This window comes from Oncorhynchus tshawytscha, linkage group LG16 (genome assembly GCF_018296145.1).
Source record: "Oncorhynchus tshawytscha isolate Ot180627B linkage group LG16, Otsh_v2.0, whole genome shotgun sequence".
NCBI classification, from domain to species: Eukaryota; Metazoa; Chordata; class Actinopteri; order Salmoniformes; family Salmonidae; genus Oncorhynchus; species Oncorhynchus tshawytscha.
The window spans coordinates 24,515,098-24,587,186 of record NC_056444.1 but is presented as its reverse complement, the minus strand read 5'-3'; the positions used below and the strand labels follow the sequence as shown (position 1 = coordinate 24,587,186).

Below are 72,089 nucleotides of genomic sequence, written 5' to 3'. Positions count from 1 at the left end.
TACAAACAATTCCTTCGACCTCATAGCTTGGTTTTTGTTCTGACATGCACTGTCAGCTGTGGGACCTTATATAGACAAGTATGTGCCTTTCCAAATCATGTCCAATCAATTTAATTTACCACAGGTGGACTATTGTAGAAACATCTCAAGGATGATCAATGGAAACAGAATGCACCTGAGCTCAATTTTGAATCTCATAGCAAATGGTCTGAATACTTATATAACAAATCTATTTCTATTTTCGCTTTGTCATTGCAGGGTATTGTATGTAGAATGTTGAGATGTTAAACGTAAGAAAATGAAGAAAAAGTCCAGGGGTCGTAATACTTTCCGAAGGCACTGTATGTGCAGGTGTGTTGTTTCTAACACTCTCTGTGCACGGTCTGTGCTGCATGCATGTTAGACTGTGAGACACGCGTTTGAGAGTTCCAGTAATCAGCGCTCCGCTCAGATAAGGCATGTCAGCGGATGAAAGAGATTGGGGACCCAGAGAAATAAGATCAAACCGCCTCTCCTCCTCTTCTCTCCACCTCTCTCGCTCCCTCTCTTTCTATCTCTCTCTCTCTAGCACTAGGAAGCGAGATGAATAGGGAAGTGGGCTGGGCTAGGCTAGGAGAATATGCTGTAATATACTCTGAAGAAAGACCTCTTCATTAAAGCTGAACCTACCAGACTGTTTAGCGATATTAGTGCTCACTGTTCAATGCTATAAAGTACCACCTTTCCTAAATGATTCTAATCGATCAAACTTGGTGCGAGCCAAACACATTAGATCCTTCCATTTATATCTTATCCATCTACTTCTAAGGTTTCCATTGGTTATCGTCTAAGGAGAGTTAACCTCATGTGATTTGAATAATATTGAATGTTTTCTATTCTTAAAATCATCCATATAGACAGAGCATCCTTGCTGCCTCTCAGGATTGCATTGAAATGAAAGAAGTGTAAATCGATTTAACTCTTATTGTGGCATGATGCTATTGTTTACCATTCCAAGGTTGGTGCTCAAGCATATGATTGATCATCAGACGCTACTTTAATGAGGTGTCTCAAATTCACATTGATTGATGATCTGATTGAGTAAAGTCATTAATCTGTCGGAAGTCGGTTCATATCACGACAGATCAAATTGAGAATCAAGGGCAGACAGGCTTATATTAGAAGTGTTTTACTTAGGGGGCTCCCGAGTGGCGCAGCATCTCTGTGCTAGTGGCATCACTACAGACACCCTGGTTCGAATCCAGGCTGTATCACAACCAGCTGTGATTGGGAGTCCCATAGGGTGGCCCACAATTGGCCCAGCATCGCCCGGGTTTGGCTGGTGTAAATAAGAATTTGTTCTTAACTGACTTGCCTAGTTAAATACAGGTTAAATAAATAGTGACTGACTGTTAGTCACCTCATTAACGAATTATTAAAGTCTTCATTAAACAAGAAGTGCAAGAGGAGATATGAAAATGTGAGAAGTAATACAGATTTTAAAAATTCCACTACAACACTATGGCATCGCTGTGTCACAGCCCCCGGTCCCTTATGTTGTAATAGCTGAGTACCATACTGTAACAACCCCTAGCATTAGGGAGTGCTTGAGTTAGCTCATTTGGGACTGTAGATATCTTTCTCCTTGCCCGATGGTAAGGCGACTGGGGTTCCAATACGACCAGTGCTCATAGCTACACCCACCGTTGGAAAGAACTCTCCGTCTTCCTCTCCTCTCACTCTAATACCACTACTATCACAGTAAACGCCATCCAACAAAAACAATGCTGAAAAACAATTGTTATTGTTGTTGATGAGTAAATGGTCAAAAATAAATAAATAATGGTACACATTACCCAACTCTTTGCTTTGTGCTTTTTATTGTACCAATTATCAACACCTTCCTGCTCAGTAGGAGCTAGATAATGTATTGGGAGCAATAAGCTTTAGGCTTTTGAAAGGCTTTGGAATGGTGTGTTGCATAAAGGAATGGATTGGCTTGGGGAAACGAAAAAGGAGAAAGGAATGAAAGCAACTAATTTAGAGAAACAAAGGGCTCAGATATGTATTCTATTCTCCCCCTATCACCGCAGGGCGAAACGCATCCAGTATAGAAGAATGAGAACGGGAGGGAATGGCACACACTCACGCGCACACACACACACACACACACACACACACACACACACACACACACACACACACACACACACACACACACACACACACACACACACACACACACACACACACACACACACACACACACACACACACACACACACACACACACACACAGAGAGAGTTTTGTTAACGCCAACTGTAAGATTGATCACCTCATTTTGAAGCTTAAAGCCTGGTTTTGGCCTTTACTGGAGTGTGTCATACACCATCCATTGTGAGAGCTAACTCGCTTCAGGATAGGCATGCATATCAAGCTTAAAGAGGCCAACTCTCACACATCAGACACGCATACACACATATTGGGCATGAGTGCACGTGCATGTGCGCACACACATTTTTACAGCAATTTCTTCCGGCTTCAAGCCATTGCAGATTGAAACGTCTCATTAAGGAATCATGGAGGGCAGAATCCTATATGATTCTATATGTAGGCCTCCTCCCCTGTCTGTGTGAGAATGGTTATGTTGATAGAGACTATTGTGTATCCCTTGTGTGTGTGTGTGTGTGTGTGTGTGTGTGTGTGTGTGTGTGTGTGTGTGTGTGTGTGTGTGTGTGTGTGTGTGTGTGTGTGTGTGTGTGTGTGTGTGTGTGTGTGTGTGTGTGCCTCCTGTCTCCCCCTGCTGTGTGTGTTCTAGGTGGTGTGTGTGGTGCATAACTTCAAAGGCAAGCTGTTGCTCAGTGAAGACCCCCCACAGGACAACATGCCTAGTGCTCCCATGATGAACATGTCCAGAGTGGAGAGCCCACTGGAGAAGTACATCGCCTCGCAGGTACTCAACCCCATGGCCTATACACTACACCCTACACCAGGGGTGGGCAACTCCAGTCCTTGGGGGGCTGATTGGTGTCACACTTCTCCCTATCCATAGCAAACACAGCTGATTAAACTAATTCTAAACTGAAAATGTGTTGATTATTGGAGTAAGGTTTGTTAGCTGGGGCTGGGGCAAAATGTGTGACACCAATCAGGTCACCGAGGACTGAAGTTGCCCATCCCTGCCCTACACTCTGTGGGCATACCCTATCCCCTACACCCCTCAAACTCAACCCTACGACCATAACCCGTTCAAAGGCACTTAAATATTTTGTCTTGTCCATGGCACACATGCACAATCCATGTCTCAATTGTCTCAAGGCTTACAAATCCTTCTTTAACCTGTCTCCTCCCCTTCATCTACACTGATTGAAGTGGATTTAATAAGGAATCATAGCTTTCACCTGATCAGTCTGTCATGGAAAAAGCGGTGTTCTTAATGTTTTGTACACTCAGTGTAACTTAAACATTCTATGCATATCCATACCACAAAACTCCTGTAGGAGACAGACAATGAGGATGATCCTCCTCAATCGTTCAAAGAGCGCATTCTGGGGTTCTTTCGCTGGATCAGAGGCCGCTTTGGGCACTTCGAGCACCTGCAGAACACAAGGCAATAAACGTATGCACCCGTTTGTGTGAGGGCTCCGAGCCTGCCTGCCAACTCTCTGGAACACACTGGCTGCATCCCAAACGGCACCCTATTCTCTTTCTAGTGCACTACTTGGTCTGTTCAAAAGTAGTGCTCTATGTAGAAAATAGGGGTCATTTGGGACGCAGACACTACACAGACAGACTGGCTGACCATCTGACCAACTGGGCCTGTTAGACAGGCAGCCAATGGGCCAAAGGAGATTCCAATCAGGCCAAGATGAATTTGACTATTCAGTGTCCATAGTATTTGGCAACTCCTGGTTGAAGTGCTTTCTTTTCCTTCTTTCTCTTTTCCTTTCTGATGAGTTTCTGTTGATATAAACTACATGGCCAAAAGTATGTGGACACCTGCTCATTTAATATCTCATTCCAAAATAATGCTGCTACATCATCTTCCACTCTTCTGGGAAGGCTTTCCACTAGATGTTGGAACATTGCTGCGGGGACTTGCTTCCATTCAGCCACAAGAGCATTAGTGAGGTCGGGCACTATTGATGGGTGATCAGGCCTGGCTCGCAGTCGGCTTTCCAATTAATCTCAAAGTTGTTCGATGGGGTTGAGGTCAGGGCTCTGTATAGGCCAGTCAAGTTCTCCTACACCGATCTCGACAAATAATTTCTGTATGGACCTTGCTTTGTGCCTTCCCCAATCTGTTGCCACAAAGTTGGAAGCACAGAATAGTCTAGAATGTCATTGCTGTAGCTTTGTTATTGTATGCTGTTACGATTTCCCTGCACTGAAACTAAGGATCCTAGGCGGAACCATGAAACACAGACCCAGATTTCTCCTCCACAAAACTTTACAGTTGGCACTATTCATTCGGGCAAGTTGCGTTCTCTTGGCTTCCGCCAAACCCAAATTCGTCCATCGGAGCCGTTGTTCTCATAGATGTTTCCACTTCACAATAACAGCACTTACAGTTGACCAAGGCAGCTCTAGCAGGGCAGAAATTTGACAAACTGACTTGTTGGAAAGGTGGCATCTTATGACGTTGCCACGTTGAAAGTATGGGCCATTCTACTGCCAATGTTTTTCTATGGAGATTGCATGGCTGTGTGCTCAATTTTAAACACCTGTTAGTAACGGGTGTGGCTGAAATAGTTGAATCCACTCATTTGAAGTTTTGTCTACATACCTTTGGCCATGTAGTGTATATTCAATCAGCTGCTATGACAGGTTATTGCACTTGAAGAATTAACACACAGAAGTCAACATTAACACTGTTTATGGGTGTTGATTGAATCCGCATCTTCAATTTGTTATGCCATAAAAAAAGGCTAGCAATGTTTCATCATTGCCAATTACACCCTCAGCCGGAAAATAACCTGTTCTAAACATAGCCCCAAGACATCTGACATCAAACTCAGCATGCACAAATGTATGCTAAAGAAAATAACATCTGCAAATTCTAGTGACTAGCTATTGAGTAGCGCTATGGATAATGTGATGTGACGTATTAGCAGCCTGTTCAACTACAGCAGTCAGACTGTGGTGGGGTAACTCTCCCACCATCTCTTTACCCAGCAACACTGACAAATAACTGCATCAGTCCCATTTTAAACAAACCACAACTTTTAAGGCTCAATGAAGCCTTCAAAAAACCTCTATAAGGTGCTTATGAAGACTTTATGAATAGCATATGACGCCTTTACCAGTTGTAGTTTGCTTAAAATGAGACCACTGCATCTGACACGGGCTCGTTTGGTTGGTTTCAGATCTGGGCAGGAGCGGACAGGGGTTATATGGCAGTTGAACCACATTATCAAGGTAGCACATAGCTACAGTACATCCCTGCACCCCCCTATTCACCCACAGCTGCCCCCCCTGTTTCTGCATGCCCACTCCCCGCCATCCCACCCTCTTGCGTTAGTATGGGTCGTTCTAAGGCTCTCACATTAATCTTGAAGTGCCACTTTTGGCTACTTTTGAAAGCATACTGTATGACCACTAAAATACACTCTGATTCCCCCTCTCCCTTGCTTTACTGACAGAGCTGCTCATAGGCATACAGTACAGCATCCCTAGTCTTCATTGATGAAGGCAGCAGACGCAGTATCTATCATAATGCATTAAAGTTTTATGAAAGAACCAGGAAATAAACTGACATGTTGTTTCCCATATCCGCATGGGGGAAAACATGGGCTTGATAATACTAGAATCTAGAGCAACTAGAAACTAGAATAGAGCAACTAGAATCTAGAGCAACTAGAATCTAGAGCAACTAGAATAGAGCAACTAGAATCTAGAGCAACTAGAATAGAGCAACTAGAATCTAGAGCAACTAGAATATAGCAACTAGAATAGAGAAACTAGAATCTAGAGCAACTAGAAAAGAGCAACTAGAATAGAGCAACTAGAATCTAGAGCAACTAGAATCTAGAGCAACTAGAATCGAGCAAATAGTATAGAGAAACTAGAATCTAGAACAACTAGGATAGAGCAACTAGAATCTTGAGCAACTAGAACAGAGCACAACTAGAATAGAGCAACTAGAATAGAGAAACTAGAATCTAGAGCAACTAGAAAAGAGCAACTAGAATAGAGCAACTATAATCTAGAGCAACTAGAATAGAGCAACTAGAATCTAGAGCAACTAGAATCTAGAGCAACTAGAATCGAGCAAATAGTATAGAGAAACTAGAATCTAGAACAACTAGGATAGAGCAACTAGAATCTTGAGCAACTAGAACAGAGCACAACTAGAATAGAGCAACTAGAATCTAGAGCAACTAGAATAGAGCAACTATAATCTAGAGCAACTAGAAAAGAGCAACTAGAATAGAGAAACTAGAATCTAGAGCAACTAGAATCTAGAGCAACTAGAATAGAGCAACTAGAATCTAGTGCAACTAGAATAATAGAGCAAATAGAATCTAGAGCAACTAGAAAAGAGGAACTAGAATAGAGCAAATAGAATAGAGATACTAGAATCTAGAGCAACTAGAATAGAGCAACTAGAATCTAGAGCAACTAGAATAGAGCAACTAGAATCTAGAGCAACTAGAATCTAGAGCAACTAGAATCTAGAGCAACTAGAATAGAGCAACTAGAATCTAGAGCAACTAGAATCTAGAGCAACTAGAATCTAGAGCAACTAGAATAGAGCAACTAGAATCTAGAGCAACTAGAATCTAGAGCAACTAGAATAGAGCAACTAGAATCTAGAGCAACTAGAATATAGCAACTAGAATTTAGAGCAACTAGAATAATAGAGCAAATAGAATCTAGAGCAACTAGAAAAGAGGAACTAGAATAGAGCAAATAGAATAGAGCAACTAGAATCTAGAGCAACTAGAATAGAGCAACTAGAATCTAAAGCAACTGGAATAGAGCAACTAGAATAGAGCAACTAGAATCTGGAGCAACTAGAATAGAACAAGAGCAACTAGAATCTAGAGCAACTAGAATAGAGCAACTAGAATAGAGCAACTAGAATAGAGCAAATGTCGTTCAGCTTCTTAACGACTTACTTAACCCTGCCTCATTTCAAAAGCTTTCATTTCTTGAGATAAAAAAATTAATACTTTTTGTGTAACTTGTCTCACGTAATTGTTTTCTTTCTTTCCTCCTTTTAGAATCACATCACCTTCGCTGAAGTCACATGACGTTGAATCGTCCGTTTTGCAAACCCATTGGACATCAACGCTCTTCACCGTCCAATCAAAAATGTAATAGTCGGGGTGCAACGCTAACTCATTATGTACGGCTACTGTATAAGGTCTGTCTGTGTTGTTGTCTTGTCAGTCCCTGTATCATATCCTATGCCACAATCATGTAAAAAAACTCCTCAATAGCTTGATGGGAAGCTCTTTGCTGTGTTTCTCCATGTGTTTACTGCATTTATTTAATCTATTTTTGGACTTAATCCCTAAATGAGGAAAATTGACCTGATTCAACTTGAATTAACTTGACTTGTCATTATAAGCAGAAATGCTGACACGCTGTGATCCAGATGCCACTTTATACTGTAGAAGAGAGGACTTCATCTTGGAAGTGACTGATCCATTTTTTCCACAATGTTGGTTGGATATGTTCTTATTCATTCTGCCATCGCTTCATGTAAATTATATTTCATCATTGGACTCTATTTTGTGTACAATAAGCATTGTTACATTATCAGTATCCTAAATAATGGGAAGCTAGGGAGCATTATGTTTCTCAAATGTAGCCTACTGTATGTTGTGTTGAATTTGTAGATTTGAGGATTCAAAAATGTCCCTGTTGCCACATGCAGGGACATATATTTCAACCCCAGATTATGAGAAATGCAAACCAATGATGTTGGTTAGACTTTGATTCATGTTGCTTCATTTTTATTCATGTTGCTTCACTTTTATTCATGTTGCTTCATGTGGCAGTTCCTAAAGCTGATACGCCATCACTTGGAGCTCGTAGAGGGGTTGGTTGTCATCTGTGTGTCAGCGTGTGCCTCCTCTCTCTCTCTCTCTCTCTCTCTCTCTCTCTCTCTCTCTCTCTCTCTCTCTCTCTCTCTCTCTTTATTCAGCTCTCTCTCTCTCTCTCTCTCTCTCTCTGGTGTGGAAGGGATACATTGAATGGAGCACAATGTCGCTAATCGTTTAGTAATTACTTTAAGTCTATTGTTGATACATATGAACGCATGTGACAGGGAACTGTGTCACTGTCTCACAGGCCAATATTGAGATTTGTTGTGTTATGGTGAAACGTCATTGTCTTACTATGATTCTCTCAGATATTAATGTATGTAACTGAGGTTCAACAATACCACATCTGTCACTGGTGAAATTTGAAAAGGGTCTTTCGTCCTAAGACACCTCAGAGTATGCAGAAAAAAAACCTGCACTTTGCGATGCAAGCTGCGATTCGATCGACCAACCCCAGTCAATGCGAAAATAGTTTTAAGAGGAGCAATAACATTCATTTTCTGACTGTTTTGCCCATGAGTAGAGAAGAGCAGAGCATAATATTGATGTCCCCATTATGTTGCCCCTGAAATCTATATTTTTGTAATGATCACTAAAGCACTGAACTATCATAAAGGACACAACAACACAGGAACATGATAACAGCAGCACTTTAAAATCAAGCTTGACTCAGAAACGCAGGCAAGATGGCCGCCCATACCGCTGCTGCTTGGAAAATATACGTAATTATGTCTAGAACATTCAGGATTTGTAAAATCTGCTAACATGTGCATTGCAAGACCTAACAGTTAGTGTTATTATATTCAAATGATGGAAAAAGTGAACTGTATAAAATGTATACATACTGTAGGTCAATATCCTTCTGTCAGACATTATGGCTGTCTATTTTCTTATGGTTGTGCACTGTATGTATGTGTGTGTTTGTTCACAAAAAGTACAGTACATGTGTTAATGGACTAGTATTACTTTAACATAGCTATACCATGTTGTACAAGTGCACATGACTATGTACTGATTTTTTTATACTCTGACTTTATTATTTCCTCTATTTATGTTGTATTACAGCCTCTACTGCATACTTTTTGTTACACTACATACTCATACATTTAGTTAAACTACATACTCATACACTTGGTTACACTACATACTCATACATTTGGTTACACTACATACTCATACGCTTGGTTGCACTAGATACTCATACATTTGGTTACACTAGATACTCATACATTTGATTAAACTACATACTCATACATTTGGTTAAACTAGACATTCATACCTTTTTGTTAAACTACACATTCATACCTTTTTGTTAAACTACACATTCATACCCTTTTGTTAAACTACACATTCATACCTTTTTGTTAAACTACACATTCATACCTTTTTGTTAAACTACACATTCATACCTTTTTGTTAAACTACACATTCATACCTTTTTGTTAAACTACACATTCATACCTTTTTGTTAAATTACACATTCATACCTTTTTGTTAAACTACACATTCATACCTTTTTGTTAAACTACACATTCATACCTTTTTGCTAATCTACACATTCATACCTTTTTGTTAAACTTTTGGTCCATAGACAAGACTTTCATGCAACCTAGCTACTGATCTTTTTTTAAATGACAGGTTTTTCTTCTTGTTCTTCCCTGGTTTGAAGTCAGACTGTTACATTGTCATTATTTAGCATAGTGAATCATTTTGTATGGATGTTGTTGATATTCTGGTCACCCAGTTGTTTTACCAAACTTCTATTTCATTCCTTTGTCTTTTTATCATGACCTTTTACACTGTAGACAAAATTCAATTTACAGTCTTGGAATAAAAAATAATTATATCAAGATTGCTCGCTCCTCCTGTCCATTCACTAACCTACTCTGAATACTAAATATCTTGCTATTTGCTTGAGTCAAGTTTGTCTGTTGTGAAGGATATGTTGAAAATCATCTCCAAATTGTCCTTCTTCCCTGACATGAGACAGATTGACTGACCTACACTGTAAAAGATGCACAATGTGCAGTAGGGTGACATCACAGTCTGTTGGGGACTCGTTCTGCCGCTGGTTCCTTGACTGACTCTCGGAGTCCTACGGAAGACAGACAAGAAAACAAACAAACAACCATCCATCACAAGAAGGAACAAGCGGCAGAGAGCCATTTATAACAGTCAGTCACCAGAGTAGAGATACATGCTGTAGAACAGAGCATTTCTGAAGCTGTTGTCTGCCTCCCAAACGACACCAAAACCCTTAGGGGATCTGGTCAAAAGTAGTGCACTATATAGGATATAGGGTGCCATTTGTGACACAGCTTTCCTTCATTCTATAGAATCTCCTGGCACACTGATCTGTCTTATCTGTCCCATGTGGGATGTATAAAGTGTCTCAGAGGAGTGCTGATTTATGATCAGTTTAGCCTGTTAGTTCATCTTTTAATAACACTACATAGACGTGGAGATCTGATCCTAGATCAGCACTCCTACTCTGAGACATATGATACATACAGACATCTACAGGTGCACAGAGGCCACTTCTGAGGGGGTTTCTCTCTGTGATTTACAACAGCATTCCCACCTCTGGTTAAAAAAAACACATGGGAAAGGAATTGGTTTGTTAACTTAGTTCTGTCGGAAATACTTAAAGTGCTATAGTAGCGCTTATTCGAAGGAACATACCAGAAAAAATATATATGATATGTGATGATGTGACAAATACAGTCCATTTCATAGAGAAGAGAAAACAGTCTCTCAGACTTACTATTACTGTCACCATACAATATCCACTCTAAATGAGGAATGATGAGTTTGAAGGACTTCTCTGCATGACTTTGAAGTGTCTCTGTCGTCCTGAATACAATGTCTTCAATTGACAAAATCGCACCCATTCAATCTCTATGCGAACATTCATCCATATGTGAACTTCAAATCTTCAAAGACTTTCCAAGCATATGTGCCGTTTGATCCACTTTGTGTTGCCATGGAAATTAATTATGTATTGGACCAAATGGATCCTGGGGTTTCTAAAGAACCTATAGAGTTATTACAAACCTATTAGAACGTACTACATAAAGAAAGACATTCATATTCTGGTCTTGAATCGTGTTCACTTGAAGCAATTCTAAATATAACAATGTCCTTGTGATCTTTGTTGCAAGCTGAAAACACCTGTTTCAATTGAGACTGAAACGTTTTGTAAAGGGTGCTGCTGATAATACTTAATGTTTGACGAGAAAGCCGGAAGAATAGTAGTATTATTACAGTAAAGCAGGATGTCATTATGTTTCCATTCACAGTCATTTACATAGACGAGAGAAATTAAAAAGGTACCAATGTGGTCTTAATTTAGAATTGAGATTTTCCAACGATACTTACGTTCCAATTTTATTTGGAGGTGAAGAATACAGGAGTGGTTGACAGATGGGCAGCTTCTGTTATGCACATGCAACTAGTAAATGATGGTGGCAGCACTTAACTGGCAGTACTGAGCTGACCTGCCAGTCTGTCAGGATGTGTACACTCTGAGTGGAGTGACAGAGAGTCACCATGGAGCTGTGGAAATACTCACCCAAGGCCATGTTGATCCTTCACCCCACCGCAAGGATTCTTCTCTGGGCATCTGTCTCACTTTTCCAACCCCACCTCCACCTCTCTGGTCCCTCCTGGATCCGCTGACCTTCCGTCCATGCTGTTGGCTGTCTCCTTTGCTGTCTTTAGCACAGCCAGAGAGCCCAGTATCTGGAAGATGTGTCTGGGTCTGGCTTTCCCTGGATACACCAGAACCACAATCACTATTATGCAGAAGGCTGGTGAGACTGTGGCTGTCAACTGATGCCCCAGAGAACTTTCTCACTTTCCAGGAGTGGTGTTCTGGTTGACTGACCCGCACCTGTGCTCCGCTGTCACCGACGGGCTTCCCAAGCAACCTCCAACCCACCGGTCTTGTTCCAGTTCCAGATGTGGTCGGGCTCACATGGTTCACATAGTTCATCCTAGAGGACATACGTCGGCACAGCTCCAGTATCTCACAGCCAGATGCTCTAATTGTGTTTTGGAGGTTTGGCAGGATTCTGGAAGGGAGCCGAGATGGTTCAGGGTTCTGTGCCACCATCGCCCTACACCGCCATGGCACTGCTAGTTCCTCTGCAGACTGCTCTACACACAAAACACATGAAGAGGCTGGGCCCCAATGGGACCTGGTCAGTGGCAGCAGTCGCTGCTTCAGTCTCTGTTGTTTGATGTTTGTTTGTTCAGATTGCGGTGAGGAATATTTTTTGCTTTGAGCAACTTTTCTATTCTTCTGAGGTGGAGGATCGTCGACGCCCGTTTCGGAATGCGTCTGAGCACAGTTGGAATTGGACGTGTTAAATCTCTCCCAGCAGGGGTTATTCTGGAGCTGTCTAGGAGATTTCACTGGGAGAGGAACGAGATTGGCAGTGAGCTTCTCCTCTATCTCCATCCCATCCCCCACTTCTTCTACTGCATAGGACCGTGGCCCAGTTATCAAATGGGGCGACACTACGATATTCCTCACATCCAAACATCTGCAGTTCAGGTTTAACTCTCTTCTAACCCTCTGGCGTCCGTGAAATTCATTCTCATCTGGGGGAGAAAAAAATTACGGGAGAATGTTCATGTTTACAGCTCTAATCTTGTCACACTACTCAGCTGTGGGAGTGTGTTTAGGCTACAGCACGAGCCCTCAAACCAACGCATTGAAATCAGCTCATTACAAATGCAAAAGTGATAGAAGACAAAGTGAATCATTTACATGGAGAAAATGCCATCGTTACGGATTTAATGATAAAACAGGATAGATATGTTTGTTCTCAGCCATAATACAAAGCCTTGACACCAATGTCAGTGATGTTTACCCTCAGCATTTTCGCTGTGTTTAGATCACACACATTCTTTAGGAAAAAAATAACGTAAAAATAGCATAGGAAGAAAAATTCCTTCAAGCAAACAGACCCAAAAGCCATGAGTGTTACCACCCTTACGGAAAAACCACATGAATTTCACGTGATCTCATGTGAAGTTAATGTGATAACATTAAGCTACATGTGGAAACAAGATCTTGTGAAATAAATGTGACATGGGGATGGATGCAAAATTTCACCAACATTTTAACATTTTCGCAGATGAAAGTTTTTCAAATGTGAAACTGCAATGTCACATGTAAATCTGCAATTCACATGTGAGATTTACATGCGAGGTGAAAACATGAAAATATAATAAAATGGTATGGGTGTTTCAAGGTAAATGGTACGCTGTTCAGCTAAAATAGCGTAAACATCTTTAATCAAAACGATTACACTTGACATGATCACTTAGTGCTGACTTTTCAATATGACCCCACCTGGGACTCACAATCTCTGGATTCGGAGTATCTTTTTCCTGCACCACAAACTCTGTAGCATTCTCAGGAGTCATCTACAGATTCATTACCTGTACTACATCTCTAAGCAAAAGAGTGCCATCTCCACTGCTATTTTACTAATCAGTTAATCTCACTATTCTCTCATCATTGATTTCATGTACTTATTTCAGCAATTTGAGCGTTTTCTGTATAGTTGTCTATCACTATGATAAAAAACAGCATTGAGTCTTCTTGGGTATGACGCTACAAGCTTGGCACACCTGTATTTGGGGAGTTTCTCCTATTCTTCCCTGCAGATCCACTCAAGCTCTGTCAGGTTGGATGGATGGCGTTGCTGCACAGCTTTTTCAGGTCTCCTGAGATGTTCGATCGGGTTCAAGTCCGGGCTCTGGCTGGGCCACTCAAGGACATTCAGAGACTTATCCCGGAGCCTCTCATGTGTTGTCTTGGCTGTGTGCTCAGTGTCGTTGTCCTGTTGGAAGGTAAACCTTCACCACAGTCTGAGGTCCTAAGCAGGTTTTCATCAAGGATCTCTGTACTTTGCTCCATTCATACAGTATTTGCCTCGAACCTGACTAGTCTCCCAGTCCCTGCCACTGAAATACATCCCCACAGCATGATGCTGCCACCACCATGCTTCACCGTAGGGATGGTGCCAGGTTTCCTCCAGACGTGATGCTTGGCATTCAGGCCAAAGATAATCTTGTTTCTCACGGTCTGAGAGTCTTTAAGTGCCTTTTGGCAAACTCCAAGCGGGCTGTCTTGTGCCTTTTACTGAGGAGTGGCTTCCGTCTGGCCACTCTACTATAAAGGCCTGATTGGTGGAGTGCTGCAGAGATGGTTTTCCTTCTGTAAGTTTCTCCCATCTCCACAGAGGAACTCTAGAGCTCTGTCAGAGTGATCGGGTTCTTGGTCACTTCCCTGACCAAGGCCCTTCTCCCCCGATTGCTCAGGTTGGCCGGGCAGCCAGCTCTAGGAAGAGTCTTGGTGGTCCCAAACGTCTTCTATTTAAGAATGATGGATGGAGGCCACTGTGTTCTTGAGGGAACTTCAGAAATGTTTTGGTACCTTCCCCAGATCTGTGCCTTGGCACAATCCTGTCTCGGAGCTCTACGGACAATTCCTTTGACCCCATGGCTTTGTTTTTGCTCTGACATGCACTGTCAACTGTGGGACTTTATATAGATAGGTGTGTGCCTTTCCAAATCATGTCCAATCAATTGAATTGACCACAGGTGGACTCCAATCAAGTTGTAGAAACATCTCAAGGAAGATCAATGGAAACATTTCATACATTTGCAAAAATTTCTAAAAAACATTTTTCACTTTGTCATTATGGGGTATTGTGTTTAGATTGCTGAGGATTGTTTTTATTTAATCAATTTTAGAAGAAGGCTGTAACGTAACAAAATGTGGAAAAAGTCAAGGGGTTTGAATACTTTCCAATGGCACTGTATAGTGTATGCTTGATGCTCTGGGGACATCTTAACGACAAATGTTTGCCGGGCATCACCTGTGAAAAATCTCATGTGAAAGAATCCACATGTGAAACTTCATGTGAAATATCATCGCATGTGAAGTGTTACAAAACCACATGGTTTCACATGTGAAAGGTTATTTGATCACAAGAAAATCTCATAACATGAACATTTCACCTGTGAAATCATGTGTATTTTCCATAAGGGCTTGCAACTTTGATCTAAATAACTTCCCCTAATTATTGCTCTCTTCATTTTTTAAAATTATATTCCATTATAATCCTCATCAGTAGAGAGCAGTGGGTCTTTTCCCATAACCATATCCCCCCCCCCTGACTGGATCCAGTTACAGATTGAGAGAGCCATATTTGAATGGCTGACACAACCTGGTCCTGTTTCAGTCATGATGAATCACTGAGCCTGACTATAATTACAGTGCTCTGTCCACACAGGCCCAAACACTGATCGATGACTTACTCAAGCCAAAGGCTATCTTCCGGAACAGTAGCTTGGTTGGTCCACCACAGAAGGCTCTGGACAAGACATCTCTTAAAGCTCCCATCCCACCACAGGATAATAAATTAGGAGTGTTTTATAGACAAGGGCGCACTCTATTTAACCCCTCACCTGCTGCAGTGCACTGTTACTGTTAGGATACTATTGGGACAGTACTTTTTGGTACAACGGCGTAATATGGGGACAGTACTTTTAGGTACAAAGGTGTAATATGGGACAGTACTTTTAGGTACAAAGGTGTAATATAGGGACAGTACCTTTAGGTACAAAGGTGTAATATTGGGACAGTAATTTAAGGTACAAAGGTGTAATATTGGGACAGTAATTTAAGGTACAAAGGTGTAATATTGGGGCAGTAATTTAAGGTACGGTGTTTCTGAAGATGTACAGGCCCAGTAATATTTTTGTATGTTTTTTCTCCCTAACTTTGTGGTATCCAATTGGTAGTAGTTACAGTCTTGTCTCATCGCTGCAACTCCCGTACGGACTCGGGAGAGGCGAAGGTCGAGAGCCATGCGTCCTACGAAATACAACCTAACCAAGCCGCACTGCTTCTTGACACAATGCACATCCAACCCATAAGCCAGCCGCACCAATGTGTCGGAGGAAACACCTGGCGACCTGGTCAGCATGCACTGCGCCCGGCCCGACACAGGAGTCACTAGTGCACGATGAGACAAGGATATCCCTGCCAGCCAAACCCTCCCTAACCCGGACGACGCTGGGCCAATTGTGCGCCGCCCCAAGGGCCTCCCCGTTGCGGCCTGCTGCACCCGGCCCGACACAGGAGTCACTAGTGCACGATGAGACAAGGATATCCCTGCCAGCCAAACCCTCCCTAACCCGGACGACGCTGGGCCAATTGTGCGCCGCCCCAAGGGCCTCCCCGTTGCGGCCTGCTGCACCCGGCCCGACACAGGAGTCGCTAGTGTGCGACGAGACAAGGATATCCCTGCCGGCCAAACCCTCCCTAACCCGGACGACGCTGGGCCAATTGTGCGCCGCCCCATGGGCCTCCCCATCGCGGCCGGCTGCGACAGAGCCTGGGCTCGAACCCGGAATCGCTGGTGGCACAGCTAGCACTGCGATGCAGTGGTCTAAGACCACTGTGCCACCCGGCGCAAATCTAAGGCCTTAGGCCACTGTGCCACCCAGGAGGCCCAGCCCCAGTGATATTGGTGTATCTTTTTTTTGTGGCCAACTTTTTATTCAGTTTTGTCATTTTTCGTTTTTAGAGGGGGGTTACATGTACAGAACCAATCAAATAAATACACTCAAAGTTAACCCAAACCCATCCCCCCCCTCAGTCCCCATCCACCCACCCGCATCCTCCCTCCCCACCCGGAAACCATGCTTTTTATCGCAGCAGTGCTCCCTGCCAGCAGTAATCTTCTCTGATTGATTAAGAGATTCATGGGGCTATCATCTTTAAGTAACAAAATAGATGGAAAGCATTGAATATTTAAAGTGGAACTGACAGTGTTTCAGCAACGTGAAATCTTATTAAAATCTGTTCATATACATCCCCAGGAAGAATATGACATCTTTTTATTTATTTATTTTTTTTTTTTTTACAAGTGAGCACTTAGATATGGCCATTTTCTGGCACTCATAAATTCATAGAATGTTTGGGAATCACGTAGAGTAAGGCATTTGTGAAAATTCTATGGCAATATAGTGGCCGTGCGATCAGAAAATTGATAGACACTGTACTAAATAAAACCTAATAAAAACATCTGTCTTGTCCAGGACCAGAGTTTATGCAGACCGGTTCGCCATAGCCAATCAGAGCTACAGTAGGTCTTTATGCAAATAAACCATTTGCCACACGGGCCTTCCATCGTTCACTTTGAACTGGACTGTGTGTTTACAGGCAGTAGGACCTGCCATCATTCACTTTGAACTGGACTGTGTGTTTACAGGCAGTAGGACCTGCCATCGTTCACTTTGAACTGGACTGTGTGTTTACAGGCAGTAGGACCTGCCATCATTCACTTTGAACTGGACTGTGTGTTTACAGGCAGTAGGACCTGCCATCATTCACTTTGAACTGGACTGTGTGTTTACAGGCAGTAGGACCTGCCATCATTCACTTTGAACTGGACTGTGTGTTTACAGGCAGTAGGACCTGCCATCATTCACTTTGAACTGGACTTTCCCCAAGAGAGGATGACTTTCACTTTAGCAGTGATAAATTCATGAACTTCTTTGAGGAAATGATTATGATTATTAGAAAGCAAATTACAGACTCCTCTTTAAATCTGCGTATTCCTTCAAAGCTCAGTTGTCCTGAGTCTGCACAACTCTCCCAGGACCTAGGATCAAGAGAGACGCTCAAGTGTTTTAGTACTATATCTCTTGACACAATGATGAAAATAATCATGGCCTCTAAACCTTCAAGCTGCATACTGGACCCTATTCCAACTAAACTACTGAAAGAGCTGCTTCCTGTGCTTGGCCCTCCTATGTTGAACATAATAAACGGCTCTCTATCCACCAGATGTGTACCAAACTCACTAAAAGTGGCAGTAATAAAGCCTCTCTTGAAAAAGCCAAACCTTGACCCAGAAAATATAAAAACTATCGGCCTATATCGAATCTTCCATTCCTCTCAAAATTTTTAGAAAAGGCTGTTGCGCAGCAACTTACTGCCTTCCTGAAGACAAACAATGTATACGAAATGCTTCAGTCTGGTTTTAGACCCCATCATAGCACTGAGACGGCACTTGTGAAGGTGGTAAATGACATTTTAATGGCATCGGACCGAGGCTCTGCATCTGTCCTCGTGCTCCTAGACCTTAGTGCTGCTTTTGATACCATCGATCACCACATTCTTTTGGAGAGATTGGAAACCCAAATTGGTCTACACGGACAAGTTCTGGCCTGGTTTAGATCTTATCTGTCGGAAAGATATCAGTTTGTCTCTGTGAATGGTTTGTCCTCTGACAAATCAACTGTAAATGTCGGTGTTCCTCAAGGTTCCGTTTTAGGACCACTATTGTTTTCACTATATATTTTACCTCTTGGGGATGTTATTTGAAAACATAATGTTAACTTTCACTTCTATGCGGATGACACACAGCTGTACATTTCAATGAAACATGGTGAAGCCCCAAAATTGCCCTTGCTAGAAGCATGTGTTTTCAGACATAAGGAAGTGGATGGCTGCAAACTTTCTACTTTTAAACTCAGACAAAACAGAGATGCTTGTTCTAGGTCCCAAGAAACAAAGATATCTTCTGTTGAATCTGACAATTAATCTTAATGGTTGTACAGTCATCTCAAATAAAACTGTAAAGGACCTCGGCGTTACTCTGGACCCTGATCTCTCTTTTGAAGAACATATCAAGACCATTTCAAGGACAGCTTTTTTCCATCTACATAACATTGCAAAAATCAGAAACTTTCTGTCCAAAAATGATGCAGAAAAATTAATCCATGCTTTTGTCACTTCTAGGTTAGACTACTGCAATGCTCTACTTTCTGGCTACCCGGATAAAGCACTAAATAAACTTCAGTTGGTGCTAAATACGTCTGCTAGAATCCTGACTAGAACCAAAAAAATGTGATCATATTACTCCAGTGCTAGCCTCTCTACACTGGCTTTCTGTCAAAGCAAGGACTGATTTCAAGGTTTTACTGCTAAACTACAAAGCATTACATGGGCTTGCTCCTACCTATCTCTCTGATTTGGTCCTGCCGTACATACCTACACGTACGCTACGGTCACAAGACGCAGGCCTCCTAATTGTCCCTAGAATTTCTAAGCAAACAGCTGGAGGCAGGGCTTTCTCCTATAGAGCTCCATTTTTATGGAACGGTCTGCCTACCCATGTCAGAGACGCAAACTCGGTCTCAACCTTTAAGTCTTTACTGAAGACTCATCTCTTCAGTGGGTCATATGATTGAGTGTAGTCTGGCCCAGGAGTGGGAAGGTGAACGGAAAGGCTCTGGAGCAATGAACCGCCCTTGCTGTCTCTGCCTGGCCGGTTCCCCTCTTTCCACTGGGAATCTCTGCCTCTAACCCTATTACAGGGGCTGAGTCACTGGCTTACTGGGGCTCTCTCATGCCATCCCTGGAAGGGGTGCGTCACCTGAGTGGGTTGATTCACTGATGTGGTCATCCTGTCTGGGTTGGCGCCCCCCCCTTGGGTTGTGCCATGGCAGAGATCTTTGTGGGCTATACTCAGCCTTGTCTCAGGATGGTAAGTTGGTGGTTGAAGATATCCCTCTAGTGGTGTGGGGGCTGTGCTTTGGCAAAGTGGGTTATATCCTTCCTGTTTGGCCCTGTCCGGGGGTGTCCTCGGATGGGGCCACAGTGTCTCCTGACCCCTCCTGTCTCAGCCTCCAGTATTTATGCTGCAGTAGTTTATGTGTCGGGGGGCTAGGGTCAGTTTGTTATATCTGGAGTACTTCTCCTGTCCTATTCGGTGTCCTGTGTGAATCTAAGTGTGCGTTCTCTAATTCTCTCCTTCTCTCTTTCTTTCTCTCGGAGGACCTGAGCCCTAGGACCATGCCCCAGAACTACCTGACATGATGACTCCTTGCTGTCCCCAGTCCACCTGGCCGTGCTGCTGCTCCAGTTTCAACTGTTCTGCCTTATTATTATACGACCATGCTGGTCATTTATGAACATTTGAACATCTTGGCCATGTTCTGTTATAATCTCCACCCGGCACAGCCAGAAGAGGACTGGCCACCCCACATATGCCTGGTTAATTCTCTAGGTTTCTTCTCTCGGAGGTTTTGAGCCCTAGGACCATGCCCCAGGACTTTTGACATGATGACCGTGCTGTCCACAGTCCATCTGCATTGCTTCCAGTTTCAACTGTTCTGCCTTATTTTTAGACCATGCTGGTCATTTATGAACATTTGAACATCTTGGCCATGTTCTGTTATAATCTCCAGGGCACAATAAAGAGGATTTGACCCCACATAGCCTGGTTCCTCTCTAGGTTTCTTCCTAGGTTTTGGCCTTTCTAGGAGTTTTTACTAGCCATCATTCACCTGCATTGAACTTGCTGTTTGGGGTTTAGGCTAGGTTTCTGCCATCAGCACTTTGAGATATCAGCTGATGTACGAAGGGCTAAATAAATAAATTTGATTTGATTTGACTAGGTGTTTACAGGCAGTAGGACCTGCCATCATTCACTTTGAACTGGACTGTGTGTTTACAGGCAGTAGGACCTGCCATCATTCACTTTGAACTGGACTGTGTGTTTACAGGCAGTAGGACCTGCCATCATTCACTTTGAACTGGACTAGGTGTTTACAGGCAGTAGGACCTGCCATCATTCACTTTGAACTGGACTGTGTGTTTACAGGCAGCAGCAACAGCGTAACTTTAGATCATCAGAACGCATTCACCAAAAGCCACAAAATACACCTGAATGGATTTCTGCAAATATGTAAATACTACAGGACTCCTCTTAGATTTGGAAAACTTTACAACTTGTCCAAAACCACATTTTGACAACTGAATGAGAACTTGCCTGCCGACTCATTTGATCGATGCCAAATACATTTGTTTGACAACTAAGTTGTTCAAGTGTGTCAGAGTGCGCAATAGGTCATTACTAATTCAGAGAATTGTCAGATGTCTGTTCTTAAATTCAGAGCGTTCCGCTCTCTGAGCGTTCAGGTGCACACTGCACTATTGACACTGGACTCTGGCCGAGGAGTAGGGTTGATCCAAGCGTTCCTCACAATGTTGGCAGTCAAGCACGCAAGCTAACTGGCTGAAGTTGGCTAGCTTGCTAGCTATTTCCAGTGAGAGAACACCTCACTCTCAAATGAGAGAACACCTCACTCTGACCATTTTACTCGGCATAGCAGAACTGGTTAGGCTGTTTTGATGTTATCTAGAGCGTGGTTGACTAACTGTGCTGCTGGCAACAATTTAATAACTTTTTTTGACAGTCATATTCAGCGGGTGTTGCGTGTTTGTAAATGCCTCAGTTATATTGCACTCTGGCACACTCAGATGTGTGCTCTGAAATCGGAGTAAGTCCGAGTGAATTTATGAACACAAGAGATATGCAAAATGGATAACAGTCATTTAAGTTCAGCATAGCTAGCAGAGCGATTCACATTTCTTGCTAGCTAAACAAATGGCACCTGCATCTCTAGCTGTAGCCACCAAAAAATTATATGAGGGGAAAAGATAACATGACATCTTCTCAGCAGCTAGCTGGCTAGCTAGCTAACGTCAGGCTCTGTGATGTTAGCTTGCTAACTAAATAGCTACATAAATATATATGCTAGCCTATTAGCCACATTATGATTGACTTAGGATCATTGCCCTTGTTAGTGTGATTGTATTGTCATTCCCATCATTAGTTACATTTGTCCATGTATGTCCAAAATATTGAGTAATTGACACTGAAACAGTGCATTCCTAATGGGTGGAGGCAGCAAACAATGTACCAGGCCAACTGTGATTTACAATCTGATAGGAACATTTTTTGAACTAATGTACCAATAAATATATTAGTGAATTATATTAATCATGCATTGAACTGCGTCCATATATTCTGCCAACAATTCTGACTTCATGAAATTTTGTGCCGAATAGAACCTATTTATAAAACCTCTTATAAAGTTGTTTTTTGGTGCATATTTTTTTGACTGATATTATGATTGTCTGTTTGTTTCAAATCTGCAAAGTAGTTAAAACACTGTCTGTTCCACTTTAAAATGTATTCAATTCTAAATAAATTTTGTAACTTTGCCTCTGAAGCATTTAACTGCATATGACATGCATTTATCCACATCATATGAAGGAATGTGCCTACCTAATTAGGGGACACAGTGAACAGTTGGGAGTTGGGGCCTTGGTGTTAAATACAGTCTGTGAACAAACGTAAAATGTATACATTTGTGGTTCATATTCGGTTCCAGTTAAAGGGTGGTTCAGAATCGATTAGATCTGTGGACCATACTTTTTGCATGGCTAGCTCTGAATATGAACTTTCCACAAGTTGTTTATATATTATAGAGCTCCTTTCGGGAGCCCGGATAATTTATTGATAAATCCCATCCTTGGATGTTTCGGTAGTTGGGTTTCCCAAGGGACTCCCATCTTGGAATGTTCTAAAGCCATTACTGTATATGATATCGGCAAAGGTACAGATTCCACATTTGGACTATTGGGGGGGGGGGTGCAAATGGCCAGCCTTCAGATAACAAGGCATTATTGTGACATATTGGAGTATGGGCATGTCCTTTTGATTATCAGTTACATATTCTGAACAAAAATATAAATGCAACACTGGCCAAAGTAGATTTGTTAAAAAGCATTTATCCTCGGATAACCTCCAATAGAAGGTTAATTAGAAACAACGGCTCTCTCGATGCAGAAGAAGCTTTTGATAAACCTAAATTGGTCATATGTCTGGTCTTTCTTGAAACATATGGTAATTGCTCCAATTTCATTAATATAATTAAAATACTATATGCTAATCCCTCAGCCAACAGTCAATATCTGCTCCGTTCAGAATCACTAGCAGTAGACAAGGCGATCCAATTTTGCCTCTGCTATTCTTATTATCCATGGAACCCCTGGCTCATGCAATTCGTCAATCGATGAAAAAAACACAAATTTCCTTAAAAATATACTGATGACTTCATCTCATTATACGCAGAGCGATATTTTTTATATATCTAGACAATGTATCTCAATCGCTCCCAAACACATTGAAGCTCAGAGATATATTTAGCTTCATCTCAAGTTATAAAATGAATCTAACCAAATCAGCCCTACTGCCTCTCAATACCCCGATGGAGGACTCCATCTCTACTTATGGGTTCCCAATTGTTTCCCATTTTAAATATTTGTAAGTAGATATAATTCCCTTTTGAGATAAAACCACTGACAGCAACTTTAACAGAACACTCAAATCAATTCAATCCGTCCTCAGTAGATGGAATAATATCCCAGTTGCTTTAACCAGCAGAATATCTATTGTCAAAATTAATATATTGCCACGGCTGAATTTCATATAGTTCAATGTTTCCCATGTTTCTCCCTTCTGGGAAAGATGTAGGAGGACCATCTGTACCAAACGTTAAATTGTATTCCCAGGCACTAGCATTTCTCTACATCATAAATTGGTTTACGTCCAATCGCCATCACAACCGCAGACAACGTATAACCACGCCAACTCAGGACCTCCACATCCGGCTTCTTCACCTGTGGAATCGTATAACACCAACCACTCAGACAGCTGATGAAACTGTGGGTTTGCACAACCAAAGAATTTCTGCAAAACTGTCAGAAACCGTCTCAGGGAAGCTCATCTGTGTGCTTGTCATCCTCACCATGGTCTTCACGTGACTGCAGTTTGGCATCGTAACTGATATCAGTGGGCACTGTCACACTGGAGAAGTGTGCTCTTCACGGATTAATCCCGGATTCAACTGTAGCGGGCAGATGGCAGAATGATGCTGATGTCATTTTGTTAACAGAGTGCCCCATGGTGGAGGTCGGCATTTTGGTATGGGCAGGCATAAACTACCGACAACAAACAAAATTGCATTTTATCGATTGCAATTTGAATGTACAGCGATACCGTGACGAGATCCCGAGGCCCATTGTCGTGCCATTCATCATCGCCATCACCTCATGTTTCAGCATGCAAGGATCTGTACATAATTCCTTTAACTTCTCTAGGGTAGGGGGCAGCATTTGGAATTTTGGATGAAAAGCATGCCCAAATTAAACAGTTTAAACAATTTCTACTCAGGCCCAGAAGATAGGATATGCACATAATTAGTAGATGTGGATAGAAAACACTCTAAAGTTTCCAAAACTGTTAAAATAATGTCTGTGAGTATAACATAACTGATATGGCAGGTGAAAACCTGAGAAAAATCCATTCAGGAAGTAGGATTTTTTTGTTTGTTTGTAGTTTTCTATTCAATGCCATTACAGTATCCATTGACTTAGGACTCAATTTGCAGTTCCTCCCACTAGATGTCATCAGTCTTTAGAAATTGTTTCAGGCTTGTATTCTGAAAAATGAGGGAGTAAGAGCAGTCTGAATGAGTGGACCCTGCCGTGTCACAGAGCTTTTTCATGCGCGCGACCAGAGAGAGTGCCTTTCTTGTTTACCTTTTATATTGATGACGTTATTGTCCGGTTGAAATATTATAGATTATTTAGGCTAAAAACAACCTGAGGATTGAATATAAACATCGTTTGATATGTTTCTATGAACTTTACGGATACAATTTGGATTTTTTGTCTGCCTGTTGTGACTGCGTTTGAGCCTGTGGATTACTGAAGAAAATGCGCAAACATATATAAATGCGGGGATATAAGGAGAGACTTTATCAAACAAAAGGAACATTTATTGAATAAATGAATGTCTTCTGAGTGCCACCATATGAAGATCATCAAAGGTAAGGGATTAATTTTATCTCTATTTCTGACTTGTGTAACTCTTCTACTTGGCTGGTTACTGTTTATAATGATTTGTCTGCTGGGCTATGTTCTCAAATAATCGTAAGGTATGCTTTCACCGTAAAGCATTTTTGAAATCTGACACCGTGGTTGGATTCACAAGAAGTTAAGTTTTGTAATGAGTATTTCTGTATTTGAATTTGGCGCTCTGCAATCTCACTGGATGTTAGCCAACCCTAGAGAGCTGAAAATCTCACAGTTCTTCCATGGCCTGCATACTCACCAGACATGTCACCAATTGAGCATGTTTGGGATGCTCTGGATTGACGTGTACGACAGCATGCTCCAGTTTCAGCCAATATCCAGCAACTTCACACAGCCATTGAAGAGGATTGGGACAACATTACACAGGTCAAAATCAACAGCCTGATCAACTCTATCTCCTCTTTTGGATAGTGAGACGCTAGCGTCTCAAGTGGCCAATAGCCTCGGGAAATGCAGAGCGCCAAATTCAAATAAAACGCTATAAAACTCAAACTTTCATTAAATCATACATGCAGGATACTCAATTAAAGCTACACTCGTTGGATTTAAAAATGCTTTTCAGCGAAAGCATGAGAAGCTATTATCTAATAGCATGCACCCACCTGAACCAGTTGTAAACAAAATAACTAGCGTAGCAGGCGCTACATCAAAACGCTGAAATAAAATATAAAACATGCATTACCTTTGACGAGCTTCTTTGTTGGCACTCCAATATGTCCCATAAACATCACAATTGGTCCTTTTTTTCCGATTAATTCCGTCCATGTATACCCAAAATGTCCATTTATAAAGCAGGTTTGATCCGGAAAAAAAACAGCTTGCCAAAACACAATGTCACTACAAAACATTTCAAACGATGCCTATAAACTTTGCCAAAATATTTCAAACTACTTTTGTAATACAACTTTAGGTATTTTTAAACGTTAATAATCGAGCAAATTGTAGACGGGGCAATCTGTATTCAATAGAGCAAGTAAACAAAACATGCACCACCTTTTTCCCTCTTGCGTAACTTTCAACAGTGTAACGTTGTTCCAGGATGTGCCTCTTCTTGACCAATGATTAACTTCAACCCAATTCCAAAGACTGGTGACATCCTGTGGAAGTCGTAGGAACTGTAAAATGGTCACTATCAAATATCCCTTGGTAAAGACAACTGAGGGAACGGTCAGAGGCAAAAAAAGAAATAATTCTGAACAGTTTTTCCACTGGGTTTTGCCTCCTACATAAGTTCTGTTATAGTCACAGACATGATTGAACCAGTTTTAGAAACTTCAGAGTGTTTTCTATCCACACCTACTAATCATATGCATATAATATATTCCTGGCCTGAGTAGCAGGAAGTTGAAATTGTGCACGCTATTTATCCAAAAGTGGAAATGCTGCCCCCTATCCTTAAAAGGTTTTAAGGAGATATATCGCACTGCATGAGGCAAATCGTGGTCACACCACATACTGACTGGTTTTCTGATCCACACCCCTACCTTTTTTAAGGTATCTGTGACCAAAGAATAGGGCCTAAGAAATTTATTTAAATTGACTGATTTCTTTATATGAACTGTAACTCAGTAAACTATTTGAAATTGTTGGACATTGCATTTATACTTTTGTTCAGTATAGTTGGTTAGCTTTAGCTACCTGCAGATTCATGCACAGTGCATGGTAGTATGAGTTGTTGCTAGCTAAAGACTCCACTATGCAAGTAACTATTTCACTATACCATTTATACCTTCTACCTTCTGCATCCTGTGCATGTGACCAATAAACACAGATTGTATTTTATGTAGTGTGTGTTTACCAGAGACAGTAATGTGAAGAACAACATGATCTGCACCAAAGTCAGATTAGGATATAGACCAAGGACTAGATTAAGTTATTTTTGCTACTACTTTTTGCTACTACTTTAACAATTTTTAGTCTTGAAATCTTTGGTTGTTTGCTACACTACCGTATTCACTCTGTTTAGCACATGGCCTCACATGTGAATTTTTAAAGAGATGGGGGGGGCTAAGGCTTAAGAAGATGTGATCGATGCTGAATGTGTGTAGGCAAAGAGCTCTCCAGTAGGTGTACCAGAACATTCATGGACCATTTTCTCAAAAGTGGGGTTACAAGTTTTATCAACTTTCAAAGCAGAATAACTTTCCCATTGTTCCTCAACTACAGTGTATGATATACCATTTTCTAGCTCCGTGTCTCTACTTTTATCCAATGTAAAAAACACAATTTCAAATGTTGCTTCATAGGACTGAATCCATGTGGTGGGTCAAATATCCTCATTGTTATTAGCAATGTGGTCTAAATTAAGTTAAACATAAAAATGTAATAAAGGAATTGTGCGGAAGCCCATAGGGGACTAACAATCTCTCCTAAACAGTTTAGCCCATAAGGATGCAATATGCTGTAGCTCTATAAGGAAGCAACCCCAGTCTGTATGGCACTTCAATATGTTGACCATTGTTCATTCATTTAGCGTGGAGTCATCATTGTCTAAATGCCATGGAACATAGGCAATATAATAATAACTAAGTCCAATCTTCAGCAACAACAATAATAACAGTGTTCCTTTAACCCCATTGAGGGGGTGTCCTCATCATTGTCTGATGCTGAGGGCTGCATCACAGACATAAGCTAGGCTGCGTGATTGTGCGTGGATAGCATACCTACATATTGAGCCAGCCAAATTGGGGTTAGCCTAGATGTGTCGGCTCATCCCTTTGTCTGTTGGGCTTGATGTGCTTATAGAAGAAGTCTTGAACCTCCTTGGCAGTAGAACACTTGTTTGTTGTATTCTGGAAGGTCAAGATGAGTTTTGCAGGGTGGCTGAAGCAGCATCCCTAATATTGGTATTTCTGAATGTTGCTACATGTACAGGCACAGCAATATGGATGTTTCTGTTCATGATAGCTGCTTACTGGTTCCACAGTATCATTTATCCCAGCAGGTGAACCAACCCACATTGTAGTTACAGTGTCACCCCCACCCGCACACGCGCACATACACACGCTCGCACACACACACACACACACACACACACACACACACACACACACACACACACACACACACACACACACACACACACACACACACACACCCACACACATACATACACGCACACGCACACACAGACACACACACACACACTGTACTGGCTATTGCACTCTCTCCCGCTGTTCATACACAGAGCCACTACAGAGCCATTAAATAAGAGTGCCATAGGGACGTCAGTCAGTCAAAAAACAAGCACGCAAACACGCACGAGCATGCGCATACATCCGCGGGCACACACACAAACAAGATACAAAAAAAAAACATGGGGACATCTGTCGGCATCTGTTGACTACCTTCATGAGCCATTCATGTTACATTTACTGAACACGATGATGTGTTTTCCTTTTATTCTGGTTTTATGGAGCTTTGCCATTACCCAGTGTTCAGCTTCGCTTCCAGGAAAGGCAAAGGCTGGAATCAAGATTTTGATGTTTGTTATGATCTGAGACTGATTGATGGTGACTGAGTGAAAAGGTCTGATTACTTGCCGCTGGGTCCATTATCTGGTTCGGAACCCTCCCAAGCGCTGCACAGAGGATTCTCCTTCTGTCTTTTCATCTTTTCTGAGAAGAGGGATATGGAGAAAGATAAGCAGGAGCCACAATCAAAATGCATTCTGAAAATCCCTGTCAATTAGGCTTCAAAACATCCCAGCAGTTAAGTCTTTTAAGTATGTCACGTGAACAATATAGGGTTTTACACAAGATGATGCTGTTGTAAATAGTGCTATGAAAACATTCTAATGCCTATCAGGAAACACCTCCAGAATAGAACACTCAGATGCTTATTTTCAGAATGTGAGAAAATACTATCTTTATCCCTTGTAAGTCCTTGTATACAGCTCCTCAACAGGCTGTATGAATTTAAACTTGAATGTCAACAGTACATGTATAGCAGGTATGTCAAACTTTCTCCATTGTCCTCACAATGGCCATGGGTGTAGGGTTTTATTGTTGTGTTGGTAACAGCTTCTCTGGTCTAAACCTTGTCTAACTGGCTGACTGCCATTCTAAGGAAGTTAGTTACAAACAGCAAAAAGCTGTTTATAATGCTAAACAGCCTACCAATATTTTCTCCTGGGGTTGTTATTTGTACTAAATGGTTAGAGAAGACCGGCAATCTGCGATGATATCAGATTCTAGAAGGCAGGGTTACCCAGACTCAGTGGGCTTGTCCCAAATGGCACTATAGAGAATAGGGCTCCATTTGGGACGCAACCACTGTCTAATAGAAGCTCATTGAAGAAGATCAGAGCGACACCAATCACAGTGGAAATACAGCAGGACTTCATCATGTGCCTAGCGGGTCCAGTTGATTATGTCCCATTACGTCAGTCGGAGTCTGGTCTTCTGCCTTTAGGACAAACTCTGTACACTGACCAAGATTTAATATTTGGATCACATTGGAACTTCTGCTATACTTTTCCACGTCAGCACTGAATGAAAAGCACACAAAATGTATTTTATGATTTATTTCGATAGCATGACTAGATGAGATAAATTACTGACTGTTTAGTTCCTCGAAGGGAAATGTTCCATTGCTTCATCATGTTGTATACAGGCATATTTTGACATATTGGAAAAAATCACACCCAGAGACCAAAATAGACAAATAAATAATAAGAGAATAGAAGCTTCTACCTTTCCCCCCCTTTAGGCTGTCCTTTGCCAGAGCCCATCTCTGTCTTTCTGTCATAACATTCTCCTGCTGTCTGCACATTGGAGCGTTCCAGGGATTTGACATGACCACGATGCCTGCCAGCGCCTGCCACCGCCACGCATCAATTTCACACCCACCACTCTAATTACCGCAACACACAACAGAAACCAGGAAGTAAGCCACAGTTACAGTTGGCTTGACGCTCCGAGCCAGAGGGATCAGAGAGAGAGAGAGAGAGAGAGGAGAGGAACTGGTGCAGGTATATTAATAAGACAACCAAATGAAATGGACCAATACAAGTTCCTTCTGTCTATTTTTTCCCTCTGTTTTCTCTCTATTTTCTCTCTCTCTCTCTTTTCCTCCCACCGCCTTCCCCACTCCCCTAAGACTCTTTTTTTCACGAACACCGCAATAGAGAGCTTCAAAATCCATTCAGTAGTGTATGGTAAAGCTATACCTCCCTCTCTCTTTTCACCTCACCACCAGTGAAAGCTCTACGCTGTTTGAAGTGCTAGATGTAGAGCATCCCTCCTGCACATTCTAATGACTGTGTGAGTGACACTGCGCCAACTGTGCTGTATCACTCTTATTGTGTTAACTATCCATCTCTGGAACTGTGCACACACACAGGTAGGTGGCACCTTCATTTGGGAGGAAGGGCTTGTGGTAATGGCTGGAGCGGAATTAGTGGAATGGTATCAAATACATCAAACACATGATTTGATGCGATTCCATTCTCTCCATTGCAGGCATTATTACTGTATGAGCCATCCTCTCCTCAGCAGCCTACACTGTAGCACACCTGATACTGGTGATGATAGGCACTCCTGTTGCCATTATAGCCCTCTTGTATAAATCAAATGCAAATGTTTTCACTAGGAGTAAGTACGTGACTGTTTTGGGCACCAACTGTCTAAAACAGTGTGTTCGTGTGCCCATCTCTGCTCTCCCCAAAGCAAAAATGTCAATGTTTGTATTGCGTAAACACAGAAGATGTCTTCTGAGAGGCGTATATGTCAAAAAGATAAAGTATTGTTTATTGAACACCGTCTCTGTGAGAAAGCCCTCCAGTCAATGCATTGTTTGATTTATATCAGATTCATTCTTTTGCTAGTTGGTTTTATTACTGATTTCATTGCTGGTTGTTGCACTGGTATATTTATAGCCTATATTTCGTACGGTTGTTATGTGAGCTTTGAATAAGATTTTCAATGCGTCCATTAAACTTGGCAAAGAAACTTGAACACATCCATCCCTCAGATAGTCATTAGCAGTCTACATTTGTGTCCCAAATGGCAGCTGATTCTCTTTATAGTTCCCTACATTAAACCAGATCCCTACGGGCCCTGGTATAATAAAAAAAGTAGGGCACTATAAAAGAAATAGGTTGCCATTACGGATGCACACTAAAAGAGCTAAACCTCTCCATTCATTCATTCATTCATCAGCTTCCTGTGTCTCAGTCTTGATTAATGTTGAATCAGATAGCGAATGGAGGAAGACTCCCCCTGCACCCCTCCTCTTTGACCCGACAGTGGGGCAGGCGGGCATCTTGGAAAGCCCTGCCATACTGCCATGCAGTATTCATACCCACATGGCAGGGCCAGCGTTCACTACAGCATAGCCAGAGAAAGAAATCTGGTTGTGTGTGTCCTAAATAGCACCCGATCCCCTATGGAGCACAATACTTTTGACCAGAGCCCTATGTGTCCTGGTGAAAAGTATTGCACGAAATACAGAATAGTTTGCCATTTCAGGTGCAGGTTGTCCATTGAGGTGGTAAATGATGTGTCCTCACCTCAGGGGTATACTATTAGTTATTCAGAACGGCTTGATCAAAAGGAATCAGTTGGAACTGTGGAGGTAAAGGAGTCCATGAGAAACCACCAAACATGGTCCATAGTTTAAACTTGATTAACACACACAATCTAATATTATATTCTAATGGGATGCTTTGGAACACTGTATTGATGCCAGTTCTGATGTGTCCCAAACGGCACCATATTTCCTTTATAGTTCATGACTTTTAACCAGAGCCCTGTCAGAAGTAGTGCACGATATAGGGAATAGGGTGCCATTTGGGAAGTGCCTCTGGTTATAGCTCTTGGTTTAACAAGCATGTGCTTTCCTTTCCTCTCGTTGCTCGTTCTATATTCAATAAAGTGCAGATAAAGGGCCTAATTTCCAGGGACTGTTATTTTGAGGGTTCTTTAATGTTGAATGTGATTAGGTCTTTAGAGTGGGTAACCTAGTTAAGCAGGGAACATGCATCTCTACTCAACTGTCCGTTCTCACACACCTACATGAAAAGAACATTGCCATCCAAAGAGAAGTCCTAGAGGCTGCTACTGCTCACTGCTAAGACTAACTCCAAGCCAATAGCTTAGGCTCCATAAAACACCATGTACTGAGAAAATGCAATGTAGCAATCCATTTATTATGCCAACATCTTAAAAACCCAATTTAAAGTTTTACAAAAAGAGAAAAATGTGTATAGTATAAAATGAAAAAAAATGTGGCACTCTTTAGTTTATTTTCTGTTATCAAAATACCATAGTGAGTCATTGTAAAACAGGTAAACAAGTAAAGTATGTCATCGTATTGCTGTGAAAATCATGGGGGATCCATCAGTGTACTCAGTATATCTACGCTCAGATCCAGGGCTGTACACACAGAAGCCCTAAGGCAGCGGCTGGCTGATCATGCATATTTAAAGATCTCTCAGATTTATCACAGTCTGTGCTAAAGTGACTTTAAAGTGAAGCTTCATTGGAATGATTAGGGTTAAATTCCAGGAGTCCTCCGGGTTGTGCTGGAAGATGTCTTTGGCTGTGCCCCCTGGGTAGGGGGTGGTAGGCAGAGGGTTGCGTAATAGAGAAGTGCATCGTGGAGGTTAGGGGGTGTTGTCTCTGTCAGTCTCCTCGCTGGGTTCTGTTCTCTGGGAGAGAAGGAAGGTCTCCCACACTGCCAGACACTGGAGGAGAGAACACCCACATCATCAGGTTATGACAGACTGGTAAGTCTCACACACACACAATCACTCAGTTGAAACGGCAGGTCTGTGAACTTTCGAGCCAGTCAGTATGTTTCCACACATCAATAAAACCTTCCACTCTGTCATCTAAACTTCCAAAGTAATAGCTGTCTGTTTAACGGCCGCCGTAAGTCAGACACACATGGCATGCCTCAATTCAGCAGCCAATTTCGTTCACAGGCTCCGGCTGCTCCCTGGACTTCGGTCTCATCTATTTCTCACTTGACAAGGTTGTGATTAATGTTCTGACCCAAACAGAGCCAAGCACCCACCCAAACAGCCCTATTTCCTCCGTCTCCATCCTCCCCCCCCATCTAAACATCCCGTTCTCCTCTCACCCTGCCTCCTCTCACCCCAATCTTCCACACCCACCCAACCCTTCACTCCACTCCACCCTTCTCTCCTCTTCCAAACTTAGCCGACATGACAGTGGCAGGAGGCTCTCGTGGGTAGCCAGCTGACTGCCATGTCACTAGTGCTTAATCATGATGACACCTTCACCACGGGACACAGACTCAGTCTGACCTTTACCCATCAGCCTCACTGACAGGGCCCAGAGAAGGCAGAGCTAACCAGAGTTTGGACATAGCTGCTTTACACAACAGGTTATACAGGGACAGAGCACAGGGCTAAACAGAGTATGGACAAAACTGGTTTACACAATAGGTTATACAGGGACAGAGCTAACTAGAGAACCGGGACAGAGTTGCTGTACACTAAGGACCATGGGTTATACAAGGATAGGGACAGAGAGCAGAGCTGTGTTAAGTACAGAGGGGCGAATAGCGAGGGGGCGGAAAGAGTTACCATAGACTAGACCAAGGGCCACAAGCTTCACAGAGCACAGGGACAGAGCTGCTGTGAGCTACACGGGGTACAGAGAGCACACGAGCAGAGGGAAAAAAATGGTGAATAGCAGATTTCTGTGACTCAGCAGCTGGCTAGAATACTAAATGGGAGCAGATGCAGAGCTGATCACAGGAAAGACCAAGTCACAGAGGAAAGAGGTGAAACATTGGCTGACCGAAAGAAAAATGTTTTTTTACTTCCACAGCTAACTCCTTGGAGTTGAGTTTATTCAAACTTGAACATTTATACTTAATGATGTTGTGCAATAAATAAACAGGTTTGACTAGTACCTATCAAGATAAGACTGTGTGTAAGGATTATTGTGGTTGAGGAAAGCGATACATAGTTAGTGCAACTTATCCTTCCTTCCGGACGGAGTGTTTAAGCCCTCAAATACAGATAAGACAACAGACTGTTGAATAAAACATTCAGGGGAAATCAGGCGACAGCTAAATCCATTTAAAGACCCGACTGGGAGAGAAGTACAACCCTGCCGCCAACGCAGCATTCTTCCCGGAGATCCAAAGCCCTTTAAGTTCATACCTTGCAGTGGAGCTGTGAGGATGACTGTCTGATTGAAGCAACACTTAAAAGCCTATGGCAGCACAATGGGAGGCAGAGAGAGGAACCTCACACCCGAGCACTGTAAAGGACAAGACACCATAGTGAGCGGTTGGCCATCCCATCGCCTCTGACCACAGAACATCGGCCATCATGTTGAATCGCCACTGTTCGTCGACACCCAGCAGGTGATCCTCCTGTGCACGACTGATGTTCATTATGGTGTCTCGTTTCATAACTTCTGCCTTCACACATAATGCCCGGTGCATCTTCAGTATGACATGACCAACATGTACAGGTACCCGAACTATAACGAAGTGAATAATTGGACCCAAAATTGAAGGGTATAATCTGTCCTTGGTCCCAGCATGTCTGGACTGACGTGTGCACTGACGCAGAGCTCCACAGGGGTGATAAGTCGCCATCCAATCAGGGGTGGCTATCGGTGCATTACCAAGGAGGCAAATGTCAATACACACTCTGCCGCCGAGAGGGGAGTGCCTGTGTGTGTGTGTGTGTGTGTTTATCTGGTAGAGGAGCTCCATCAGTGCTGGTCCTGATACAGCCTGTGACAGCTCCAGCTGAGGTAATGGGTCCTGTGTAGCAGTGTGACTAGCGTGCTAATTAAGGAGATTGTTAAGGGGGGAAGAGACCGCTAGCCTCGTTAACATCATTAGCTATCCTCCTTTTCTCCCTCTAGGCTCCAGTGGTTTAGCCGGAAGACAGGTAAACTGAAATAAATCAGACAGCATTACATATGAACACCAGTGGATGCAAGAATGCATGCACAAGCAAACATGCACACACACACACATCGTAGTCACACACACATCTTTAAGCACAAGAGCGGCTGCACTAGTCCAGAAGAAAGTTATGGACTTGAGCTCAGCACAGACTTCCTTCACATCAATATTCGGATACTCAGAAGAGTTGAATTGACTGTCAATGCCATGGTAGAGGTGATAAGAACAAGGTAGATAATTGTTGCAAATCTAGAACACCTTGTAAGTAAAACCATGTCCAGTTGAAGAAACATCATTGAAGAAACCGTAGTTGCTATGGAGTAACCATGGCGCTCCTTTGATGTTGCAACCTGACAGAACGACGCACAGTTGCTGTGCTGTATGCAGAGTGGGTACAGTGATGAACAGGCAGATTCTAAATCTAATGCAAATAGAATTCATAGTACACCAACAAAGGACCATTAAGAGTAGAATAGATACATATCTAAAATATCCCTATATTCCTCTCCGTCAGCATTTATGCAGACACGATATCTGTAGGAAATAATAAATCCTGTTTACAAACTATTTGAAAGCATTGGTTTGGAAATAAAAAAAACGTACAGTGGTTAGTCACAGAAATATAACCTCTGGTCTGAGGGGCTTTTCACATTCTAGTAATAATATGTCTATATTACAGTACAGTAATTGTCAGAGAACTGAACTATGACCTCTATGTGACCTAGCCCTGGGTATCTCAGTATGGTTACAGTCATGAGAAGATTGAATGTGACAGGTATGGAATAAAGTATGGAAAATGGGTCTATAACCCCCAGGCAAACTGATGATTCAGACAAGCATGCACCCTGAGATTTATCCAAGCCCATAATTGATGTTAATATTCCATCTCAGGAAGAGCAAATACCTCACTGAGTCCTCCGAGTACAGCCCTTTCCCCAGTCTCTCCACCCTTTCCCAGTCCGAACTTCCATTCACCTTACTCCTTTCATCCCCTCCTTCCTTCCCCCAGTTCCTCCATCTAACTCCTCCCTTTATCTACCCCTCTCTGTGTCACGCATCCATCCCCGCTCTCCTCCTCTCCTTTTCCGTCTCGCCATTAGGGCCAGGTTATTGCATTGGTGGTACCACAGGGTGAAGAATGCAGTAGGGTGGTGGTGCGAGGTAAATGAGGGGCACAGAGCATTCCCTCCCAGGCTTACTGCTGCCACCCCCCCATACCTCTCATCCTGGATTCTCAGTGTCGAGTGCGGACCTCCTAGACTCTTCTCTTATTAAAGGTCTTACATGAATCATTCACAAAGCCCACGGCACACTCATCATCCAGCCTCCTTCAACACCTGAATAAAATCAACTCAAAAGTTTATTGGTCGCGCACACAGTTTAGCAGATGTTATAGCAGGTGCAGCAAAATGCTTATGTTCCTAGCTCCTAAGTATGCAGTAAAAAGTCAAACAAGTACACAAATAATTAACAAGTAAAAACAAGTACAATTTTCTTTTTGAAATGAAGAAAGTTGGGTAGTTAAATTGGATTCATCCCAAATGGCACTAACAGTAATCAAAATGCAACTTAAACATAGTGCCTTTGGAAAGTATTCATACTCCTTGAATTTCCACATTTTATGTTTTTGCCTAAACTCAAAATGTAATTGATCTACACACAACACCCCATAATGACAGAAAATGTTTCTACAAATGTTAGCAAATGTATTGAAAATTAAATACAGAAGCCTAATTTACATAAGTATTCACACCCTTGAGTCAATATATTTTAGAATCACCTTTGGCAGTGATTACAGCTGTGAATCTTTCTGGGTAAGTCTTTAAGAGCTTTGCACACCTAGATTGTACAATATTCTTCTAAAAACTATTCAAACTCTGTCAATTTGGTTGTTGATTATTACTGGACGGACAATTTCAAGTCTTGCCATAGATTCTCAAGCAGATTTAAGTAAACTAACTAGGCCACTCAGGAACATTCAATGTCCTCTTGGTAAGCATCTCATGTATATTTGGCCTTGTGTTTTAGGTTATTGTCCTGCTGAAAAGGTGTATATCTCCCAGTGTCTGTTAGAAAGCAGACAACCAGGTTTTCCTCCAGGATATTGCCTGTGCTTAGCTCTATTCTGTTTCTTTTTATCCCCAAACTCCTCCCTAGTCCTAGCCGATGACAAGCATACCCATAACGATGCAGCCACTACCATGCTTGAAAATATGAAGAGTGGTACACAGTAATGTGTTGTGTTATGTTTGAGGGCAAATCTATCACTTGTATTCAGGACATCCAAGTTCATTTCTTTGTTACATGTTTTGCAGTTTTACTTTAGTGCCTTGTTTGTATTTCTTATGAATCCCCATACTCTTCCTGGGTCCAGCAAAATTAAGGCAGTTTCTAAAATTTTAAAAACATTACAATACATTCACAGACTGTGTGCCTTCAGGCCCCTACTCCAAAACTACCACAGACAGTACAAAATCCATGTATACGTGTGTATAGTGCGTATGCTATCGTGTGTGTGTGTGTATGCATGTGTCTGTGCCTATGTTTGTGTTGCTTCACAGTCCCCACTGTTCCATAATGTTTTTTAATTTTTAAAATCTAAATTTTACTGTTTGCATGAGTTACTTGCTGTGGAATAGAGTTCCATGAAGTCATGGCTCTATTTAGCACTGTGTGCCTTCCATAGTCTGTTCTGGACTGTGAAGAGACCTCTTGTGGCATGTCTTGTGGGGTATGCATGGGTGTCCGAGCTGTGTGCCAGTAGTTCAAACAGACAGCTCGGGGCATTCAACATGTCAATACCTCTCACAAATACAAGCAATGATGAAGTCAATCTCTCCTCCACTTTGAGCCAGGAGAGATTGACATGCATATTATTATTATTATTATTATTATTAGCTCTCTGTGTACATCCAAGGGATACCTTTGCTGCCCCAATTTAAAATGTTCCCAAAGCCTTTTTTGTGGCATTTGACCACATGACTGAACAATAGTCTTGGTGAAACCAAACTAGGGCCTGTAGGACCTGCCTTGTTGACAGTGCTGTGAAGAAGGTAGAGCAGCACCTTATCATGGACATACTTCTCCCCATCTTAGCTACTGTTGTATGAATATGTTTTGACCATGACAGTTTACAATACAGCATAACCCCAAGCAGTTTAGTCACCTGAACTTGCACAATTTCCACATTATTTATTATAAGATTTAGTTCAGATTTCAGGTTTAGTGAATAATTTGTCCCAAATACAATTACTTTTAGAAATATTTAGGACTACCTTATTCCTTGCCACCCACTAAAACTGCAACTATCTGTTAACTTTTGCAGTCATTTCAGTCACTGTAGTAGTTGACATGTGTGGAGTCATCCGCATACATCGACACTCTGGTTTTCCTCAAAGCCCGTGGCTTTAGTAAAGATGGAAAAGGTAATGGGCCTAGACAGCTGCCTTGTGGAATTCCTATTTCTACCTGGATAATGTTGGAGAGGCTTCCATTAAAGAACACCCTCTGTGTTCTGTTAGACAGGTAACTCTTTATGCACAATATGGCAGGGGGTGTAAAGCCATAACACATATGTTTTGCCAGCAGCAGACTATGATCGATAATGTCAAAGGCCGCACTGAAGTCTAACAAAACAGCACCCCCAATCTTTATATCATCAATTTCTCAGCCAATCAGTCATTTGTGTAAGTGCTGTGCTTGTTGAATGTCCTTCTCTATAAGCATGCTGAAAGTTTGTCGTCAATTTGTTCACTGTAAAATAGCATTGTATCTGGTCAAACAATTTGGTAACAGGCTGATTGGTCGGCTATTTGAGCCAGTATAGGGGGCTTTACTATTCTTAGGTAGTGGAATGACTTGCTTCCCTCCAAGCCTGAGTGCACACACTTTCTAGTAGGCTTAAATTGAAGAGGTGGCAAATAGGAGTGGCAATATCTTCCGCTATTATCCTCAGTAATTTTCCATCCAAGTTGTCAGACCCTGGTGGCTTCTCATTGTTGACAGACAATATTTTTGTTCACCTCTTCCACACTAAGTTTTCGGGAATTTAAAATTACAACGCTCGTCTTTCATCATTTGGTCAGATATACTTGGATGTGTAGTGTCAGCATTTGTTGCTGGCATGTTATGCCTAAATTTGCTAATCTTGCCAATGAAAAAAATCATTAAAGTAGGTGGCAATATCAGTTGGTTTTGTGATGAATGAGCCATCTGTTTCAGAATTTAATTTAAGGTGCTCCAAAGCTTTTTACTATCATTCTATATTTATCTTAGTTTCATAGTGTAGTTTCTGCTTATTTTTATTCAGTTTAGTCACATGATTTCTCAATTTGCAATAAGTTTGCCAATCAGCTGTGCAGCCAGACTTATTTGCCATTCTTTTTGTCTCATCCCTCTCAACCACACTTTTTCAATTCCTCATCAATCATCATCACTGGGATTTAACAGTTTTAAAATAATTTTCTTAATGGCTGCATACTTATTAGCAACTGGAAAAAGCCATTTCATAAATGTGTCAAGTGCAGTGTCTGTTTGCTCCTCATTACACACCACGGACCAACAAATATTATTTACGTCAACAACATAGGAGTCACTACAAAACTTATTGTATGACCTTTTATACACTATAGTAGGCCCAGCCTTTGGAACTTTGGTTTTCCTAGATATGGCTACTATATTGTGATCACTACAGCCGATGGATATGGATACTGCTTTCAAGCTAATATCTGCAGCATTAGTAAAGATGTGATCAATACATGTTGATTTCATTCCTGTGCTGTTTGTAACTACCCTGATAGGTTGACTGGTAAAGAAAAGAATCCTGGTTCAGGTTATTTTTTAAAATTTTTATCTTTATTTAAACTAGGCAATTCAGTTAAGAACAAATTCTTATTTTCAATGACGGCCTAGTCTGGCCAAACCCGGACGATGTTGGGCCAATTGTGCATATATATCATATACCTCTCAGGCTTCATTCTGCTCACTGTCATTTAGGTTAGTATTCTGGAAAAACTACAATGTTGTTGATCCATCCTCAGTTCTTATACCACAGACAAACTCTGTTTTAAAGCCACCATTGGCCTCATGGTGAAATCCCTGAGTGGAATCTTTGTAGTGAATGGGTGTAATTAAGCTTCCCCCCCACCCACCCATCTACCAATAGGTGCCCTTCTTTGCAAGGAATTGGAAAACCTGCCAGGTCTGCATTGTTGAATCTGTGCTTGAAAATCCCTGTTAAACACAGTTATTGCACACAGTGAGTCCATGCAACTGATGCGACTTGTTAAGCACATTTGAACATTTTGACATTATGGGATATTGAATGCAAGCCATTGACAAAAACTCAACTAAATCCATTTGCAATTCAGGCAGTAAGAAAAAGTCAAGGGGTGGGAATACTTTCTGAAAGTAAAATTATTGCCACAAGACATACTAAGAATGATCCGTACAGCAGTAGTTATATTAGTGAGCTATGTCAAGAATCAAGTAGATAAATATGCGGTGTGTAGAAACAGTGTAACTAAATACAAAGTACAGTTGTAGAAATATTACAATGAGCCACATCAGGAATACAGTATTTGTGTGTGTGTATATTCGACTGTGTTAAATCAAATTTAATTGCATTGGTCGCATACATATATTTAGCTGATGTTACTGCGCGTGTAGCGAAATGCTTGTAAAAAGTCATTTCCGGCTGTATGTAATAACAGAAAAAACCATTCTGGGCTAATAACCTAAGAAAAACACGTTAAAAATACTGAAATTGTTTAGGAGCTAGAAGCAGAGCTGCAATGTCTATCGGTGCCATAGCAACGATGTTGGTGTGTGTGTGTAAGATAGCATGTACGTGTGTTTTGTGTGAGTGTGCGTCACCTGGTAGACTGCTAGTGATTGCTGTTCAACAGTCTGATGGCCTGGTAATAGAAGCGGTTTCTTAGTCTCGTTCTTGGCACTGATGTCTGCTGGACTCAGTCTGCTAGACGGTAGCTAAGTAAACAGTCCATGGCTCGGGTGACTGAGGTCCTTAATGGTCTTTTTGGCCTTCTTTGAACACAGAGCACTGTAAATGTCCTGGAGGGCAAGCAGCGGGCTCCAGATGATACGTTGGGCTGACCGCACCACTCTCTGGAGAGCCATGCAGTTGAGGGAGGTGCAGTTTCCATACCAGCCAGTGATGCAGTCTGACAGAATGTTCTGGTGTATGTGTAGAAGTTTTTGAGGTTCTTAATGAATTTCTTCAGCTGCCTGAGGTTGAAGAGGCACAATAGCAGCCGCGCAGTCATGAATGAACAGGGAGTACAGGAGGGGGAACACCGTTTTGAGGATCAGCTTGGCAGAGGTGTTGTTGCCTACCCTCACCACCTGGGGTTCTAACCCAAGACCCTGAGCTTAGTGACAAGTTAATGCTCGTGTGGCTGAATGGAAGCAACTCTCCAACATCTAGTGGAAAGCCTTCCCAGGGGAGTGGAGGCTGTCATAGCAGGAAAGGGGGGACCAACTCGATATTAATGCCCATGATTTTGGAATGAGATGGTCGACGAGCATGTCCCCACATTCTTTTGACCATGTAGTGTGCGCATATATATATATATATATATATATATATACACACACACACAGTTGAACTCGGAAGTTTACACTAAAAGGTCAGAGTTATTAAAACGTGTTTTTCAACCACTCCACAAATTTCTTACTATAGTTTTTGCAAATCTGTTAGGACATCTTTGTGCATGACAAGTCATTTTTCCAACAATTGTTTGCAGACAGATTATTTAACTGTATCACAATTCCAGTGGGTCAGAAGTTTACATACACTAAATTGACTGTGCCTTTAAACAGATTGGAAAAAAATCCAGAAAATTATGGCATGGATTTAGAAGCTTCTGATAGGCTAATTGACATCATTTGAGTCAATTGGAGGTTTACTTGTGGATGTATTTCAAGGCCTACCTTCAAACTCAGTGCCTTTTTGTTTGACATCATGGGGGGAAAAAAAAATCAACAGAAATCAGCCAAGACCTCAGAAAAAAAACTGTTTAAATGTATTTGGCTAAGGTGTATGTAAACTTCCAACTTCAACTGCACACACAGAGACCCCAAATATAAAATCCATACACAAAAAGCTTATTTCTCTCAAATTTGTTTATACCCATTAGAGAGCAGTTCTTCTTTCCCAAGATAATCTAGCCACCTGAAAGGTGTGGCATATCAAGAAGCTCATTAAACAGCTTGATCATTAAACAGGTGCACCTTGTGCTGGGAACAATAAAAGGCCACTCTAAATTGGCATGCCGACTGCAGGAACGTCCACCAAAGCTGTTGCCAGATAATTGACTGTTAATTTCTCTACCATAAACCGCATCCAATGTCATTTTAGAGTTTTTGGCAGTACATCCACTGACCTCACACATCCTGCTTCTTCATCTGCGGGATCGTCTGAGAGCAGCCACCCAGACAGCTGACAACTGAAACATTTCTGCACAATCTGTCAAACAGTCTCAGGGAAGCTCATCTGCGTGCTTGTTATCCTCACCAGGGTCTTGACCTGACTGAAGTTCGGAATCGTAACCGACTTCAGTGGGCAAATACTCACCTGGGAAGGTGTTCCACTAGATGTTAGAACTAGAGGTCGACCGATTATGATTTTCCAACACCGATACTGATTATTGGTGGTCCAAAAAAAAGCAGATAAAAAAAATATTTAAAATCGGCCAATTGTTATATATATATATATATATTTGTAATAATGACAATTACAACAATACTGAATGAACACTTATTTTAACTTAATATAATACATCAATAAAATGCATTTAGCCTCAAATAAATAATGAAACATAACGAAAAAACGATGTTGGAGAAGAAAGTAAACGGTGCAATATGTGCCATGTAAAAAAGCTAACGTTTAAGTTCCATGCTCAGAACATATGAAAGCTGGTGGTTCAATATTCCCAGTTAAGTTTTAGGTTCTAGTTATTATAGGAATTATGACATGTAGACTATTTCTCTCTATACCATTTGTATTTCATATACCTTTGACTATTGGATGTTCTTATAGACACTTCAGTATTGCCAGCCTAATCTCGGGAGTTGATAGCAAAGCTTGAAGCACAGCGCTGTTTAAGCCTAAGAGCTGTTTGCAAATGCAGTAAAGTGCTGTTTGAATGAATGCTTACGAGCCTGCAGCTGCCTACCACCACTCAGTCAGACTGCTCTGTCAAATCAGACTTAATTATAATAAACACACAGAAAAACAAGCCTTTGGTCATTAATAATGGTCAAATCCAGAAACTATCATTTCTGAAAAACAAAACGTTCATTCTTTCAGTTAAATCCGGAACCATTCCGTATTCTGTCGAACGTGTGGCAACCCAAGTCTAAATATTGCTGTTACATTGCACAACCTTCAATGTCAAGTCATAATTGTGTAAAAGTCTGGCAAATTAATTGCGGTCTTTGTTAGGAAGAAACAGTCCGCAACGAGCGAGGCGGCCCAAACTGCTGCATATACCCTGACTCTACTTGCACTGAACGCAAAGGAAGTGACAATTTCCCTAGTTAACATTGCCTGCTAACATGCCTTTATTTAACAAAATATGCAGGTTTAAAAAATATATAATTGTGTATTGATTTTAAGAAAGACATTGATGTTTATGGTTAGGTACATTTGTGCAACGAATGTGCTTTTTTCGCAAAAGCGCTTTTGTTAAATCGTCACCCGTTTGGCGTAGTTTAAGTAGGCTGTGATTCGATAAATAAACAGGCACTGCATTGATTATATGCAACGCAGGACAAGCTAGTTAACCTAGTAATATCGTCAACCATGTGTAGTTAACTAGTGATTATGTGAAGATTGATTGCGTTTTTCATAAGGTAAGTTTAATGCTAGCTAGCAACTTACCATGACTCATTGCAGCCACAAGGTCCTTTTGACACTGCACTCACGTAACAGGTGGTCACAGCCTGCCATGCAGTTTCCTCATGGATTGCAATGTAATCGGCCATAATCAGCGTCCAAAAAGGCCGATTACTGATTGCTATGAAAAGTCCCTAATTAAAAATCGGCCATGCCGATTAATCGGCCACCCTCTAGTTGGAACATTGCTGCGGGGACTTGTTTCCATTCAGCTACAAGAGCATTCGTGAGGTCAGGCATGGATGTTGGGAGTTTAGGCCTCCAAAACAGGTTGGTATAATGGTAAAGACTATGTAAATATTGTGACCTCGAAGAAATAGAAAATTAAATAAATGTTATATCCATTGCCCTTTCTACCACGATATACGGTTGCTCTTATTCCAGAAAGCCCAACAGATATACCCTGGCATTACGTGGCTGAGCCATGAGGAGAAACTGAAATAATTAATCCATTGTGTATTTCCATTTGTGGAATTTTACGATAAAGCCTGGAATAAAAGAAAATGGGAGACTAATTAAATTATAAAAAAATATGCAGATAGCACATATGCACAGTTTATAGACTGTGTGTAGGCCTGTCTCACACTTGAACCATCTCTGTGTGTCAGACTTGTTGTTGTATTTATGTATTTTTACAGCTCTAGGGTTATAATTATTGCTTGGATAACCTTACTTACTATTTATGCGGTGTGCAATGCACAGAACACCAGAATAATTATTACTAAATTATCACAGAGAATTACTGTAATGTTTGTTAATTGGCACTTTGACACAGAAATTACATGTAATTCATACATTCAACAAAACAAATAGATGGACACCACCATTCAAAAACTGCAACTCGTTTTTGGAACTCATTACCCTACTTCAATCAACCAGTCCACTTTGTATCGGTCTCAGAATGGAGAATAACAACAGCCCAATGTATTTCTCCCATGAGTTGGGCAAGAGATGTGTTGGTGGAATTTCGGGAGAATTCTCCTTACATTTCCTTTGTTAAAATCCCCAGCTACAACGAATGCAGCCTCGGGATATGCCGTTTCCAATTTATTCAAAGTCCCACCACTTCAATCCCTGACAAAGGACGTATCCCAACTGGCATTACTTTTAATCAGAGTCCTATTGATCCTTGTCAAAAGTAGTGCACGATAAGTATAATAGAGGGCAATTTGGGATGCAGAGAGTCTTTACTTAGTGCACCAATTCGCCAGGAAGAACCAATCAAGACAAATTACCTCTGTTTCTGCTACACAACAAACCCATTGCAGCTGAGGACTCTATTCCACAACGGAAGAGGTTTTTCCCACACTATATTGCATTAAACGAATGATGCTACCCTCAGGCCATACAAGAAAACATATGAGCGATGGGCTTATTGGATATGGATCTTGCCTAGACAAAGACTCCTTTTTTGAAGGGTAATAATCAGGGGTGCAATTTTCACTGGGGACATGTACCCTACACATTTTGAAATTGCATTTTTTGTCCCCCCCCCCCAGTTTTATAATTGGAATGTGATACAAAACAAGGCAACGGACCTTGCGGACATCTCCGAGCGGCCGGGTAGGCTGTTTGGAGTGTTCATCCAACTGGATAATTATTAGATATGTTTTTATAATAACCCCACTCCTAATAATAATAATAATAATAATAATAATAAACCCCACTCCTTAGCCCCTGGTATTAATGGAGGAGCTACTTGAAGCCATGTTCATAATGTCTAGAGGATCTAGATCAATTAGCATGGCGCCTTGTATTCCTATAAGTACACAAAACTAAATACAACGCCAGCAAACTTCTGATGTGCCGCCAATAAAAAACTACTTTCAAATCGTCATCTCAAAGACCATTTGAATAGTGGCAAGTAGATGGTTTGTAGATATATTTACAGTCTACTGAACATGTCATCTGGAGATAATTTATGACCGTCGTCTCCTCTTCATTTCAGTTTCGCCTCAATATATCCACCTTGGTCAGAGAGCAAGGTAATGGCTGTATTCGTTTCACCAAATTGTGTTGTGTCAACAACAAAAATACGTGTCGAATTGTCCTTCATAAATGATGCCACATTGTGAATCACATGATACAGTACACTCCCCCCCATAAGATTGAGGTGTATTAGAACATGTGTTCTCTACCGACCAGAATTACCTGGAACAGATAGTCTGACTGTACACTGAGGGCTGACCTCACAGGCCTGATTAAGACAGAACACAATTATGTCCTCCACCTGTCCCTCGCTCACTTTCTCCGAATCTCTCTGCCCTCTCCCCCGCCTCCCTCCCTCTCTGTTTAAGTGGGTTGTGTTTGTTGAGCTCAGCCTTGGGGCGTCTCAAACAGTATGAGTGTGCCACGTTCTGATTTTCAGAAGCCCCCAGGGAGGTGAAGAACCCCCCCCCAAAAACACTGAAAATAACCTGACATACTAAAACACAAGGTCTTCCCCAAAACCTTCCTTTTCTTTTATTAAAATGGATAGCTCATTCATGGTACAAAACGTGCAGCGTTTGCCTGTTATGTAGAGCCATTTTACCCCAAAATAAAAAACCCACGGCCTTTAGATGATCGTAGAGGAACCGGCCTAAGAATGTCATCTCCAATACACTAAGGGGAGTTGTCGGCTTGTTCACTTGGAGTCAAGTTCTCCGTTTATAGCTGGTGTCAGACAAGACTGCATAATTGTAAATGTATTTAAAGTTAAATTGTAGGCTACATAGTGCTACATAGTTAACATAATGAATATGAGCATCAAACATTGTGACATGGGCTGCTGCGGTACTTCTTTTAATACCAAACCATTTCACCTAAAAAGTGTCCGTATCCATCTAAAGCATGTCATGCCAGCATTTACAACAACAACAAATCCCCTTAAGTTCCCCTTTAATCAAAGTTGCCAGATGGTTTCACATGGTGTGAAGAACCCCTGAGAAAAATGCAGACATACAGTACCAGTCAAACGTTTGGACACCTAATTCAAGAGCGTGCAAAGCTGTCATCAAGGCAAGGCTACTTTGAAAAATCTAAAATATATTTTGATTTGTTTAACACTTTTTGATTACTACATGAATCCATGAGTTATTTCATAGTGTTGATGTCTTCACTATTATTCTACAATATAAAAAATAAAGAAAAACCCTTAAATGAGTAGCTTGTCCAAACTTTTGACTGGTATTGTACATTGCCACACCCCCTTATACATAACTCTTCAAAGAGTTATACCCCTATATGGCCATCAGCAGCATGTCAGAAAGGGGAGGTTGAAATGCGACTCCTGTTTGAAGACAGAGGGTGTCGAAACATGGCAAGTGTCAACCACAGTGGATGAGAGTGTCAATCCATTAGGACTCTAGCCACCACGCAACTCCCAGTAACCTAAGCTTCTAAACTTCAATATGAAGCATGTACAAATTCACTGGGTTCCATTTTGTTCTATCTGCTAAAATATCACTTCAATGCTTAAAGCTGCAATCAGAAGTTTGAACAAAAATAAGTGTTCTCCCTGCTGCTTTTTCAGTAAAAAGCTGAGGGATGGTCTGGAGAAATGTAACCACTCAAATTCAGATCGCTAGGGGTGGTGAGGAGTATTTTTCCCTGCTCTGCTGATGAGTAAATAAAGAAATATACCATTCATCGGCCATTATGCTGAAATGGTATTGAAGAAATTAGTTGTTTCATCATCTTTATGTTGTGATTCAAAATATATACTGTATATATTTATTCAATAAAAAAGGTTCATTTGCAGTCCTGTGGTTGACAGTTAAAACAGTGTCACTTCCAAAAAGTCACAGAAGCATGGCAGGGAGATGACATGCATGTACAGACCTACAGTAGAGCTGAAGTAACAGTACAAGTTTCTGTAGTTGAGCACAAGTTTGTAAAGATGTCAGAGGGAATCATTGAAAAGACTATGAACCTACTGCAATAAAGAACACAGACATTGATGGCCAAATGTATGACAATGTAAGAGCCTTCATGCCCATTCCAAGAAAATAAGTTGTTGCTCAACATTCAGAACAATTTCAGTGGTGGAAGAGACCCTTTGGAGATGCTGCAGTGTGTTTGGGGCTGCTGTATGTTCTGCTGCTGGTTGGGATCACAGGCCTGTGTCTACTATGGCATCATTGGTCATTACTCTACAGAGAGACCAGCTACAGACCAGTTACAACAACCTGACTAAAGACAAAGACCAGCTACAGAATAGTTTTAAAATGATGACCACTGAGAAAGATCAGTCCAGGAATAGTCTAAATGCCACGACTACAGAGAGAGACCAGCTACAGACCAGGCTTAGGTTCTGTCTGGACAGATGGTGGAAGATTAGCACCAGCTGTTATGTGTCCTCCAAGAAGAACACAGGTGGGGTTGGTCAAGCGGGAATGCATAGCAATGGGTGCTAACTTCGTAATCATAAACAGCGGAGATGACGGATATTCATCCACGATGGAATTAAGAAGAAAGTCTGGATTTGTATCATTAAAACAAGGGAACCTGGGTGTGTGTTGACAACACACCATTTAGAACTGCAAATTGGATGGAAGGGGAACAAAATAACATGAATGACAAGTGTGTGGAGATCTCACAGGCAGCATCAGACCCATTAAAGAGATAGTTAGTCAATGTAGTCAAAATAACTGTCTGTGAAAAAGTGTTCACACAGTAATTATAATAGCTACTGTAAGCCCCTATCTTATGGAGTTGCATTGGTTATCCATGAGAGGTTTAAGCTGTTTTTGTTCCCATTTGATTTCTTTAAAGAGGCCAGGGCTATGTGGAGTTTGTCCACTGGTCACCAGGACCAGGGGAGTGGAGTGGTGGTTGAATATGCTCCAACTGTGGTCTAACTAGCTATGTCACATTATTGTATGCATGTAACAATGATATATTTAAAATTAACCTTCAAATGACAGAACATTCTTTTTTGCTTCCATTCTGTTGTATATGTACCCTGTGTACATTCTGCTTTATTAAATACATATATAAAATGGGATTTAAAAAAGGATAGTTAAACATTTTACTTGTGTCACGCCTCTTTAAAAAAAAAAATCACAATGGTGCCGTAACGGCAGCCAGAAGCTGATCATTCGTGTAAATGTTGAACATCCACCGTTTAACGCCACATTTAGATTACAATCCGATCATCTTTATGGCGAAACCAGTTTGTGAATGGTACCGTTTGGAACATTGCCATGAAAGCGGCTCAAGGTTGAGGAGATGAGAGGACTGCGATGTCTCGTCGTGGTGAAACGGCAGCTACTCCGTACTGAATACCCATCGGCGGTATTGGAGGATAAAGCTACATATCAACTGAGCCAAGTGGCTATACATGGAAAGGCATTACGTCGGTGACTGCGAGATTAGTAGCAGAGGCTCCTGGACTTGTCCGTGTCTGACTGATCTGAATCCCCTGCCTGCTACCGTGACGCTCCCTCCACTGATAATATTGACGTCCCTCCCTCCACTGATAATATTGACGTCCCTCCCTCCACTGATAATATTGACGTCCCTCCCTCCACTGATAATATTGACGTCCCTCCCTCCACTGATAATATTGACGTCCCTCCCTCTACTGATAATATTGACGTCCCACCCTCCACTCCATCCCGAACTGCTTCAATCAACTCTTCATCCATCACTCTTTATTTTCCTCAAAATAAATATTTTATTTTGACTTTTTACAGCAATTCAGCTTTTAGCTAGATCAAATAAACATTCCTAAACCTTACCATCATTGACATTCAGCTTCGTTTTAGATAGTTCAAATCTTGGGTTGCCGACTCCCCGAAGTCCACCAGTGGAGGACCATCCTCCCCAGTGAATTTTATAAAACATTTTTTATAGTGGAACATTAAAAGAAAAGTGATACTTTTCAAATAAAACGACACTAAATATATTCACATCCACACTGTTGCAATGACAACAGCACTCTGTACGGTAGCACCATGGTGTAGCTGGATGACAGCTAATTTCCATCCTCCTCTGGGTACATCGACTTCAATACAAAACCTAGTGGGCTCGTGGTTCTCACCCGTTTCCATAGACTTACACAGTAATTATGACAACTTCCGGAGGATGTCCTCCAACCTATCAGAGCTCTTGCAGCATGAACTGACATGTTGTCCACCCAATCAAAGGATCAGTGAATTAATCTAGTACTGAAAGCATATGCTACAGCTAGTTAGCACTGCAGTGTATAACATGTGGTGAGTAGTTGACTCAAAGAGAAAAACTATTGTCTAACAAATTCATTCCCGAAAAATTAAGGAGATGCAAGAGAGCTAGCTAGTTTAACCTACTCAAACACCTGGCTCAAACAGAGAGGGATGTTATGTTAGCCAGCTGGTAATGGCTATCCAACACTAGAGCTCTTCCATGCCAAGGTAAGCTTCTGGTTTTATAAATGTATTGCCACCGGGGCCTGCCATTGCGTAACTGTTAAACTGCTTGTCAACTGTACTGCATGATTGTAGCGGGTTTACTAACGCGTTAGCTACTACAACTATGTTGACTTGTCGTTAGCTAATATGGTGACAACGACGTATGCTGTGTGTAGTGGTTAGCGGTGATGATATGTTTGGAAAGGTTTTTTCGCCTTGTCACAGACAGCGGTTGTAATGTGCACTGAAGTCCACAACAGAAGGGAAACGGTGAGAGGAGAGCGCATAGATGCGAGAAGGAATTATCCAACGATCAAAGGGATCATGCTGTTTGTATGTGGCTGCTATGAAAGTGACCTGTTTTTTTGGTGTGTGATCAGGGGTGTATCCATTCTGTCGATTCTGTTGAAAAACATTTTTTAAACGGAAGCAAATGGAACGAAACAGGGATAAACATAACTGAATTTGTCCTTGTTTGCAACTGTAGGACTAATTATTACACCTTAGATCAGCCAGATGTAGGCAAGATTGTGCAAGGTGGTATTGAATGCGTCAACTTGATTACTCAAATTTCTCTCGACCTGTGCACCTACGTCGTAAACTTTCACTCATAGGCTAGGTTGGAGCAACCTCATGATGGGTATAAGGAAAATTTGAGTATCACGTAGTAGCTTAAACCTATCAATGTTACAGAGCTGGTGAATGAAATATGAATAGTTATCCAATATGCTTTAATAGAAATAAGGCCATGCTCATTAAATATAATGATCGTCCTCCCTCATTTTAAACGTCACTGACCGCAACTGATGTCCACGTACTATTTACAAGAACCATAAGATGAAGCATCAATTTATTCTGGAATTATCTGCATTGACAACCTCTATAAACTGACAGTAATTTGTGTGTGAATAAAAATGAAGTACTACCGCCCTCTACTGGCAGTTGTCCAGACAGTGACAAGGAATGCACAGCACATTGAACCATATTTCTGCTGAAATTGCATTGAATGATTTACAGTTAAAATCCATCCCAAAAATATCTATAAAATTGATTTAGTCTCTCTCACATTCTCTCCAAGTGCTTTTCTATTTCTCCAATTTACCTTTTTCTTATTCTCTTCCATCGCCTCCACCTCCCACTCTGCTTATACCAGTCACACCCCCAACCCTGCTTCTTTCTTATTCGACTCATCTATCCAACTCTCTCCCATATCAAGTGTCTCAATCCAACTTTCCCTCCCTCCATCTATCTATCCATCCATCCCTCCCACTAACCAGTCAGAGTATCTTGTATCTCACCTTCTCGTAGTAGTCTACGTTCTTCTCTGCGGTGGAGAGGAAGGCTGATTTAAGGTCTCCTCTCATGCTCCTCTGCCATCGGCCCCAGTCCCCCTTCAGAGCGTTGTTGGCCCATTCCACACGGTCCTCCAGTTTATCAATCTCCTCCTTCAGCTAACACACACACACACACACACAATCATCACCATCCTCCTACCAACATTACAGTGCAATATCCCTTCACAATCAACAACCTGGACATACAGAACACTTAAAGCAAGACCTTCACCCAAAGACCTCACGTGACAGGGACAGTTTTATTTAAGACAGTGGCCATGTCCGTATACCCATACTTGCGTCCAAAATATACTGAACAAAAATAAAAACGCAACAATGTCAAAGATTTTTACTGAGTAACAGTTCATAAGGACATCAGTCACTTGAAATAAATTCATTAGGCACTCAACTTTGGATTTCACATGAATGGGCAGGGGTGCAGCCATGGGTAGGCCTTGGAGGGAATAGGCCCACCCTTGAGGAAGCCAGGCCCAGCCAATCGGAATAAGTTTTCCCCCACAAAATGGCTTTATTACCGACAGAAGTACACAACACCCCCATTGAGACAATCCCACACCTGTCAGGTGGATGGATTATCTTGGCAAAGGAGAAATGATCACTACAAATTTGTGCAACAAATGAGAGAAATAAGCCTTTTGTGCGTATGGAAAATGTATGATTTTTTATTTCAGCTCATGAAACATGGGACCATCACTTTAAATGTTGTGTTTATATTTTTGAACAGTATAGTTTAAAATAACAAAAAGGTTATTGTTCTCAAATGTTGTGCACAAGTTTCTTTACATCCCGTTAATGAACATTTCTCCTTTGCCAGATAATCCATCCACCTGATAGGTGTGGAATATCAAGGAGCTGAATAAACAGCTTGATCATTACACAGGTGCACGTTTGGGATGCTCTGGATCGACGTGTATTACAGCATGTTCCAGTTCCCACCAATATCCAGCAACTTCCCACAGCCACTGAAGAGGAGTGGGACAACACGCCACAGGAAAGAAAAAAAAACACCTGATCAACTCTATGCGAAGGAGATGTGTCGCGCTGCATGAGGCAAATGGTGGGTCACACCAGATACTGAGTGGTTTTCTGATCCCCGGCCCGACCTTTAAGGTATCTGTGACCAAGGGATTCATATCTGTATTCCCAGTCATGTGAAATCCATAGATTAGGGCCTAATGAATTTACTTCAATTAACTGATTTCCTTACATGAATTGTTACTCAGTAAAGTCTTTGAAATTGTTCCATGTTGCGTTTATATTTTTCAGTGTAGTATGCAGTTTAAGTACGTAGTACGCTAGCATGGGTATTCGGACACAGCCACCGTGCCCCTGAAAACTGCTGATGAATAGCTTCTGGTCTGATGGAAGCATTAAATAGTCTCACCACGCAGAGGCAGTAGTAGTAAATGTAACATAGCGTTATAATCTGATTCATAGGCAAGGCTAATTGAGATTATTTCCTCCTTAGATAGCTCCCAAATCAGGCTTTCCAATGATACATTTGTCTTGTCATTTCATTGACAGGAAAAACAAAAACCTTTAAGCTAGTGGTTTATTATTTGGCATATCCTATGGTTGTGCGCACACACGTGTGATATAGCCTAATGATCAAAACTTGTGAATGTTTATCAAAGTTAGCTAATCCAGTTTGGACAGTTGACAATTAAAACATATCAAAAGGTAGACTATACATCAATGTTGACCCACGTTAGCTGATAATGCTTTGTTTATCAAAGTTAGATGGCCAACTTTGCTGCTCCTGCTACATGGTGATAATACACCCCTCTGGAGAGTCATTTCTCTCAATGGTCCTGTTTACTGCAGTGTTATTGATTCATCAGCCATCTCATGGCCCTACCTAACAAGCCCAATGCCTCAGTCTCTCCTCTAAACAAGCACTTTCTCTAGAGTACAACAGTCTCAGTCCGTAGCCCTGAAACATACGACTGTCTGTCAGAAAACACATACAGAGGAAATGATTGAATAATTAATCAGATACACAGGTAGAAGACACAGGGTCCTGAGGGAGACCTCTGTGTCAAATTAGCAGTGCTCAGATATGCATGGCTCCATTTGAGACTAGGTGGATATTGACAGGTGGAGCTGATAAGGGTTGTGCGGCGTTGGCACTCCTGCTCTGGTCCTGTTAAGAGGGGATCGATGCAAGACTTGACGGGGTGTGTGTATGTTGATTAGGAGAGCTTGTCAGGTGTAACGAGAGAGGTTAGGGAGATAGCAGCTAAGCCTTTAACCCCGGTCTCAGTCTGTCTGGACCAGCATTCATCTCCCAGGTGGCAATGTGGACACATCATTAGGAACAGGGACACACAAAAGGGTCACTCGGTCGCACGCGCACAGGGGTCGCACGCGCACAGGGGTCGCACGCGCACAGGGGTCGCACGCGCACAGGGTCGCACGCGCACAGGGTCGCACAGGGTCGCACAGGGTCGCACAGGGTCGCACAGGGTCGCACAGGGTCGCAGGGTCGCACAGGGTCGCACAGGGTCGCACAGGGTCGCACACGCACAGGGTCGCACACGCACAGGGTCGCACACGCACAGGGTCGCACACGCACAGGGTCGCACACGCACAGGGTCGCACACGCACAGGGCACACGCACAGGGTCGTTAACCTTTTCCATAATTACAACCCAACAGATTCCCCTTCTCAAATCATTAAAAGTTGGGTGGAAAGTGAACAATTGACTGAAGACATTTTTTTTTTTTTTCTGTGCTTTGTTTCTTGACTGAAGCATCACTGCCATCTACTGGTTCAAATGGATTACAATTTTATGTCCAGCCGTTTCCCTGTTTCATGCACCTTGGCAAGGCTTTGAGAAGAGCACGATACTTCCTCTCTCCAGACCTGTTGTGCTGGGAAATGGAAATATGGCATCCTGCTTCAAACCACAGCCAGTCAGTGTTAAATGCACTATCTATGAGTTAGGCCAAAAACAGCATCCAACAAACCCAGCCAAAGTGTTAGAGGTTAGGGTCAGGATAACCTAGAACTACTGTCCAGGGAACTATGTACAGCACAAACAAGCTGTTAGAAAAAGGTGAGACTTGCTCAACCACTGCTTGCTTGAATGGACAAGTCGATAGTTGATAGCATTTTAAGGCGTGTTAATAATTAAATTGTGTTAATAATTAGCTTATTTGACTTTCTAGTGTCATATTTTTACTCATTTTGAAATAGCTAACATCAACCATATCCATTCAGCAAAGGGAAAGCTTAAAGCTCCACATAAAGCCAAGTTAAGCAGAAGCTGGTGAGCCCATAATGTGTAGTACAGTTGCATGTTGGCATGCCCTACAGTCTGCTGTACCTCTTCAATCTCCCCATCAAGTCTCTCCTGCCTCTGATGTCTGGCTTCTTCAGGGTTTTTACCCAGCAGGCTCCCCCACACAAAACCTAGATCACTAGACTCCTCCAGTCACATCACAGGAAGGTCAGGATGTCAGAGGTCAGAGGGCAAAAGCCACAACAACAGGAACAGGAATGAATGCTCATGTCCGCATGGTGAAGTTGCCCTTAAATGCGGATCTTGGATCAGTTTTGTCATTTTCTCAGCTAAAATGTTAAGGTTAGGATTGGGGAAGCTGATCCCAGATCTGCTAGTAAGCAATGGCATAAGAACAGTAAAGTACAAGGTGATGACTGTACAAATAGACCCTGTCTCATTTTGACAGAAAACTTAAGACTATCTTATACATAATGAAAGAAAATGTTCAAGTTGTCAACATATGTTGTATATGCCTAGTTGTTTAGATGACATACTATGGGTGGCATACTACGTCAGACAGTCATATGAATGTAGCCTAATCTTATTTTGCATATAGCCTTTTCAGGTGAAACTACATGATAGAGCTCTTACTCAGTTATTGTGTTTATTAGGTGAAACACTGGGACCTGCAACAAAAGCATACAGTAAGTTTGACATTCTGACTCATTCACAAAGTACTGTAAACCTTATCCTCACATTGTTCTAGAACTCTAGATCCCATTGTTTCACACACACTATTACAGTGCTTTGTTGGAAATCCATAGGTGATTTTCTTAGCCAGCGCTCTAATTAAAATCTCAGGGTAAAAAGGTCACTGCTAAGCTAGGAGGGAACCAGGGACACCCACAGGATTGGAACAGTTCTGTCCACTCTACCCCTTTCTCTTCTTTATTCTCCATCCATCTCAGATCTTACCACCAGTCAGTGGCATTTCGATGAAAGACGTCGATAGATGTGGGCGTTTTCATTACGCAACGATTATCAAGGCCTTATTAGACAATATTTACCACCCAGTTTCCTGAAGTGTGCCAGGAGCTCAAGAGGGACATCCTGAACTATCCGGAGATATTTAGATAATCCTCAGAGGAGGCCTTTTCCAATATCGCCAAAGCTCCTCCTCTGGCTTAAGACAGCTTGATTTAAAATGAGAGGTGACGAGGAGGCAGTTCATGCAGCACAGCTTTATTGCTCCTAATCTCTGGGAAATTGCACTGAAGCATCAGGTAGGCCGACTGATGGCTTATAGAAGGTACATATAAGATATTATAGAATAAAAACATACCTTTCCTAAACTAACACTCGGATCCCCCCCCAGCACTGATTTTGCTAATAGCTACTGTAAGGGAAAAAAAAAAGACTTACTATGACTGAGATGTGGTTGTCCCACTTAGTGTATACATCTTAAGATAACTAACAAAGTTGCTCTGGATAAGAGCGTCTGCTAAATTACTTACATTTATAAAAAGCCAATTTTGCACTTACTGCATCGCGGTCAACTTTCTTGGTGGCCAGAGCTTCATTCTTGGCCTCAAATTCCGCCTGAATGTTATCCCTCCGTCTCAATACTGCCTAGAAAAAAGGAAAATAAAATGATCTAGGGGTGATCATTGCTTAGTCCTGAAAATCCAACAAAAAGATGCATTAGGCTTGATATTATGTACACAGTAGGTATGTTTGTGTACATAGACTATGTAAATATGTGCGGGTGTTGGGGGCAAGTTAAGTCAAAGCCTTTCATGTTTCATCAACATTACAGGTTTAGCAAGTACTGCACAGTGCTGGGCTGTCATTTGGTCTACTAACGACATCTAAACGCCACTTAACAGCCGGTTAAACGACTTCCATTACTGTCTTACGCCAGAGGAGTTGACTTACCTTGAGTGTCTCAGCACACAGGACATACTCGTGTAAAACAGGCACCAGGGTGTCTGAGAGATGGCCGACCTGTTCCTCTGTCTCTTTACAGCACCTCTCTATACAGCCGGCTACACCTTTCAACTGCTCTGCCAGCTCCTCCTCCGAGCCCGACCACAGGGTGTAGGTGGGCCCGTACTCCTTTAGCTCCTCCAGGTACTCTGAGACACAGGGATATGTACTGTCAACTACCCTACCCACAACGCACTACCCTTCAGGACTCTGTTTTAGCATAGGCAGTGGCATTGAGGACTTTCACCATTTTGAAGTAGTCAACTGGGTGGAACTTCCTATGGGTTAGATCGGGGTCATCAGTCAATTAATTATCCGCATGAGAAAATATTCCATAACTGGAGGTGGCTGTAAATAGCCACGCTTGACTTTATACCTGTTCATACACACTCCAGGTGGCAGTATGCACCATTTCAGTTTTTTACCAACTCAGAGAAGTAGAAGAAAATGTACAACTTCAAAATAGAGATTGCCTCAATGTCACTGCACGTGCAGTCACAGACACCATAATGGGACGGATACAAAGAACAAGAACCCTCTATCATTCTCTATTTTTGAAACGGAGCGATTTACAAGTCTGATTGAAAACACGACATTCATGTAACTCCGTGTGCGTACCCATAATAGTATTAACTAGTTAGTTGGTATGTTTATAGAGTAATATTTAACTCTGTGGTCTTACCTTTCTGTTCTTTGACGATCCTCTGGGTGACTTTGTCCAGAGAGCCGATCTTGTTGCTGAAATCCTCCACGTACTCCTGGATGGCGGTGAACTCCTCTGGCCGGTTCTTCACCCCTCTGACTGAGTTAGCCACTGCTCGCACAGTTTCCCCCATCCTGCTCAGGAACCCCGGTCCTTGCTTCTTATAAGTTGTCAGCTCCTACAGGGACAGACGGGATGGAGAGACGCGCACGCATGCACACACCAACACAAACTGGGGTCAAATAAAAGGCTTTAGAACAAACAATGTTCAATGACAAAGTCCCATCCTGTAATATGGCAGATTGCAGCGAATTATATTCCTTAAGCTTACATTTACTTTACATTGGAAGGAATGAGATTGACATAATCTATCTCTATCAATATTATGTCAGATTGACATAATATTGATAGAGATAGATTATGTCAGAGACACACTGTATCCTATCCTTTCCATTGTAACAATAACATGTGCTCTAGACTAGAACATTCCACTGTCACCAAGTTACAGAAATGGCTTTCATGTCACATTGACCTTGAACAGCACACCAAGTGCCTGATCAGATGAGAAAAATCCCCTTCAACCTAAAATACAATCCAGTGGTGGTCTCCCTGTTCTCATTGAGGCCAAGGCCTAACGTTATGTCCTGACACAAGAGTATAATATGCGTTGGCTAAACTTGATCGTCTTAAGAACAGCGCCCAGACATCTAACTGATTACTTTCCCCGTGTCAGGGATACACACAATCACAGCATCAGTTCAGGTGTGCTTAGAAAGCTACTTTCTTGTATACTGGAGCCTTAGAGTGGATTGAGTTGCCTCTGCCCATAAAAAACATCATCTCGGGGCAGCTTTGAAAATAAAGTTTTTTTTAAAAACTGTTTGATGTCTTCTGTGCCCATATGAATGACCCCTATGATGTTACTGCAATGAGATAGATATTTTTGGTTTATTATCTCGCGGTCACTGTGTTCAACCGTGTTGGATCTTGCCTAGCAATCTTGTTACAAGACCACAATGGGAGTCCCAGACGTTATTGTGTGTTATCCACCATGATTTAACAATGGGAATAAGTCCCAAACTTGTGTTTTATCCTCCATGATTTTACTCATGTGCGTATGTCATTTTCAAGTTGTGTGCTTGTTGTTGTTTTTTTAAATGGTACAACAAAATGTATCAACTAAACCATAAACTGATAACATGCTAAAGACACTGGGACACAAGGGAGGCATTCATTCACAGAGTTAAAGTCTAGGCATTAAACTACTAGACTAATCAGGTTTAGTGGTAGGACAGCAGGACTATACCATGTGGAATTAGACTAGCTTGACATAGCAGGTGTGTGTGTGTGTGTAGTCTGACTGCGTAACATCAGTCTTTTGTGTGCTCTCAAAGCTTTTATGGATTATGTGTTTGGTGCGCGTTTATGTATGCATTTGGTATATGCTTGCTTACCCAGGCCTGAGCACTAAGGAAGACTTTGAAGTCTTCGCTGCAGGACAGAATGGGGTGATCAGCAATGCGATTAAGGAACTTGTGGAGAGCTTTCCTCCGCGTCTCGATGAAATCACCATTGAACCTCTCCACCATCCCCTTCACCACAAACTTCTCTGGCAGAGGCTGAGGACAGGAAAGAGGATTAAAACAGAGCTCAGAAATATGTAGTGGATCGATAGTATGGAGTTTAACCAAATTCTCAATTCCTTTACAGGTCAGACACCACATACATGAACAATGAGAGTTGAGTGGGCATCCTCCAGTTTCCCTTTGAGCCAGAGGAAGTCTTGGTAGCGCCTGCGGACTTCGTACTCAGAGTTGTCAAACTCACTCCGTGTGGTCTGAGGCAGGCAGAGAGAGAAACACAGTAAAGACCAGATTAACTCAATTCTATTGGCAAATACACAGTCTAGTATATACTGTACAATCGATGCAATTCCATTTCTAGAGGACATACAGTACATTACACACCCCCCCTCACCTTGGTCAGAACTCTGTAGGTGATAAAGGTCTCAATGGCAGTCACATGACTCTCTGGGTTGTCCACTGTAATGAAGATGTCTTTAGAGTCACTCTCCTCGTCCTCCTCAAACTTACACTGGTTGACCATGGAGCCTGGGGATGTCGGCATTGAGGCGTTGAACATATTCCCGTCTGCAAGAGTCAAATCCTAGAAAAACAAATCATGAAAGGCAGAACTGATTTAAATCATCTGGAAGAGAAACCCAAAACCAAAATGCATGTGCGCTGGCCAGTTACTTTGTCACAACAGTAAATACCATACAGTACATCGTGTAAGAGTGTTACACAACACCATCTTGTGATGCGACGACCACATGTAGCTTCTCAGCTAAAAAGCCCTTTCCTTTGCACTTTAACATTAACTTGCACCAAACATTTAGTGTCCAATCAAATAATGACCCAACATGTGGTTTCCATTTCAAATATCAAAGACACACCTTTATTGAATTGCTGCAAATATTAATTCTAACAATTATTTCTAAGTTTTACCGTTTCAGTTTTTGCAGCTCTTCTCTGGTGCCTTGTCTGCAGCAGAGGCCAGGTGCACTTGTTAGAGAGCATGCAGCTAATTGGCACGTCCTATTATCCTGAAATGGAGGGGTGTGTTCGGTGATACCACCTCCGTCCAGCATAGGGGAAATGGAGTTCCCCAGTTTAAAACATTATGCTAGAATTGTCTATTCAAAATGAATACATTTAAAACACATCATAATAATAAATAATAATAAGTATGCTTAAAATCATGTTTATGCTAAAACATTTAAGAACAGATCCTTGATCATTTATTTGCATCTTTGTAGCTGACCTGCCTCAGATATTTGGAACTGGCCATCCCTTTATATTCTGTGCTCTAAGTTAACCCTGTGAGTTGCGCCTATTCTGCCACGCAGACCTCACTTACACATGTATCCATGTTTCAGATAAAATGGCGCCGGAAGAAATGGCAGCAGTTTTACAGGCGCCCAACCAATTGTGCTATTATGTGTTTTTTTGTGTGTGTTCTTTGTAACTTATTTTGCACAAAATGTTTCTGCAACCGTATCTTACGGCAAAAAAAAAAGAGCTTCTGGATATCAGGACAGCGATCACTCACCTCGGATTAGACAAAGATTTCTTTCTTCAACAAGCAAGATGCACAGGACATTCTCCAAACACCCGACAGGGCCAACATCCCCATTATTTGCAAGAGGAAGAGACGCAGGTACAGAGGACACAAAGCGGGATGCCTCGTGAGGACCCGCAGAAGGCGAGTGGAAAAGCTGCTGTTACGTCAATATTACTTGCCAACGTGCAATCATTGGACAATAAAATTAGACGAGGTACGATCACGAATATCCTACCAACGGGGACATCAACTGTAATGTCCTATGTTTCACAGAATCGTGGCTGAATGACAACATGGATATTCAGCTAGCGGGATATACGCTGCACCGGCAAGATAGAACAGCACACTCCGGTAAGACGAGAGGGGTGGTCTGTGCATATTTGTAAACAGCTGGTGCACGAAATCTAAGGAAGTCTCTAGATTTTGCTCGCCTGAAGTAGAGTATATTGTGATAAATTGCAGGGCACACTACTTGCCTAGAGAGTTTTCAGCTATACTTTTCGTGGCTGTTTATTTACCACCACAGACAGATGCTGGCACTAAGACCGCACTCAGTCAGCTGTATAAGGAAATAAGCAAACAGGAAACCACTCACCCAGAGGCGGCGCTCCTAGTGGCTGGGGACTTTAATGCAGGGAAACTTAAATCAGTTCTACCAAATTTCTATCAACATGTTAAATGTGCAACTAGAGGGAAAAGATTTCTAGATCACCTGTACTCCACACACAGAGATGTGTACAAAGCTCTAACCTCGCCCTCCATTTGGTTAATCCGACCACAACTCTGTCCTCCTGATTCCTGCTCACAAGAAAAATTTAAGCAGGAAGCACCAGTGACTCGGTCTATAAAAAAAAGTGGTCAGTTGAAGCAGATGCTAAACTATAGGACTGTTTTGCTATCACAGACATATTCCGGGATTCTTCCAATGGAATTGAGGAGTACACCACATTTAAAAAAATATATATATATAGGCAAGTCAGTTAAGAACAAATTATTATTTTCAATGACGGCCTAGGAGCAGTGGGTTAACTGCCTGTTCAGGGGCAGAACGCCAGATTTGTACCTTGTCAGCTCGGGGGTTTGAACTTGCAACCTTCTGGTTACCAGTCCAACGCTCTAACCACTAGGCTACCCTGCCGCCCCAGTGATATCAGTCACTGGCTTTATCAATAAATGCATCGAGGACGTCGTCCCCACAGTGACTGTGCGTACATACCCCAGCCAGAAGCCATGGATTACAGGCAACATTTGCACTGAGCTAAAGGTTAGAGCTGCCGCATTCAAGGTGCGGGACTCTAACCCGGAAGTTTACAAGAAATCCTGCTATACCCTGTGACGAACCATCAAACAGGCAAAGCATCAATACAGGGCTAAGATTGAATCATACTACACCGGCTCCGACGCTCATCTTATGTGGCAGGGCTTGCAAACTATTACAGACTCCAAGGGGGAGCACAGCCGTGAGCTGCCCAGTGACACGAGCCTACCAGACGAGCTAAATCACTTCTATGCTCGCTTCGAGGAAAGCAACACTGAGGCATGCATGACAGCATCAGCTGTTAAGACGACTGTGTGATCACGCTCTCCATAGCCGACGTAAGTAAGACCTAAGAAAGACGGCGGGCATGTGCTGACCAACTGGCAGGTGTCTTCACTGACATTTTCAACATGTCCCTGATTGAGTCTGTAATGCCAACTGTAATACCATCAAGGCAACCTGCCTAAATGACTACAGACCCGTAGCACTCATGTCCGTAGCCATGACGTGCTTTGAAAGGCTGGTAATGGCTCACATCAACACCATTATCCCAGAAACCCTAGACCCATTCCAATTTGCATACTGCCCAAACAGATCCACAGATGATGCAATCTCTATTGCACTCCACACTGCCCTTTCCCACCTGGACAAAAGGAACACTTGTGAGAATGCTGTTCATTGACTACAGCTCAGCGTTCAACACCATAGTACCCTCAAAGCTCATCACTAAGCTAAAGATCCTGGGACTTAACACCTCCCTCTGCAACTGGATCCTGGACTTCATGACAGGCCGCCCCCAGGTGGTGAGCAACACATCCGCTGCGTTGATCCTCAACACTGGAGCCTGGTGCGTGCTCAGTCCCCTCCTGTAATCCCTGTTCACCCACGAATGCATGGCCAGGCATGACTCCAACACCATCATTCAGTTTGCAGATGACACAACAGTGGTAGGCCTGATCACCGACAACGACGAGACAGCCTATAGGTGGGAGGTCAGAGACCTGGCTGGGTGGTGCCAGAATAACAACCTATCCCTCAACGTAACCAAGACTAAGGAGATGATTGTGGACTACAGGAAAAGGAGAACCGAGCACGCCCCCATTCTCATCGACGGGGCTGTAGTGGAGCAGGTTGAGAGCGTCAAGTTCCTTGGTGTCCACATCACCAACAAACTAGAATGGTCCAAAGAGGGAACAACAAAGCCTATTAATCTCAGGAAACTAAAAAAATTTATCTTGGGTCCTGAGATCCTCAAAAGGTTCTACAGCTGCAACATTGAGAGCATCCTGACTTTTTGCATCACTGCCTGGTACGGCAATTGCTCGGCCTCCGACAGAGGGTAGTGCGCACGGCCCAGTACATCACTGGGGCTAAGCTGCCTGCCATCCAGGACCTCTATACCAGGCGGTGTCAGAGGAAGGCCCTAAAATGTGTCAAAGACCCCAAGCCAGCCCAGTCATAGACTGTTCTCTCTACTACCGCATAGCAAGCGGTACCGGAGTGCCAAGTCTAGGACAAAGGCTTCTCAACAGTTTTTACCCCTAAGCCATAAGACTCCTGAACAGGTAATCAAATGGCTACCCGGACTATTCGCATTGTGTGTGTGTCCCTCCCAACCCCTCTTATGCAGCTGCTACTCTGTTTATCATATATGCATAGTCACTTTAACTATACATCATGTACATATGTACAGACTACCTCCATTGGCCCGACCAACCAGTGGTCCCACACATTGGCTAACTGGGCTATCTGCATTGTGTCCCGCCACCCACCAACCCCTCTTTACACTACCGCTACTATCTGTTCATCATATATGCAGTCACTTTAACCATATCTACATACTACCTCAATCAGCCTGACTAACCGGTGTCTGTATGTCGCCTCGCTACTGTATATAGCCTCGCTACTATTATTTTTCACTGTCTTTTTACTTGTTCACCTAATACCTTTTTTGCACTATTGGTTAGAGCCTGTAAGTAAGCATTTCACTGTAAGGTCTACCTACACCTGTTGTATTCGGCGCACGTGACAAATAAACTTTGGTTTGAGGTGTTTGAACAGTTTTACTTTAATTCATTTATAGACCTTTAAGTACCCTTTTTATGCACTGTTTTTTTTCCCCCTCTTACTCAGTAGAAAATAAAACCCATATCACCCTACTCAGTTCTCTCATTACCTGCTTGGTCAAACATTCTCAAAGTATTTTATAAAAGCCCTTTTCACGTCAACAGTTGTCACAAAGTACTTATACAGATACCCAGCCTAAAACACCAAAGAGTAAGCAATGCAGAGGTAGAAGCATGGTGGCCGGGAAAAACTCCCTAGAAAGGCAGGAACCTAGAGACAAACCTAGACAGGAGCTAGTCTCTGAGGGGTGGCCAGTCCTCTTCTGGCAGTGGCGGGTGGAGATTGGAGTACATGGCCATTTAGGCCAGATCGTTCTTCAACATGTTCAAACATTCATAGATGACCAGCAGGGTCAAATAATAGTCATGGTGTTTATACAGGGTGCAACAGGTCAGCACCTCAGGAGTAAACGTTAGTTGGCTTTTCATAGCCGACAATTCACAGGTCGAGACAGCAGGTCAGAGAGTGGAAGAGAGAGGGGGGTCAAAATAGCAGGTCCAGGACAAAGTAGCACATCATTTGTGACAATTTGTGCATTCATCACATTTCATGGGTCAGGTAAGTTTAATGCATTTATCATCTGATGTCCTCAGATCCTATAAAATGGCTAACAGTCCTACCTACCTACCTGTAGACTATCCTACCGAGTTTGTTTGTGATGTCTGATAAGGAACTTTCAACTGTCAGTTTTATTTAATGGTCCCTGACCTTTGTCATGAAATATGGCACCATTTGCAAATGATTTGACGTTCCACAATCCGAGGTCAACAACCAGTGGTCACGTCACTGTCATATTCAGATCATGGCCAGGCCATGTACATCATGCAAACGTTTCAGCGGACTTGAACTGATGTGCCATTGTTCACAGGCAGCAGCACGACACGCTTTTGTCATTGTCCTTTCATGACGCTTCCTGTAATAACACTGAACTGAGAGGCTAATGTAGTCAGCAGAATGCATAGCCTGCTGCCTAGGCTACTCCCCTGGCTGCGATGCGCACTGCAAAACAATGGGGACAGCACAAGCTGAAATAACAACGATGTAATTCTTAACTGATTTCTCTGTGATGTTGCAAAAAGAATAAGCTACAAATAAACATTAATTTGATTTAGATCAAATATGCACTTGATTTGATTCCCTGTCGCCTCATGGAATTTCTTAGTTGGTACCACAAGTGGCTTTCTTGCTGTCTGATTCTTCTGCTAGTCTGACAGATGAACTTCAAAAACCCTGTTAACTTAGTTGTGTGATCTTGGCGGCCACAACTTTCATCCAGCAATGATCATGCAACAATCAGATTTGGCAACAAAATGTGACAAGAGTATCAAAAATATTGCTACATTAGGCAACAGGGGCATCATGCACCCCAACAATCTGAGGGGGCACAAAAGTGAGGATAGCTAGGGGGGGGTGAGCCTCAGGGGGTCTAGGATAGAGGTCGACCGATCAATCGGAAAGGCCAATTAATTAGGGCCAATTTCAAGTTTTCATAACAATCCGTAATCAGCATTTTTGGACACCGATTACATTGCGCTCCACGAGGAGACTGCGTGGCAGGCTGACTACCTGCTTTGCGAGTGCAGCAAGGAGCCACGGTAAGGTGCTAGCTAGCATTAAACTTATCTTATAAAAAACAATCAATCTTAACAATCACTAGTTAACTACACATGGTTGATGATATTACTAGTTTATCTAGCTTGTCCTGCGTTGCATATAATCGATGCGGTGCCTGTTAATTTGTCATTGAATCACAGCCTACTTTGCCAAACGGGTGATTTAACAAACACATTTGCGAAAAAAGCACTGTCGTTGCACCAATGTGTACCTAACCATAAACATCAATGCCTTTCATAAAATCAATACACAAGTATACATTTTTACACCTGCATATTTAGTTAATATTGACTGCTAACATGAATTTCTTTTTTAGTTATTTTTTTGTTTGTTAGAATTTGACCCCTTTTTCTCAACAATTTCATGGTATCCAATCGTTTTAGTAGCTACTATCTTGTCTCATCGCTACAACTCCTGTACGGGCTCGGGAGAGACGAAGGTTGAAAGTCATGCGTCCTCCGATACACAACCCAATCAAGCCGCACTGCTTCTTAACACAGCGCCATCCAACCCGGAAGCCAGCCACACCAATGTGTCGGAGGAAACACCGTGCACCTGGCAAGCTTGGTTAGCGCGCACTGCGCCTGGCCCACCACAGGAGTCGCTGGTGCGCGATGAGACAAGGATTTTCCTACTGGCCAAATCCTCCGTAACCCGGACGACGCTAGGCCAATTGTGCGTCACCCTTATAAACCCAGGGTCGTTACACTACTCACATATATATATATATATATATATATAAACATTTGGCCGATTAATCAGTATCAGCTTTTTTTGGTCCTCCAATAATCGGTATCGAAAAATCATATCGGTCGACCTCTCACCTCGTCTGTAAATTGGAGAATTTGGCTTTTTTCAAACACCTGAAACACCCTTTTCTTGCAATATAGTCAATCATTATGCTGAATTCAATTAAAAAATAAAAAACTCTGCATATCTCTTGAGCTCTCTGTATCCTCCTGACTGGTGGTTCTTTTTTTAAGAAACAAAATATGCTTCTCTGCATTTTTACTAAAATCTGGGTAATCTTAGTAGTGCTGAGCAATTTTAAAAAAATGTTTAACCTTTATTTAACTAGGCAAGTAAGTTATGAACAAATTCTTATTTACAATGAGAGCCTACCGGGGAACAGTGGGCAGCCTTGTTCCAGGGCAGAACCAGAGATTTTTACCTTGTCAGCTCAGGGATTCGATCCAGCAACCTTTCGGTTACTGGCCCAACGCTCTTACCACTAGGCTACCTGCCATCCCAAATTAATGTTCCCTTATCAATTTGTTCTGCCAAATCCTAACCACTTAAGTCAGTTAAGAACAAATTGATGACTGCCTACACCAGCCAAACCCTAACACGGAGAACGCTGTGCCGATTGTGCGCTGCCCTATGGGACTCCCAATCACGGCCGGTTGTGATACAGCCTGGAATCGAACCAGGGTCTGTAGTGACGCCTCTAGCAAAGCGATGCAGTGCCTTAGACTGCTGCGCCATTTGGGAGTCCAAAAGGTTGGTTCGGTTTCGGTTCAATTATTACAAAATAATAACTTATCATTTTTTTAAACATTAAATGCACTATGCATTATGAAAGTTGAATGCTGTAACACAGAATAAAACAATTAATAAAAGTCCCATGATGGTAGTCACTGCACATTACTGCGTATCACTTATAAACCATAACTTATTCACATTACTTTACTTTAGTAAAATATTTCAGGTTGTTGTGTATATTACTATTTTTTAATGACTATTATTTCATTCCAAGTCATCATCTCATCTCTATAGAGCTGCTGCCTATGCTGTCTGATAAAAATCACTATTTTATTAGTTCTTCAAAGTAAATAAGGCATACTTTTAGGAGTGCTGAATACAATTTATCAATCACTTCGATCATGTATTTTCAGGTAGCGATACCTTGCGAAGCAACCACTTCCTATACTTCTTGGTCACGCATTCTTCAGTCTTTTACATAGGTGTAAAATAAATAGACCGGACAAATAGGCACGCATGGATTATGGTCTTTGTAGTTAATTACCAGATTTTCTGCACTAAACTATATCGAACTTCAGCCAGTTGGAAACTACAACATCCTTCAAGATTGGACAGTTTGGGCTTGATCTGATTTAGCTATAGAGAAACTGCAGCCCAATGTGCAAATTGAGTTAACAAAAAAACAAAAGTAAATGAAATTCCAAATAATTTAACTTTGGTCAATTAGTTGTTTAAAAATAAATAAAACAACATTTCAATTAATGGTTCAGCACTAACATTTAGTAATTGGCATGCCATCTAAGAAAGAAAAGCTAGCTACTCTAACTTCAATGATTGCCTGAAATGGTAGCTAGTTACAACTTTGGGAGATTGTGAACCTAACTGGGCTAGCTAAAGCCAACTTTATAAAATTGCTCGGTGGCTAGTAGTATCAGAGAAACAACAAAATATGTAAAAAATAAAATAAAAACGTGCAGGACTACTCTAAGGGGGCACGTTCCCCCTATGTGCATGACGCCTCTGTGTATGGCAACAAGATAAAGTATGCAGTGTTCAAAACAACTGGAAGCTTGGAAAACTCTGACTTCCGACTTCATTGCGTTGAAAACAACTGGGAACTGGGGGAAAAAAGTTCCGCCAGGGATTTTTTTTTTTTGAACGGTGATCCAACTCGGGAACTCGGGCCTCTTTCCACAGCTCCGACTTTCGGAGCTAAAGATCACACGTCATGATTTGACCTCGTATTATTCCGAGTTCTTAGTTTTTTGAACGCGGCATTAGTTCTAATGATATTTGCATGACATCGTCTGATCGAGTGACCTTTGAAACTGACAAAAGCATAACATCAGCAGAGAATTCAAAAGGGTAATACACAGACTGTTTCGAACAAATGTCTGATATAAAATATACTTTTAAGATGCAGTCGGGGTGCATTGATGTAGACTACGTAAAATACAGTGATTTAAACTGGTAAGATATACATTTTAGACTATCCAAGTGGAAAGCACCCTAACAATGCACTTTCCTGCCTGAACTTCATTGGATTTACAAAAGCAATGCAAACTTCCCTGAACGATTAACTCACCACTGAGTGTCAAATGCAGGCTATCCACGTAGCACAGAAATATCGCATTCAACCCCCTTTGCTAACTCCGTTTCTAAACTTCCCTGTACGTTCCACATTAGTAGGCTAAGTAGTGTTATTTTTACCTTGCTGAAAACTTCTAAATCGTCGTCCTCGTCTAGATCTAACATCTGTCCGGAGATGTCGGCAGGTATTGTATTTGTTTGGGTGGGGGACACAACAGCGTCGATAGTTCTACTCATAGCTGCCCAGATTTACACCGACAATGTAGACTACGGGGACATCATCAGCAGTCGCTGCTGCTGAAACTCAGTATAATTTCAGAATTTGAGTGAATTCAATTTACTGCGCAGAAACGGAAGTACCACTGGAAAAGGAGAGGGTTGGCCACGGATGAGTTGAATTGGATAGGTCAGGATATGGATATCTGACATGTCAAATTATATCTGTAAAAGTATGTGACATCAATGTTATATGCGAAATGACATAGCTATGTGTCACTGTTATGAGTAGAAGAAGCAACAAAATGTAGCCTTTGATATCCATGGTAGGAGAGTAGGACTACATGTGATGACTGTGACCCATGTGAAGGATGAACATTTGAATAGCCATGGGTGTACTTCTATAGTCTTTTATGGCAGGTTTTTTCGTGGGCAGAGACTAGAGTTACCACAGCCACAAAGTCATGAACCCCGCCTATTTCTATAATGTATTTTCTTAAAATGTGACTTTAACCCTAACCTTAACCCCACTGCTAACCTTATACCTAACCCTAACTTAAAATTATAACCCTAAAACTCATTTTTGTTTTCATACATTTTTACGATATGGGCCATTTTGACTTTGTGGCTGTGGTAGCTAGTGGAAACCGTGGGCCCAATTACTTAAACATAAAAAGCAGTTGAAAAATCACGTGACATTTGAGTCCTGCGTTATTTATTTTATTTTAAAGTCTTAGGTTACTGGATGCGTTGGTGTTTATTGTTTCTTGAAGGTAAGTTATTTATCTTTAAATCAGATATTTGTTTTTAAATAAAAGCATACAGTAGTAGCCTAATACAGATTATTATTGATGATTTGTTGACCTGGACCTCACACATCCTCTATAACTCCAAGCAGGGATATTTTTTTACCAAAAGATGTCACTGTTGCACAAAGGATGTTCTTTATTTTTCTCTGGGGTAGGCTATGTGTCAAAACTGAAAGCAACAGAGAGAGAGAGGGGCATTGGCTATCTGATTCCAAGGTGTCAGGACATTATTATAATTACGAAATTGGATCTGGCTCCTGAAATGTTGTCCGTTTCACAGGGATAAAACATTTTAAGAAATGTGTCAATGATCGTTTTCAATGGCCACAAGATGTAGGCTACGTTCCTATCCCCAAATACTTGTGTCGATCAATACAAATGAATGGATCATTTGAAAGTTAATAATTCATAGTAGGTTTATGCAGCAAAACATATCACAGCTTCTCCACCCTTTGCTTAACAACACACAATTTATTTTATTTTTATTTATTTTACCTTTATTTTACTAGGCAGGTTAATTAAGAACAAATTCTTATTTACAATGACTGCCTGGACTATAGCCATGACTGTAATCACTCCATACATCAGCCTCTTTAGCTTTAAAACATAATGTTTGCATGCTGAACGCATGATGACACCAACACCCTACTATTGGTCTAGTGAGAAAAAAAGGCATATTCAAATGCTCTCTCTTATCTGTACATTTTGAAATGTACATGATAATGATGCTGGGTGACACTCAAATATTGTGTCAATTTCATTCCCGACGGGCATAAATTCCCACATGCAGGCAGAGAGAGAGGCAGGAAGCCCTTGAAATGGTTCCATTATCATCCTGCATACCCTTTACACCAAGCAGGAAAAGGAAGGCCATATCCACAGCAACTATTCAGATTAGAAGGTATTATAATGATTCTACAAAGGTCAGGGTTTTGTTGGGTGGAATCTAGAGCACATACTGGCAGCACATTCATATTATCTGACTGGCGGCTGCCATTTTATATTTCATATCATTTGTCTGTTTATCGCTGATTGATTTCCAGATGCATGTGAAGAATGTGTATTTTTGAGGCGTGATGACAAAAAGTGTCGGAGCTTTTGAAATAGGCTGCGTTATAGTATGTTACTATTTTTCCAGAGTAAAGTTGCCCGAAATGGATGAATATAATGCTGTGTTGATTCAATATCTTTGCAAAATATGGTGACATTTTAGTAAAATATAACATTGAATGCTTGGGCTCTTATCTAATGCAGACACAGAATAAAAAGCACCTTAATAAAATTACATGGCGAAAGTGCACCATTTTCATCCATCAACATTTAACAGAGTGCTTAAGACTAGAGATGCCATCATGCCAGTAACATTCCATGGCACTGTGACTGTACAGTACGAGACGGTCAAACAAATACATTCTGGCTGCACCACAAATGACAACAGGTGAAATGCTTACTTACGAGAGAGGAAAATATAGAAAAATAATATCATGAGGAATAAATACACAATGAGTAAAGATCACTTGGCTATATACACGGCGTACCAGTACCGATGTGCAGGGGTACGAGGTAATTGAGCTAGATATTTTAGAAGTTGGAAGTTTACATACACTTAGGTTGGAGTCATTAAAACTTGTTTTTCAACCACTACACACATTTCTTGTTAACAAACTATAGTTTTGGCAAGTTGGTTAAGACATCTATTTTATGCACAAGTCATTTTTCCAACAATTGTTTACAGACAGATTATTTCACTGTATCACAATTCCAGTGGGTCAGAAGTTTACATACTCTAAATTGACTGTGCCTTTAAACAGCTTGGAAAATTACAGAAAATTATGTCATGGCTTTAGAAGCTTCTGATGGGAAAATTTACGTAATTTTTGTCAATTGGAGGTGTACCTGTGGATTTATTTCAAGGCCTACCGTCAAACTCATTGCCTCTTTGCTTGACATCATGGGAAAAACAAAAGAAATCAGCAAAGACCTCAGAAAAAAATTTGTAAATCTCCACAAGTCTGGTTCATCCTTGGGAGCAATTTCCAAACGCCTGAAGGTACCACGTTCGTCTGTACAGAAAAATAGTATGCAAGTATAAATACTATGGGACCACGCAGCCGTCATGCCACTCAGGAAGGGTATATGTTCTATCTCTTAGAGATTAACGTACTTTGGTGTGAAAAGTGCAAATCAATCCCAGAACAGCAGCGAAAGACCTTGTGAAGATGCTGGAGGAAACAGGTACAAAGGTATCTATATCCACAGTAAAACGAGTCCTATATCGACATAACCTGAAAGGCCGCTCAGCAAGGAAGAAGCCACTGCTCAAAAACCGCCAAATAAAAGACCGGCTACGGTTTGCAGCTGCACATGGGGACAAAGATCATACTTTTTGGAGAAATGTCCTCTGGTCTGATGAAACAAAAATATAACTGTTGAGTGTAATGACCATCGTTATGTTTGAGGAAAAAGGGGGATGCTTGCAAGCTGAAGACACCATCCCAACCGTGAAGCACGGGGTTGGCAGCATCATGTTGTGGGGGTGCTTTGCTACAG

At 41.9% G+C, this 72,089-nt stretch overlaps 3 protein-coding genes across 8 annotated transcripts in view; 1 reads left to right on the top strand and 2 right to left on the bottom strand.

Moving 5' to 3' along the window:
* The window catches only part of LOC112215547 (phospholipid phosphatase-related protein type 5), a 103,300-nt gene extending 95,173 nt beyond the window's left edge, over window positions 1-8,127 (top strand). For 2 of the 4 annotated variants that reach the window (XM_024374648.2, XM_024374649.2), the window contains 3 exons: window positions 2,799-2,933; window positions 5,347-5,398; window positions 7,207-8,127. In XM_024374648.2, coding sequence (XP_024230416.1) covers window positions 2,799-2,933; window positions 5,347-5,398; window positions 7,207-7,226 — 207 coding nt within the window. In that variant the 3' untranslated portion in view covers window positions 7,227-8,127. The remainder of the gene's footprint in view (window positions 1-2,798; window positions 2,934-5,346; window positions 5,399-7,206) is intronic. The other 2 variants (XM_024374650.2, XM_024374651.2) reach the window with 1 other exon arrangement.
* A 359-nt stretch (window positions 8,128-8,486) lies between these two features.
* Window positions 8,487-12,730, bottom strand: LOC112216556. Its single transcript, XM_024376539.2, has 2 exons — window positions 11,606-12,730; window positions 8,487-10,129 (listed from the first exon to the last, which is right to left on the bottom strand). The coding sequence occupies exons 1-2, from the start codon at window positions 12,494-12,496 to the stop codon at window positions 9,953-9,955; spliced, it is 1,068 nt and encodes a 355-aa protein (XP_024232307.1). The 5' UTR covers window positions 12,497-12,730; the 3' UTR covers window positions 8,487-9,952.
* Window positions 12,731-31,988: 19,258 nt separating this feature from the next.
* snx7 (sorting nexin 7) lies at window positions 31,989-68,845 on the bottom strand. Of its 3 annotated transcripts, none has more exons than XM_024374645.2 (10): window positions 68,635-68,845; window positions 59,298-59,486; window positions 59,047-59,157; window positions 58,775-58,939; window positions 57,300-57,498; window positions 56,567-56,766; window positions 56,174-56,260; window positions 54,734-54,835; window positions 51,349-51,501; window positions 31,989-32,546 (listed from the first exon to the last, which is right to left on the bottom strand). In XM_024374645.2, the coding sequence occupies exons 1-10, from the start codon at window positions 68,749-68,751 to the stop codon at window positions 32,466-32,468; spliced, it is 1,404 nt and encodes a 467-aa protein (XP_024230413.1). In that variant the 5' UTR covers window positions 68,752-68,845; the 3' UTR covers window positions 31,989-32,465. The 3 variants fall into 3 exon arrangements, with proteins under 3 accessions (XP_024230413.1, XP_024230414.1, XP_024230415.1); XM_024374646.2 differs by lacking the exon at window positions 68,635-68,845 and adding an exon at window positions 59,828-59,963; XM_024374647.2 differs by lacking the exon at window positions 54,734-54,835.
* Window positions 68,846-72,089: the final 3,244 nt, after the last annotated feature.

Coding starts and splice junctions, on each gene's coding strand:
- LOC112216556 (XM_024376539.2), bottom strand. CDS start 12,496: ATGGAGATAGAGGAGAAGCTCACTGCCAATCTCGTTCCTCTCCCAGTG. Junction 10,130..11,605: donor AAGGATCAACATGGCCTTGG/GTGAGTATTTCC, acceptor TGTCTTCCGTAG/GACTCCGAGAGTCAGTCAAG.
- snx7 (XM_024374645.2), bottom strand. CDS start 68,751: ATGAGTAGAACTATCGACGCTGTTGTGTCCCCCACCCAAACAAATACA. Junction 56,767..57,299: donor GATCGTCAAAGAACAGAAAG/GTAAGACCACAG, acceptor CCTGTGTCTCAG/AGTACCTGGAGGAGCTAAAG. Junction 56,261..56,566: donor TGTGTGCTGAGACACTCAAG/GTAAGTCAACTC, acceptor CCTTTTTTCTAG/GCAGTATTGAGACGGAGGGA.